The sequence below is a fragment of the Natrix helvetica genome (genome assembly GCF_964273705.1).
Source record: "Natrix helvetica genome assembly, chromosome: Z".
Classification (NCBI taxonomy): Eukaryota; Metazoa; Chordata; class Lepidosauria; order Squamata; family Natricidae; genus Natrix; species Natrix helvetica.
In genome coordinates, this window is record NC_138554.1 from 13,770,804 (window position 1) to 13,842,892 (window position 72,089).

The window sequence follows — 72,089 nt, forward strand, 5'->3', positions numbered from 1 at the left end:
GTAATATATGAGATAGACTCACTACATGCAAAGCAAGATAATTCAATTGTCATAATTGTGATGATTATGGCGTACAGCTCATGAAAACCCCAAATCCACCATCTCAGAAAATTAGAATATTACATGCAATCAATAAAACAAGGATTGTACATAGAACAATATCGGACCTCTGAAAAGTATAAGCATGTATATGTACTCAGTACTTGGTTTGGGCCCCTTTTGCAGTAATTATTGCCTCAATGTGGTGTGGCATGGAAGCTATCACCCTGTGGTATTGCTGAGGGGTTATGGAAAACCAGGATGCTGCAATAGCAACTTTGGCATCTCATTTAGAAACCAGGGACCCAGAATATTGAGGAAGAATGGAGAGGCCAATCAAGCACAGGAATCCCACAGTCATTGAACCAGTTTTTGGTGCTTTTGGCAAAAGTTGCTCTCATCAGAAAAGAGGACTTTGGACCACTGAGCAACAGGACTTTGGACCACTGTGCTTCATTAAGTCCAGGGTCAATGCAGCCATCTATCAGGAGATTTTGGAGCACTTCATGGTTCCTTCTGCAGACGAGCTTTATGGGGATGCTGATTTCATTTACAAGCTGCCCACACTGCCAAAAGCACAAAAACCTGATTCAATGACTGTGGGATTACTGTGCTTGATTGGCCAGCAAACCCATCTGACCTGAACCCCACAGCGAATCTATGGGGCATTGCCAAGAGAAAGATGAGAGACATGAGCCCGAACAATGCAGAAGAGCTGAAGGTCACTCTTGAAGCATCCTGGTCTTCCATAACTCCCTCAGCAATGCCACAGGCTGATACCCACCCACCATCCCCCACCCTTGCCTCCTTGCAGCAAAAAGCAAACAGACAGGTAAGCTTTAGCACAGCCTGATTTAGCATGAGCAGCTGATTGGTGGTTGGATCAGCCACCCGGAAAACTGATAATCAGTCGTTCCTGGCTGAGAGCATCACCGCTGCCTATCACCGCTTCCACGCTTCCCCTTTTCAGCCTCCACATGCCCCATTTTAAGCGTTTGCGCATCCCATTTTTGGCCTCCATGTGTTCTGTTTTACATGCGTCCCATTTGGCAGTGATAGATGGCGGTGATCCGCATCGCCAGGAATGGGCCAAAAATGGGGTTCGTAGAGGCCAATAATGATGCATGCGGAGTGCTTATACATTATGTCCTGAGGTTGGGTAGAGCCTCCTGCAGCTACCGCTACTGTTTCACCTGAACCATAGAGAACCAGCTGAATCCCACCTCTTTTTTTTTTCAAAAAGTTTTGTTGGTTTTTTAAAACATTTATAAGGAAAAGGGTAAATGGAATGGTTACAAATTTTGGCAGTTGCAAGTGTGGCAGATGCCCCCTCCCTCCAAACTCATAGGATACATCTAAATATAAAACATTAATACATAATCATAAAAAATCAGCATATTAATTCTAGAAAAAATAGTTTTCAATCAGTTTATATAGTTATGATATATAGTCTAGATATAATTTCATTATTACTTTCGGTCTGTTTATAACATTGTGGTTTTCTTATTCATTTTTGTGATCTGAGCTTTCTTGGTGTTGCCCCTTCATCCCCCGCTGGCAGAGCTCCGGCCCCTCCCGTGTCCTGTGTGACCATTGTGGTGTCTTCTGTTTTTTCTAGGTTCGCTTTATTTTTTTCCATAAAGGCCTGTGCCTCTATGGGTGTATTAATTCTGATTCTTGTCTCCTCCCAGAATATCACCATACCTTCAGGCATCAACCATCTAAACCACACCCCCTTCTGGTATAGTTTATTCGCCAATTGCGAATAGTTTTTCCTTTTCTCCCTAATTTTTTTGGGGATCTGCTTCAGGATGGTTATCTCCCTGTCATGGTATGTCAGTGTTTGCCTCCTTTGTACACCCAGAATTTCAACTCTTGTGCTTTTCCTAAGGAATTTAATATGAACCTCCCTGGGTACATTGTGTGTTCTGGCATATGCTGAATTCACTCTGTAAACCAGATCTATCTCCCATTCCATCTGCTGTTTATCTTTGTGTATGTATTCAGCTAAAATATTAGTCTTAATGTCCCTTATATTTTCCCCATCTGCTTCTATTACATTTTGAAATCTAAGATAAAAGGACATTCTCTCAAACTATGTTTTCATTTGTTGGATATCAAGTTCATTGTTTCCCTTCTGTAAAGCCTCTACCCCCCCTCTCGCCTCCGCCACCCCACCCTCCACAAGGTCCAGTCTCTGTGAGTTCTTATAAATTTGGACTTGATTCTCTTTAATTTCTTCCTTCATTTCTTTTAATTGTTTCTTAATTTCTTCCTGGCCCTGTATGAGTTGCTGGAGCATTTGTTGCAAATCCATCTCTGTACTCTTAGGTTGCATCAGTTCTGTAATCTTTGACTGTGTGGCAGGACTGGATGTTGCAGATGTCGGTGCAGAAGTAGCAAAGCCAGATTTTCCAGGGGGTGGTCTTTTTGGAGACATGGTTTATAAAACAAAGAGATCAGTCAGTGTAGAGACTGGGCAGCTGGAGAAGTAGAGCAGGCAGATGAGTCCAGAAGGCAGAAGATCCAAACAGGTGGGAGTTTCTTTAGTCCATCTAGCAATAGATGAAAGTTTTTTCTCCAAAGAGTTCAGGAAATAACAATCCACAAGAGATTCCTCTGGGTGACACAGAGACAAAGACCGGAAGCCTGAATTTTAAAGGTGGAGTCAGGTTTCACAGTTCATGAAGACAACGGAAGTGTGCCATCTTGCCCTGCCAGCTTTGGGCTCAGAGGCATAGGAAAAATTTTAAAAGTTCACAAAGTTCTCAGGTCATCAATAAGTTCTGGAACTAAGTCCCATGAAAAACACTTTTACTGGGGTGAGGCATCATTAGTTGGCTCTCCCCCCTCCTCCTTCCCCTGGGGGCGAGAGCAAAATTTTTACAAGCCGCTTGTCCAAGGGGGGGGAAATCCCCCTCCCCTCCAGCCGCTCCTCCAAGAATAAATCTGAAAGATTAACTTTTAAAATTACTGAAAAGTCCATTAACTCAAAAGTAAGGGGATGAAGAGAGGAAGCATCTCACCGCACCGCTGCTGCTTCCTTCAGTTTTGCGTTCTCCGATCAGCATAGAGCGAGACGCAGGCGCGCCCTCCGAAATTGCTCCCCGGTGCCTGGAGCAAAGCAGAGAAGCCCCCACCAGCCGCCACCAGTGCCAGAGCCTTCCGCGAGCCGCTCCCTCGGCAGGACGCCTCTCCGGGGCGTCCTGTGCCTCCCCGAGGACGGGGGAAGCCCATCGAAGAGCGGGAGCGGGCAAAGTTCTTGCCTGTCGCCATAGCCGCCGGAACCGGAAGTCCCCAGCTGAATCCCACCTCTGATTGGCATGCTTTGGAACATACTAGGAGGCCAAGAGATGGGGCAAGTAATGGGTAATAGTTGTAGTATCATGATAGACCATATATTAGTAATAGTATCACAGTAGATGTTATATTAAGCAAAGAGTAAGAAAAATGAGCTCAATAAATGCATTTCCAATATTTTCGTCTTTATTTTTGTCTTCTGTACATATGACCTTTCACTCTCCCATTTTCTACATAATGTCTTAGTTCCAAAAGTTCATAACAATGCATTCGTGTCTACTGATACATAATAAACATGTTTCTCTCTGATATTTTTCGAACAAAGTACTGCTGCAAGTAATATTATTGATTACTCCTTAAGTATAGTCATTGTCACTTCTTCTCCGTGTCACAAGGGCATTCCAGCAGACTGACAAAACCGTGATCCTAGATTTAGACATTGCATTGCATTAATCTCTGTTCAGAAATACAGAACTACATGCAGGCAGGGGAAAAAAAGGGATTTCTGTTTGATCAGATATTTCATATTGTTAATTCCAGAGAATGTTCATTGTCTTAACTGTAGGTAACATTAATGGGTGGCCAACCAACCCATCATCTGAATGATAAAATAGGAGCTACTGTTTAATATCTACTATGGCCATATGTTATAGTGAGTTGATTATATTAAGAACATTGATTTTATTATTTTTTCCTAACATAGTATTAATTTCTCCTGTTTACAACTGCAAACTCAGTAGTCCTCTTCCAATTGTTCACAAATATTATCAACCTGGAGACTTAATAATTGCTGCAATTATTTATCAGGTCTTCTTTCTTTCAAATGAGATCACTTTTGAAAGCTTCCCCTCTCGTGAAGTGCTTGATCAGTATCTGTAAGTATCCTCCTGTAACTGCTTCTCCTCCAGCTTCTTTTTTCCTGTAGTATTTTTCTCCTGAACCATATCATTTGCTATTTAGTCAATAATCAACTTCCTATGTCCATATAAAGCCATTTTTATTAGAGAATTCTCAGAAATGCCTCCTTTTTTAAATACAGAAAGTCAAATTGAGACAAATTGATGTGACTCATAAATTGTATGAATTTTTCATCAGGAGACTTTCTTCCTTCAAAAAAGTCCTTTTTTGAAAATAAAAATCTAGAGGTTCAACATGCCCTCAGGTTCATCCGAATCCCTCCCCCCTGTTTCACCTCACCAAGAAATAAAGCATCCCCAAGTGCATTTGAGGATTTTTTTTCAAACTTGTTTAGTGTTGAAACATTAAACTGACTTCCCACCATTAAAAATCACTGACAAAATATAGATAGAACGGAAATTAAATGTTTCTTTGACATCTAAGTTGATCCTGGAGGAGATATTTTACAATTAATTTGACAGATTGCCAGAAGAAGAATGTAAAATAGAGAAGAAAGCAGACTACAAATGCTTTCTCAGCACAATGTTAGCTTTCTCCCTCTCCTCATCACTGATTCCTTATATCAAAATGCATAAGCAGTAGATCCATAAGATTAAAAAATATCAGCCACTTGCATCTAAAGCAGCAATATTTCCTGTCATTTGTAACTTTCACTGAAGGTTCCTCAGTCATAATTATCAACATGCTTTGGCTTTGGCATTTGCTGTAAAGGAGATCAATGAACATTCTGAGATTTTAACCAACTTTAGCCTTGGTTTCCATATCGCTACCAACTATCTTGAGGAATACACAACTTATCTTTTAGCAATGGAATTTCTATCTACAAAAGATAAATTTATCCCCAACTACAAATGTAATGACCAGACAAATACTGTAGCTGTCATTGGAGGACCCCAGACTAAAACCTGTGTCAACATGGCAACAACTCTGTGCAACTACAAATTTCCCCAGGTAAGAAGAACGGTGGAGCAAGATGGAAAGTTTGTGAGCGAGTTGTTATTTTCAGATGTTAAGTCCTTATGATAACTCCTATGACAAAGATTCCAGAGGCAAGAACTATTTGTCATATAATGACAAAAATATCACCAGAGATCAGTCACTTTCTTGCTTCATGAGCAGTATTAAACATCCATAACCCTTTCTGTGTATTTTATGAAGCCTCTTTCTGTATCCTACTCAAACCCAATCATTGTATTAAGTTAAAAAAAATGCATTATTCCTTTACTTTTTTAAAAGTCTGTTTCCTTTCTTCCTATATTCACCCATATTTCCCCAATTAGATTACATATGGATCAGCTCCTTTGGTGAATAATGACCAAGAAGGGATTTTTGTCAAATGGATGTTCCCTGATGAGATCCACCAACTTAAAGGAGTGCTACATTTACTATTGCATTTTGGATGGACCTGGGTTGGGATGATTTCTTTCTATGAAGAAGATAGGGAGAGATTTGTTCAAAAGAGTCTTTCCATGTTTTCAGAGAAAGGAATCTGCTTTGACTTTATGGAATGTATACCCCAAATGATGTATGGCAGTGAAAGTGCTGAAATGGTGGAGGAAGCAGATAAATTATATAGAGTAATCATGGGGAGTACAGTCATTGCAATTATCTTGAATTCTGAAATTACAATCATAGTGACATTGAGGATAATGCTCTCTCTTTTAGATTCAGATGATATTCCAAAGGAGAAAAAATCCAAAGTTTGGATCATGACAGCTCAAATGGAATTCACCTCTATTCTGATGCAAAGACCATTGCCCATTGATTTTCTCCATGGTGCAATTTCCTTTGCACTTCACTCAAAGGAGTTAAGAGGATTCCAACATTTTATGCAGAAGAAAAACCCAAATTTTGAAAAAGACGATGGGTTTATTAGGGATTTCTGGAAAGATGCATTTGAATGCTCATTCTCCAGTGATGTTACAGATGAGAATGCTGAAAGGATCTGCACTGGAGAAGAGAAACTGGAGACTCTTCCTAATTCTGTCTTTGAGACCACCATGGGTGGACATAGTTACAGCATCTACAATGCAGTCTATGCTGTGGCACATGCTTTGAGAGCCTTGCATGCCTCCAAAATCAAGTGGAGTCGAAAATTGAATAAGAGGAGCTCGAACTACTTCTTTCAATCACCATGGCAGGTCGTGTTTACTAATCAAATTCAGGAATCATGTAGAAAATGTTGGCTTATAGATTTTTTTCCTCCTTTCTTTTTGAAAGTGTCTTTATTTATAGTTCATAATACTTAAGAGTAGACCTCCCTCTCTTTACAGATAGTTTTGAACGTTCATGGTATTCTCTTATGCAAAAACTTAAACAAATTAAAAACCTATTATTATTATTTTCAAATATTATCTGAATAATCTAAACCATGAAGGCCATTTATGCAAAATTGGATGCAATTTGAAAAAAAACTGAAGCCATTGAAAAATTTTGAATAAACACCCACTAACATATGAACTTTATTTTATGTATGAATCACTTATGAAAAGTATCCTTATGATTCCTTTCATGGAATCCAGTTAATATTTTTATTTCTTTGGATTTTTTTCCCCATTCAGCTCCATCATTTTTTGCAGCAAGTCTCCTTTAACAACAGTGCTGGAGAACAGGTTTCTTTTGACTCCAATGGAGAATTGGAAACTGGGTTTGATGTTTTCAATTGGGTCACATTTCCAAACATGTCCTTTCTGAAAGTCCAAATTGGAAAGTTCAACCCCATGGCTCCCCCAGAGAAGCTCCTTACCATTTCTGCCAAGGATGCTGTTTGGCCCCTCATATTTAACCAGGTGTGTCTCATTTTTTCCCATTTTTTAGAAAATCATGTATTCATTGATCCACATAAGTAAATAATTAGATCACAACCATAATCAAACTTGGATGTAACAACCTCATTTTTTTGTTTCATGTATATTAACATAAACTACTAAAGTATATATTAAAGCCTAAATGACTACATCATTTTAGTTTCAGTCCAAAATCATCCCAATACATAGCAGAGTAGTAATCTCTATTAATTACTCCGTGGCTTATATTATTAAAATGAGCATCAGACACAGTAAAATAAAATAAAATTAGACAGGATAAAACAGTAAGATAAACAGGGATTACAGTAAAACAGAATGCTAAGATAAATAATGAAATGTATCCTAGAGATGGACAACAGTAGGCCCTTAAGTGAATTAATTAGTTTTACATGCAACCTCAATGTTTGGTAGATGAGATGTCCTTTTTGGAGAAGCCTGACTATAAATCTAACAGTCCAAGTGACTACATATATATTTCGGCCCTGAACGAAATAGATTTATTTTGTTTGTTTGAATCCTAATATGTCATTTTCGTGAAACAATATTTCTACGTATTAAGCTCTTGCCATATAATGGACAATTGAGTAGGAGATCTGAAGTAGTCAGGTGTCTTTAACTACATTAGAAAAAAAGGAACAGTTAAGCAAATGTTTCTCTAACCCAGCAAGTTTATGAGGGGTAGATTTCAACTCGCAACTTCAGCATGATTGTTTCGAAAATAACAGCATAACTTTGGAGGTATTCCAATCCAATCCCCCCTCCATACTCAGGAAACCCTACATCATTTCAGAAAAATGGTTGTCCAATCTTTTCTTTAAAATCTCCCATGTTGTATTCACAACTTCTGGAGGCAGGTTATTCCAATGATTAATTGTTCTGTCAGGAAATTTCTCTTATTTCTAAATTGCTTCTCTCCTTGGTTAGTTTCGACCGATTGCTTCTTGTCCTACTCTCAAGTGCTTTGGAAAATAGTTTCACTCCCTCTTCTTTGTGGCAGATCCTGAAATATTGGAACACTTCCATCATGTCTCCTCTACTCCTTCTTTTCATGAAATTAGTGTGGCCTTATCAAGGCATTTTAAAGTGGTATTAGCACTTCATGTGATCTTGATTCTATCCCTCTGTTTATGTAGCCTAGAACTATGTTGCCTTTTTTGGCAGCTTCTGCACACTCCTGGCTATTATTTAAATGGTTGTCCACTAGGACTACAAGATCCTTCTCATGGTTCCTACTATTGAGCAAGGTACCATATATACTGTACCTGTGCATTTTGCTTTTCTTGCCTAATTGTAGAACCTAACTTTTTTCACCATTGAATTTTATTTTGTTAGATAGTGCCCAAAGTTCAAGTCTTAAGCCTATTGTGAAGTTTCCAAAGATGACCTAATTAATTTATGAGCCTCGAGACAAAGTTCAAAAGAAATGTAGTCATTTATTAGGATCAACATTTTGGTATGTTCTTCTGTGGAGCCGAAACTGATATCCAGTTAATGGTCTCTGCACTTTACCCCGTGTCTCCCCTCCCCTCAGTCTGTGTCATAAATCAGATCCACCAATGGGTGCTGCACCCCACACGTTGGCTGTAGAAATATGAGATCTGACTCTGGCTAAAGGTATGCATTGAATTCTCCTCGCTTTTCTATGTCAAATTGATAATAGTCATGGAAATGCTTTACAAGTTGACATGTGGCTCCCCCCACTTCCCAAAAGTTGCAGGGAGTCATCTATGTCATCTATGTCTTGCAGTTGGGGGGGCTCTCCTCTTGGGGAGGGCTGCTAACTATTCCCTTGCTTCTCCCTCTAGCCCCTGTGAGCTGGTGTTCACCATGGCTCTGGGGGATGGGTACTGGTGCCCATAGCATTCTAGGTGGATATCAGCTGAATCAAGGAATAGAGCTAGCTCGTCTTAGTCGCTGTCAAACTTTCCCCAGAATTAGAGTGGGTCATTCAGCCATACTCCTCCAACCTCCTGTTGGACTCTGTATACTTGCACCTGACATAGCTGGCCATCTTCCCTACATCTAATTTGGAGAGAGGGAGGGGGTTGCCTGCCCTGGCAAGCCTGCCTGCTGTGTGGGAGAGGCATTGGTTGTGGTTTCGGGCCCAGACCTACATCCAGTTCACCCTTGCCAGCTCTATCGAGAAACTTCCCTTTATCTGGAAGTTGGGGTAAGGGAACTCAACTTCAGCTGCCTTAGGGGCTAATTTCCACCATTACTCATCCTTTCTTGTTTCTGCTACTGGGAAAGGCATTGCAACTTGGATTTCTGGAACTTTGATGTCTGGGGCTGGCTGAACTCCTCCAGTTGAAATCAGGCTTTCTTCTGATACTCCGCCTTCTGCCATGGTTGCCTGATTTTCCCTCCAAGCACCTCAAATATGGGGAAATGATTGGAGATCCAGGGATTCAGGAAACCCGGAAATCTTGTTATATTTTAAAAGTCAGTTTCGGCTCTCTGTGAAGTTTCCAAAATATGACCTAATTAATTTCCAAGCCTTGAGACATAGTTCAAAAGAAATCCAGTCATTTATTAGGATCAACATTTTGGCATGTTCTTTTGTGGAGCTGAAACTAATTTCCAGTTAATGGTCTCTGTACTTTACCCCTGTGTCTCCCCTCCCCGTAGTCTGTGTCATAAACACATCCACCAATGAGGTGCTGCAGAAGGCTGTGAACTTTACTTTAGAAATATGAGATATCACTCTAGTCAAAGGTATGCATGGAATTCTTCTCCATTTTCTATGTCAACTTAATTATAGTCATGGAAATGCTTTACAAGTTGACATCTATCTTCTAGAGTGTTGGCAATTCCAGATGGTATCATCTGCAAATTTGTTGAGTTCCCCATCTATTCCCTTATCCAAATCATTGATGAAGTTGTTGAAGAGTACTTGGCCTAAAACAGAGCCTTGAGGTACTCCACTGCAATGGAACTGCACCTACAGTTCCATTGAGGACTATACATTGAGTGTGGTTGGTTAGCTAGTTACGAATCCAAATCTTTTTTCTATCCCTTTGTTAATACAGCCTAGGATTGTACTGCAGGGGTGGGTCACTGCACATTTTACTTCTGGTTCGCAACCCACGTACGTGCTAAGTGTGTGCCAGTTGTGTGCTGCATGCTGCGCACACTTGCACTGTTCAATGTAAATTGTTCTTCACGCATGCACAGAACAATTTAGAGTGAACTGCACCCATGCAGTCATTAAAACCTAAATGGTGGTGGCCCAGCAGTGGTGATTAACTGGTTTGGGGGAGTGGCAGGCCTGGGTTGCTGTTGGTTCTGCAAACAAGTCCAGAATTCCACTACCGGTTTGGCCGAACCAGGTCAAACCGGGAGCAACCCACCTCTTCTCTGCTGGCTTTTTTGGCACCCGCAGCATTCTGGGAATTTACATTCATACCTCTTTTACTTGTTGAGGATTAAGAAAGAAATGGATTGAAGGATTGTTTTTGTGAATTTAAACAAAGGAAAATGCGGAAATGGGATACTGAGATTTGATGAGGATGTGAAAAGTTTGGGTATACATACCTGATGAAATGAACACTCTTGACCTTTACGTTCTTTATGTGAAATAATTCTGGTTTTATTTATGAACAGACATTGCCTCTTTCCATCTGTAATGGGAAATGTCCTTTTGGCTACAGCAAGGTAAAAATAGAAGGGAAATTATCCTGCTGCTACGACTGTAGACAGTGCCCAGAAGGCAAGATAGCTGACCAAATGGGTGAGCAAAGGAATATATTGAATATATCAATAATTTAATAAATAAAATTGGGGTTCACTTTTTAATCAGTATTATGGTGTCTGAAAATTTTGAGCTGTCTAATAGGTTGTATAGATGAGCAATGAAAAATGTGAACTACTTGTTTCTAATTCAAAGAGATATTTAATGTCTATGAAGATTCTCAGTCATCCAAAGTGCTTTCTGTCCCAAAGTTGCTTTTTCAAAAGGCAAGTGGAGTTCCTTGTTTCCTTGAAAACATCCAAGAGGCTTCTTCAGTTCTGACTGACTTGCTTCACTCAGAACTGAAGAAGCTTCTTGGATGAGAAGCAAAATGTTTTCAAGGAAAAAACAAAGAAAGTCCAGTTGCTTTTTGAAACAGCACATTTGGGAAATATTTAATGCTAAACCTACCAATTCATTTTAAATAGCATAATCTCTCTTAAGGATCAATAGAATACTCAGATTTGGACTCTTCTTCTTATGGCTTGTAGACATTTGGCAGGTAACCATTGCATGTCAATAAACAATCCAGACTTTTTTTTAAAACAAAGTTTTATTGGTTTTCAAGTATATAGTGAAGGGTAAATAGGTATACAAAATTTTTTGGCAGCTTTCATACTGCTGGTAGAGATCCCAGCACGATACTCATTTATATAACATTGTACAACAAATTTATAGAAGAAAACAGTAAACCAAATCTTACTCTATATTGTTAGTCTTGTGTTCTTACATGTTTCTCTTTGTCGTTTTCTAATATATCACTAACTGCTATTGTTCCAAATAATTTTATTTTTGAGATCTGAGCCTTTTCGATATTGCTTCTTCCTCCCTGTCGCTAGGGAGAGCCTCAGTGCCCCCCTCCTTCCCGTCTTGGATCTTACTCTCTTGTGTTTTACTGTCTCTTTCACTACTCCCACTCAGTTCCTCCTCTGAGAGTGGAAAATTCTTTTTAATGAAGGCCTCTGCCTCCTGGACTGTATTGATTCTGATTTCCCTCCCAGAAGATTAACATCCTCTCCGGAATCAGCCATTTAAACCAGATCCCCTTTTCATATAGTTTTTTTGCTAGGGAGGAAAATTTCCTCCTTCTGTCTCTTATTTTTTCAGGATCTGTTTGAGAATGGTAATCTCTTAACCCTTATATTTCAATGGTTCTTCCCTTTGGGTCTTAAATACCTCGTCCCTTGTGGATCTCCTGACAAACTTAACATGTATCTCCCTCGGAACATTGTGTAACATTGCAACATTGACGATATCTTGGACTGTTGCATCATGGGACTTGGGGCAGCCGATGAAGGGGCTGAGTGCGCTTTGCCAGTAGGGGGTTTCCTTGCCACCATTTGTTTAAGTTCAGAGATGCAAATCCTTGCCAAGGGAAGTGGTGTCAGAGGGTTTCACAGCTACGCTGGTCTCCAAAGGAAAACAATCGCAATGGCACCCAATTTGCAGTTCCAAGAGTAGAATATACCAAGATGAATACAGAGAAAAGTCAGCCAAAGATCAGAAGATCCATACACAGGAGGAGGTCCCAGTTTCCCCTTGGGAGAGTAAACAAGCAATCCACTTGTTCTCTCTTTGGGAGTAACTTCAGAGGACAGACTTCATTTGCATAAAGACAAAGGAAGAGGGGTGAGCGCCATCTTGGCCCTCCCCTTTGCAGGGAAAGAAGTCGCCAAAAGTTTTTTGTTTTAAAACAACAGTTCAGAGTCGTTTCTAGCAGTTGCTAAAGTCATTTTCAATTAAAAGTCAAATAAATCAGTCTTTTAACCTCTCTCTTCCCGAGGGTCCATTTTCAAAGCCGCTTAGTCCGAGGGGGGGAAGGGTAAACCCCCTCTCTAATCTCTTTTCAAGGACAGAAACACAAAAGACTCACAAAGTGATTGTTGCTTTTCTCCTAAGTCCTCTAAGAGCATCGGTCAGGATCCCCTCCTTCAGTCTCCAGCTGCACTTCTCCAACTTTTCTTTTAGCCTCCGGAGCCATCCGACGAGAGGGTGGGCTGCACGAAGCTGTCTCTTGCCCCCCCGCTCCCCAGCTCCTAGGTGAAGCCGAAAAGCACCCCAGCTGGCTGCTGCCTCATGCGGGGTGCCTCAGTCAGCCGCCCTTCAGCAGGACCCCCTACAAGGGCTCCTGTGACCCCTAAGGGACCCACTGGGGAGACGAGTGGTGGACAAACACGTCCGTCGTCATCAGATCCCGGAAGTGACCTCTATCCAGACGTTTTTAAAATTATATATTTTTGAACGTAAGGTCATTTTCCATCAAATTCAATTTGTGTAGCATTTTTTTGTGCTATTTAAATTCTTTTTCCTGCCTATTCCACCTGAAGAGTAAATGCCATATAAAAGTTTTGAGATAACTGTATAACATGAAGAATATTAAAAACTGAACACTGTATTATATAATGAATTTCATTGTAAATTATTTTGAGAAAAATTATATGAACTCATCGGATCTTATTAAATCTAGTATGTTAATACTTTTTCATGCTTAAAAGCTATAATGGTTCCATGAAACAGATTTATTTGTTCTTTTCCCCCAGACTTAGATGATTGTTTTCCATGTCAAGAGGATCAACATCCAAACAAAGGTCGAAATAATTGTCTTCCAAAAACAGTAACTTATTTGTCTTTCCAAGAGCCTTTGGGTATTTCTTTGGTGATGATTGCAGTCTCCTTTTCTGTCATCTCAGCTGTGGTGTTGGGAATCTTCATTAAACACAAGGACACTCCCATTGTCAAAGCCAACAACAGAAACCTCACCTATACGCTTCTCCTTGCTCTCCTGTTCTCCTTCCTTTGTACTCTCCTCTTCATTGGGCAACCTGATCAAGTGAAATGTCTCATGCGACAAACTACTTTTGGCATCACTTTCTCTGTAGCCCTTTCTTGTATTTTGGGTAAAACAACCATAGTAGTGCTTGCTTTCATGACCACCAAGCCCGGCTCCAAAATGAGGAAATGGGTGGGGAGAAGGATGACCAACACAATCGTGCTATCTGTCTTCATGGTTCAGTTCACCATCTGTGTAGTTTGGTTGGCAATTTCTCCCCCATTTCCAGATTCAGACATGCACTCCATGGTTGAAGAAATTGTCTTGGAATGCAATGAAGGATCAACCACTATGTTTTATACTGTCCTTGGCTGTATGGGCTTCTTGACAGCTGTCACCTTCACGGTAGCCTTCTTGGCTAGGAATTTACCTGACAGCTTCAATGAAGCCAAATTCATCACCTTCAGCATGCTGGTCTTTTGCAGTGTCTGGGTGACATTTGTTCCCACCTATTTGAGCACCAAGGGGAAATATGTGGTTGCTGTGGAGATCTTCTCCATTTTGTCTTCAGCAGCTGGATTATTGGCCTGCATCTTTTCTCCCAAGTGCTATATCATTATTCTGAGACCTGATCTGAATACGAAGGAACAACTTAAAAAGAAGTGAAACTGATGTTTATGCCAGTCTCCTTGAATGAATCCTAATTGTTTATTTCCACCAAATAGGCCTTTTTTGTTCTGTCTTTGCAGTTTGGGGTGTATGCATTCCTCCATCATATCACCACATCAAGGTAACATATAATAATGTACCCTGATATATATAGAGATGTAAATATATTTAAGTAGCATTCAATCCATGAATGCATGAGAGATAATGCAGCAAGCTTTTTAAAGTAAATAGTTAAATTATTATGATTGTAAGTTTATTTTATAGATTACATTGTACACCACTCAAAGATTCTATCTGAGGCAAATGGGAGGATAAGAAATATGAAATAGAAATAAATAAATAAATAAATGTTGATTCCCATGTGAAGATACCCATGAAAGGGAGAGGAGCAAAAAAGTTAAAGAGTTACAGGAAAATAAACATACAGAAATTCATATGTCTGCAATGCACCAGAAGTGTTCTTCTAAAGAAACTCTTATCTATTATCAGGTCATGTATGCAGTTAGAGACATTGAAAGCCACACACAAAGGTGGCATACAAAGCAATAGTTGTTAAAATCTCTTCAAAAATGACTTCAGAATATAATTTCTCTGAATCTTTTCTTTGAAATATTAGATCATTATTTTGTGCCCAATATTTATTTGGAAACAAGCTTTTTTAAATGAGGGAAAAATATTCACTTCAATATTAATCATGGTTCTTGAACAGTTAATGTCCAAAGGATTGTTTAAATTGTACATTTAAAATCATTGATCGACAATGGCAACATGGATGTAATTGTTTTGCAGTGTAATAAATGTTTCTTTCTTGAGCTTAATACTTAATACCAAAATCTCCATTAGATTGTTATTTATTGTTGTTTATAAATGGCAGAAGAAAAATAAATAAAAAAGAATAAAAAAGAAAGCAAAAGAAAAATAAATAAATTAAAGAACTTGGTTGTAAATATAGATCAGTATTTGATTTTAACTTCCATTTGTTGATTGATTTATTATTTTTTATAAACAAACACCTCATATAGCACCCTGTACATAATAAAGGAGCTCAGATAGATTTTTTAAAAAATACATTATTGTTTGTTTGTTTGCTTTATTGAATTAATATGCCGCCCTACTCCCAAAGGACTCAGGGCGGCGTACAACATTAAAAAACACATATCCCGAAAGTTAAAAAGAAATTTAATACATATCCAAAAAACAAACCCAATTTATAGGACAATTACATTTAAAAAATGAGATAAAATTAACAGGCTAGGCCGGCTTGCTGGAAAAGCCAACTTTTTAGGGCGCGTCGGAAGGACCAGAGGTCAGGGATTATGGGAATCTCCGGGGGCAGCTCATTCCAGAGGGAGGGCGCTCCCACAGAGAAGGCTCTCCCCCTGGGAGTCACCAGCTAACACTGTCTGGCCGACTGCACCCTGAGGAGGCCAACTCTGTGGGATTGTACTGGACGGTCGGAGACTACTGGTGGCAGTAGGTGGTCTCACAGGTACCCTGGGCCTAAACCATGGAGCGCTTTAAAGGTCAAAATTAATACCTTGAATCGCACCCGGAAAACAACCAGCAACCAGTGCAGGCCGCCTAAAAGGGGTCGATCTCTGGGGTCGATCTGTGCCCTCCAGTCAACACAAACTGCGAGCGATCCGACAGGTAGGAGGAGAACCACCGTAAAACGGTGCCCCCCACTCCCAACCCCCGAGTCTTCGCAGTAGGATACCATGGTCGATGATATCGAAAGCCGTCGAGAGGTCTAATAGGACCAGGACAGAGGAGCAGCCCCTGTCCCGGGCCCGCCAGAGATCATCGACAAATGCGACCAATGCCGTCTCCCTGCTGTACGCGGGCATGAAACCTAACTGAAACGGATCCAGGTAGACAGCTTCATCCAGGTACTGGGGAAGCTGACGTGCTACCACACTCTCGACAAAAATATTGCCATTTTGCCGCTTCTATAACCACTAAGTAGGATTTAATATGAATTCTTACTAGTGTTCGATCAGATTCGGACCGGCTGGCCCTCCAGCCACTCTCTAGGCATCTTTTCTGGCGTTTCATCTCCCAGAACTCCTCAGTAAACCAGGGAGCCATCCAGGATCGACACCGGGTCAGAGGCCGCAAAGGCACAACGTGATCCAAGGTCCCAGCAGCCACCCTATCCCAGGCTTCCACTAGGGCTTCGGTCGAGTTGTGAGCAAGGGATTCAGGAAAAGTCCCAAGCTCCAGCAGGAACCTTTCAGGGTCCATCAGGTGCCTGGGGCGGAACCATCTCGTCGGTTCTGCCTCTCTAAGGCGAGGGGTAGTGGTATGGAAGTCAAGCCTGATGAGGAAATGATCAGGCCATGACAAGGGTTGAATAGAAATATCACCTAAATCTAGATCATTCATCCACTGCCCAGAGACAATAATCAGGTCGAGCGTGTGTCCCCCATTATGGTTGGGGTCTTGAATTAACTGAGTTAGGTCCATAGGTGTCATGGAAGCCATGAACTGAGCTGACTCAGATGTCTCGCCAATGGAAGGCAGATTGAAATCCCCCAGGACCATAAGCCTGGGGAAATCAACCGCCAATCCAGATAATACATATAGCAGCTCCAGCAGGGCCGATGAAACGTAGCAGGGAGACAGGTACATAACAAAAAGGCCCACCTGAGCTCCAAGGCCCCCATTTCACAAAGAGGGACTCACACCCGCCTATCTGAGGGACAGTGACCTCCTGAGATCTGAGACTTTCCCTAATAACCACCACCACCACCCCTCGACCCCTGCCCTGGGCTCTTGGCTAGTGAACCGCCCGGAATCCTGGTGGGCATAGTTCGCTAAGGGGCACCCCCCCTCATGGCCCAACCAGGTCTGCCTAATGCACGCCAGGTCCGCTCTACCCTCTTGTATGAGGTCGTAAATGAGGGGAGCCTTATGTACCACGGACCTGGTGTTAAGCGACACCAGCCGGAGACCAGGGTCCTGTAATCCCGGGCATCCAGGGGTGCGAGAAGGGCGATGAGGGTCAGAATGCATGATCGCTCTTAAACAGCAAATCTGCGTCCTCTGAACATGATTTGGCCCTCAGCCCCCACCATATCTGCCTCTCCCATAAACAGTAGAGATGGTGAACCCCCCAATGGAATGGCTTAATGTCTCCCCCAGAATTCCAACCCTTCCTAGCCCTCCCAACCTGCACCCATTAGTTAGCTCTGGCCTGTGCCCTGGCAGACTCCCCCCCAAGCCGGTCTGAGCCATCCGAATCAACCCACCCTCTCTGCCCTAAAATTTGGTTTAAAAGCCCCTGTAAAAAACCCTTCAGAAGTCTCTTCTTCGCATGCCACCTCTTGGGATCCCAAGATCCGTCATTAAGGAAGAGTCTTGATAGGCCAGAAGGCCATCTCCGGGAAAGGGGGAGTTCCCGGAGGGAATAAAGTTCTATCGCAGTATAGCATAGAGGAGAGTGTGGCATCAACCAAACAGGATAACATCATGGGGAAATGGAACGACGAGATGACATGTCCATGGGGGGGGGGGAACCCAGCAGTATTCAATGGGGGTAGCAGGAAGCTTATGTCCATCATAAAAATAGTCGGTGTTTGGGACAATATGTAAGGGTAATGACCAGCTGTCCAAAATCACAGCAGATGCTAGCTTGCGAGGTGGTGAAGCAGCCAGTGATGGTGGCAACGAGGACAGCAATGGCATCGGCGGCTGCTCCAACTCCAATAGCTAAGCTCCGCCCACGCCAGCCGCACTCACATCCATTGCCAGGGCCACACTCCGTTGACCCAGTCCATAATATCACAGGAGGGGGGGCCAAATGGCCAAATGGCACAGTACGGTGGCCCAGGCAATTGCGGTAATACCAGGGGGGGCACAACAAGGGACCCCCCCCACTCCAACCGCGCCCACGCCAGCTCCCGAAGCCATCTTCCACTGGCATTAGTATCCATGCCAGCTGCCTCAGACACTCCCCGCTGATCTAATTTATCATGTTCATAAGCAAGGAGGGGGGGAGCAACCGGGATAACACCACGGTGTGGGGAGCGGCATCTGTAGAGACCCCTGACTGGGCATCCCGCCACCACTGCTTACCATACCCACGCCGGCTGCAGAGACCACAGGCCGGGCGTCCCGCCACAGCTGTTGACAACACCCACGCCGGCAGCCGCCGACGGTCTCCATTCTCCTTTCACCGCTAACTGCCCCATTTCACTCACGATGTTCCGGCTATAAGGCAGGACATCGCAGCTCAAGGGTATCCCCCGAGGTCCCAGGAAGTTTTAATAGCTGGACCAGGAACCAACGATGGAATAGGGTACCCCTGCAAGCCCCAGGAAGGACTATCATCTTCCTGAAGCTCTCCTCAAATGCAACAGGACACTATCTTGGGCATGCGTAGTAGAAGCAGCCAAATTAAATTCAAAGATAGAAACAAAATGATTAAATAGAATAACACGCAGTGCATTTCAATTAAATATCATATTATATCATGTCATGTCAGGCCATGTTATATCATGTCATATGATGCATAGGGGCTGCTCTATCACATATTTTCCGTGACATTTGACATTCCAATCTTTTAAGGGCTTTCCAGAAGGATGACATTGTTGGGGCCAGCTACACCTTGAGCACGAGAATGATCCCCAAGGTAAGGCCAGGGCAGAAAGTGCTTTCATGCTAGGTCCAATCTAACAAAATGCGCTTATGGGGTACGGGATCAGTAACATACAGGTGAAACTCGAAAAATTAGAATATCATGCAAAAGTTCATTTATTTCAGTAATGCAACTTAAAAGGTGAAACTAATATTTGAGATAGACTCATTACATGCAAAGCAAGATAGTTCAAGCCGTGATTTGTCATAATTGTGATGATTATGGCGTACAGCTCATGAAAACCCCAAATCCACCATCTCAGAAAATTAGAATATCACATGTAATCAATAAAACAAGGATTGTACATAGAACAATATCGGACCTCTGAACAGTACAAGCATAGAAATGTACTCAGTACTTGGTTTGGACCCCTTTTGCAGCAATTACTGCCTCAATGTGGCGTGGCATGGAAGATATCAGCCTGTGGTATTGCTGAGGTGTTATGGAAAATAAGGATGCTTCAATAGCGGCCTTCAGCTCTTCTGCATTGTTCAGTCTCATGTCACACATCTTTCTCTTGACAATGCGCCATAGATTCCCTATGGGGTTCAGGTCAGACGGGTTTGCTTGCCAATCAAGCACAGTAATCCCACAATCATTGAACCAGGTTTTTGTGCTTTTGGCAACAGTTGCTCTCATCAGAAAAGAGGACTTTGGATCACTGAGCAACAGGACTTTGGACCACTGTGCTTCATTAAGACCAGGGTCAATGCAGCCATCTACCGGGAGATTTTGGAGCACTTCATGGTTCCTTCCGCAAACGAGCTTTATGGGGATGCTGATTTCATTTTCCAGCTGCCCACACTGCCAAAAGCACAAAAATCTGGTTCAATGACTGTGGGATTACTGTCCTTGATTGGCCAGCAAACCCGTCTGACCTGAACCCCATAGCGAATCTATGGCACATTGTCAAGAGAAAGATGTGAGACATGAGACTGAACAATGCAGAAGAGCTGAAGGCCGCTATTGAAGCATCCAGGTCTTCCATAACACCTCAGCAATGCCACAGGCTGATAGCTTCCATGCCACGCCACATTGAGGCAGTAATTGCTGCAAAAGGGGTCCAAACCAATTACTGAGTACATATGCATGCTTATACTGTTCAGAGGTCTGATATTGTTCTGTTGTGGCCCAGCCGGTGCCGGTGCCGCTGCCACCAGACTCCGACAGCGAGGTGTCCTCTGAGTTGGCTCAAGAGGAGGTGGGGGACCCTGGACAGGGTTCCGACGCTGAGCAGGGCGCAGAGAGGCTGGTTGGCCACCAGGGGGCGCCTGAGGCATGGAGCAGTGGTGAAAGCCAAAGGAAGGGGGCTCCTGATGTCATGCCTTGGAGCAGTGGAGAGGAGTCACAGGACAGTGAGTCAGACAGCAGTGAGCTATTAGATGCTCGTTACCGACGTGCTACCCGGCGTAAGGAGCAATTGAGCAATTACCGGAGATAATGGCTCTCAGCTGCTGATCATTAGACTCCTCTCCAGACTATAAAGGGACTGCTTGTGGACACACCCTTTGCAGGAATCAACTGATCATTGGAGTTGGAGAAGCTCAGATCTGTGTCGTACTTTGGCAGGCTGGATTGCTGCTAAAGATTTTACCTGGATTACTGTCAATCTGTTCCCTGGACCTTGGCTGCTAAGGTGATTATCTGGAGCTTGGTAGCTGGATTGCTGCCAAGGGGTGTCGCTGTAGCTGGATTGCTGCCCAGAGTGCTATCTTGACCTTGGCAGTCTGGATTGCTGCCAAGGTGGAACCTGTATGTCAATAAACATCTTTGAAGAGACTTTGTGTCGGAGTGTCTTGGTATACAAGAGGAGGGGGTCAGAACAGATTGATTCCTGCCCCAAACAAAACTCCATTAAGTTGCAATGGAGCAACTACAAGCTGAGATGGCCCAGTTGGCTCAACTGATTGCTTTGCTGGCTGGTCAGGTCTCTCAGCTCCAGGGGCTTGCAAACCCCCTCCAGCCAAGGAGGAAATGTCCAGTGGCTACACCAGACAAGTTTGATGGCAAACAAGCAATGTTTGCAGCGTTCCTGGGCCAATGCCAGCTGTTTATCAGCTTGAGAGCGGAGGACTTTCCCACTGACCGGACGAAGGTGGGATTTATCATCAGCTTGCTCTCAGGCACAGCAGCGAGGTGGGCCACTCCATTGCTCTCCCAACCGAGCCCCCTGCTGGATGATTTTCAGGGTTTTTGTAACCATCTCCGGCTGATGTTTGAAGATCCCATTAAGGGGGAAACAGCCACCAGACTCCTGAAAGAGTTGCACCAGGGGCGTGGTTCTTTGCAGGATTATGTCAGCGAATTCCGGCTGCTTAGTCAGGACTCTGCTTGGAATGAGCCAGCCCTTATGGACACTTTCCAGGACGGCCTATCAGATGGCCTGCAGGACGAGCTTGTGAGGGTGGACAGGCCTCCAACGTTCGACGCGTTGGTTCATTTGTGCCTCCGGATAGACGCCCGGCTGCAGAGGCGGAGGCCTCGCCGCGTGTCCCAGGAGACCAGTAGGGTGCCGGTCCCTCACGAGACTGCAGTTGCACGGGAGGAGCCCATGGAGTTGGGTGCTGCCAAACCCCGCTTGTTGCGCACGGAGATGGACAGACGGCGTGCAGGGGGGTTGTGTTTCTACTGTGGGGATTTTGGACACTTGGCTTTGGTTTGCCCCAAAAAGGGTAGGGGGGCTGTGCGGACTGCGGCCTCCCCTCAGCAACGTGTCGGGAAACGGGCGGGGCCCAATCTGAGGGAGACTTCGGGTCGGGCACAGGCCGGAACACAGGCGGAGGGGCCTCCACGACATCTGATTCTTGCAGCGCACATTCTCTTGTCGGGTAGTCCGCAGGGAATACCAGCCCATGCCTTGGTCGATTCCGGGGCTACCACGAATTTTATGGATGCAGCGTTTGTCACTAAATATCACGTCCCTCTGTGCCCGGTAGACCCTCCGATGCGAGTGGAGACCATTGACGGCCGGGTGCTTCTGTCTGGGCCCATCAAGAACGCCACGCAGCCTTTGTGCCTGATCCTCGGGGAGCATGAGGAGGCCATTCAATTTTACGTGGCTTCGGGTCTGCATTTCCCCGTGGTGTTGGGCTTGGCTTGGCTGCGGGCGCACGATCCCCAGATCTACTGGTCGCAGAACCGCATTTCGTTCCCGTCCTTGCAATGCGTGGACCATACCCGTCATGTTTGCGCGGCTCAGGTGCCCAGTTCGGCCGAGGTGACAGTGCCGCCGGATTTAGCGGAGTTCGCGGACGTGTTTAGCGAGCAGGAGGCGGATCAACTGCCACCGCACCGGCCTTACGACTGTCCCATTGACCTGGTACCTGATGCGAAACTCCCGACGGGCCGCCTATACTCCATGTCTGAACCGGAGTTGGCCGCATTGCGGGACTTCCTTGACAAGAACCTTGCCCGGGGTTTTATCCGGCCTTCGTCTTCGCCCTTGTCTGCCCCGGTTTTGTTCGTCAAAAAGAAGACCGGGGATCTAAGACTTTGTTGCGATTACCGGCGCTTGAATGCCATCACGATCCGTAATCGCTACCCGTTGCCTCTGATTCCCGAGTTGTTGGAGCGGCTCCGGGAGGCCGTGGTGTTTACCAAACTGGACTTACGTGGAGCTTACAATCTGGTTCGAGTCAGGGCGGGGGACGAATGGAAGACAGCCTTTGGCACCCGATACGGACATTTTGAGTATACGGTCATGCCGTTCGGGTTGACCAATGCCCCAGCTGTCTTCCAACATTTTATGAACGATATCTTTCGGGACCTTTTGGATCAGTTTGTCGTCATCTACCTGGACGACATCTTGATCTACTCTACGTCCCGGAAGGATCATCAACAGCACTTGCGTCAGGTCTTGCAGCGCCTTCGAAAGCATCGCTTGTTTGCCAAGCTGGAGAAGTGTCAGTTCTGGCAGACCACCATCGAGTTCCTGGGGCACTGTATTTCCCCTGAAGGAATTGCGATGGAGCCAGGCAAGGTGGAGGCATTACGAAGTTGGCAATCTCCTCGACGGATGAAAGACGTTCAGAGACTCCTCGGGTTTGCCAACTACTACCGGTCCTTCATCCCCGGCTTTGCTTTCTTGACCGCGCCCCTCACTCGGCTCCTGCAAAAGAAAGTGCCGTTTCACTGGGGGTCCACGGAACAACAAGCGTTCGTGGCCTTGAAGCGCACTTTTACAAAGGAGCCGATCTTGAAACACCCTGATCCCCATCGCCCCTTTGTAGTCGAGGCGGATGCGTCCGACATCGCGGTGGGGGCGGTGTTATTGCAGGCTCACGCCCCTGATGGCACCCTTTTCCCTTGCGCCTATTACTCTCGGAAACTCAATCCTTCCGAGCGCAATTATACCATCTGGGAGAAGGAGTTGCTGGCTATCAAGGCGGCGTTCGAAGCCTGGCGACATCACCTGGAGGGGGCCAGGCATCAGGTCGAAGTCCGGACAGACCATCGGAATCTGGAGTTTTTGACAACAGCCCGGAAGCTCAATCAGCGCCAGATCCGGTGGTCTCTGTTTTTTGCCCGGTTCCACTTCAAGGTCACGTATATCCCCAGTGCCTTGAACCAGAGGGCGAATGCCCTATCTAGAAAGCCGGAGTACTCAGACCCTGCTGACTCCCTGCCCCCCCGGACGGTCCTACCCGTCGAGTCCTTCGCTGCAATCCAGGAACCCGTGGATTTACGGTCGTTGATACGGAATGCGCAGCGAAACGACGAGTGGGTGGAACACCGGCGGGCAGAGGTAGGGCCGACATCCCCGTGGACCTTTGACGAGGACCTTTTGAGGTATCAGGATCGGCTCTACGTGCCTGCAGGACCGCTCCGTGGATTGGTTCTCTCCCAATGTCATGACACTCCGGCAGCGGGACACTTTGGCCTGTTCAAAACTTTGCACCTGGTTTCCCGTACGTTTTGGTGGCCTCGCCTGCGACACGACGTGCAGACGTACGTCACATCATGTGTGCAGTGTCGACAGGCCAAATCAGCGACGGGAGCTCCTCCAGGCTTGCTACAGCCATTGCCGACCCCGGACAGACCCTGGGGAGCCGTGTCCATGGACTTCTTGACGGAACTGCCTCCGTCGTCCGGTTTCACTACGGTCCTAGTGGTGGTGGACATGCTCACCAAGATGGCGCATTTCATCCCCTGCCGGAGATTGCCGACAGCCCGCACCACCGCCCGCATGTTCATCCAGCACGTGTTCCGGCTGCACGGCCTACCTGACCGGGTCGTCTCCGATCGTGGTACACAATTCACGGCCCAGTTCTGGAAAGGGCTGATGGCCGCTCTTGACGTTCAAGTTTGTCTGTCCTCGGCGCACCATCCCGAAACCGATGGAGGGACGGAGAAGGTGATTGGGATTCTGGAACAATATCTGCGCTGCTTCGTGAACCAGCAGCAGAACAATTGGGCGGAGTACCTCGCCGTGGCGGAGTTTGCGTTCAACAACTCGCAGCACTCCTCCACACGGACGACGCCTTTCATGGCGAACGTCGGGTACCACCCTCATTTTTTCCCTCTCACCCCCGTGGACTCTCCGGTCCCCGCAGCGCAGGATTTCCTCTCTGAGCTTCAGGCGGTTCACCAGATGGTGCGCCGCTACGTGAATCAGGCGAAGGAGGATTACAAGCGGGTGGCGGACAGGTCTCGCCGTGCTGTGCCGGAATTGGCCGTGGGTGATCGCGTGTGGTTGTCCACGCGGCATCTTCCGTCCCACCGGCCTACGAGGAAGTTGGACCACCGGTATCTGGGGCCGTTCCCTGTGGAGGCCGTTATCAATCCGGTGGCCTATCGCCTGACCCTCCCGCGCTCGATGCGAGTACACCCGGTGTTCCATCGCTCGCTCCTGATCCCTGAGCGGTCGGATTGTCCTCTCCGACGTCCCTCTTCGCCCCTGCCGTCGTCGCCTGACGTGCACGCACGGCCATCGCACAGAGTGACCCGGATCCGTGACTCGAGATGGCTCAAGGGTCGGTTCCAGTATTTGGTCGACTGGGCGGACGAGGACTCGGACGGTGGGACCTGGACCGATGCGACGGCTGTGCATGCTCCAGCTTTGGTGCGGGCCTATCATGGACGTTTTCCCTCCCGACCGCATCCCGAGCGTCAGGCCCGGGGGAAGGGCCCTGCGGTGAGGGATAGTGTTGTGGCCCAGCCGGTGCCGGTGCCGCTGCCACCAGACTCCGACAGCGAGGTGTCCTCTGAGTCGGCTCAAGAGGAGGTGGGGGACCCTGGACAGGGTTCCGACGCTGAGCAGGGCGCAGAGAGGCTGGTTGGCCACCAGGGGGCGCCTGAGGCATGGAGCAGTGGTGAAAGCCAAAGGAAGGGGGCTCCTGATGTCATGCCTTGGAGCAGTGGAGAGGAGTCACAGGACAGTGAGTCAGACAGCAGTGAGCTATTAGATGCTCGTTACCGACGTGCTACCCGGCGTAAGGAGCAATTGAGCAATTACCGGAGATAATGGCTCTCAGCTGCTGATCATTAGACTCCTCTCCAGACTATAAAGGGACTGCTTGTGGACACACCCTTTGCAGGAATCAACTGATCATTGGAGTTGGAGAAGCTCAGATCTGTGTCGTACTTTGGCAGGCTGGATTGCTGCTAAAGATTTTACCTGGATTACTGTCAATCTGTTCCCTGGACCTTGGCTGCTAAGGTGATTATCTGGAGCTTGGTAGCTGGATTGCTGCCAAGGGGTGTCGCTGTAGCTGGATTGCTGCCCAGAGTGCTATCTTGACCTTGGCAGTCTGGATTGCTGCCAAGGTGGAACCTGTATGTCAATAAACATCTTTGAAGAGACTTTGTGTCGGAGTGTCTTGGTATACAAGAGGAGGGGGTCAGAACATTGTTCTATGTACAATCCTTGTTTTATTGATTGCATGTAATATTCTAATTTTCTGATATGGTGGATTTGGGGTTTTCATGAGCTCTACGCCCTAATCATCACAATTATGACAAATCACGGCTTGAACTATCTTTCTTTGCATGTAATGAGTCTATCTCATATATTACTTTTACCTTTTAAGTTGCATTACTGAAATAAATGAACTTTTACACAATATTATAATTTTTTTCGAGTTTAACCTGTACCTCTTCTGCCTGACCTTTCTCTAATACATTATAGATGCAACAGTAAATAAATAGGTAGGAAAAAACAAGACCTAACCCTTGCTTTTACTCCAACCATGAAACATACTAAGAAATCATCCTCTCTTGAATTTGGTTAAAATCCTATTCTGAAGACATGATGTTACCTTTTCCATTGTTGTGTTGTCACTATTTCTTTAATGATTTCCATCCCTTTTATCATGCAATAGAACTAACAATAATATATTTATTATTGATACATTTTCCTTCCTTCCTTCCTTCCTTCCTTCCTTCCTTCCTTCCTTCCTTCCATCCTTCCTTCCTTCTTTTTTTTCTCTTTTAGCCTCCAATGTAATATGATTACATTATTGCTGATTGCAGTGGACCTTAGTGATCTCTAAATTCTACGTTCACACACAATTTAGCATCACTTTGTTTTCAAAGTGTCAAGAACTTCACTAAGCTAATGAATGAGAGAAAGCTACAGAATTTATAAGCATGGCCTCATCAGTCTACCACAGGAATTGTCACAGTTGGTACGGCAGGTGGGGTACAACAAATGTACTCTAGTTGCTGCAGTGTCCAGAAAACAACATATATCAGAGGGAGCACTCAAAAATCAATGAAAATTCTAGGATTTTGTCCAATGTTAGCCTCAGTTTCCACATCGCTACCAGCCATCTTGAGTAATATACAACTTACCTTTTAGCAATGGAATTTCTATTTACAAAGGATAAATTTATCTCAAACTATAAATTTAATGACCAGACTAATAAGGTAGCCATCATTGGAGGACCCCAAACTAAAATCTATATCCATATGGCAACTACTCTGTGCAACTACAAATATGGAGCAAGATGGAAAGTTCATGCATTTATTATTTTCAGACGTTGAGTCCTCATAATCATTCTTATGAAAAGGATTCCAGATGCAAAAAATATTTGTCATTTAATGAGAAATTTATTAGATATGAAGATTATCAACAAAGGGCTCTCACTGTTGTTTGATGACCAGTAATAAATTTGCATATATTAATTGGGAAAAATAGTTTTTACGAACTTGCCTTGCATACCCACTCAAGCCCAGTTATTTAGTACATATAGATATATGCATTAGTCCTTTATTTTTATTTTTTTCAGAAAACTCCCATTTAACTAGGTTCTTCTGTCTTTCCTCCACTTTGATCACATTTGGATCACCACCGTTGATGTATAATGACAACTCAGCACTTTTTGTAAAATGGACGTTCCCTGATGAGATTCATCAGCTGAAAGGAATTCTGTACTTATTGTTGCATTTGGGATGGACCTGGGTTGGAATGATTTCTCTGTATGAAGAAGATTATGGAGAGATTTGTTCAAAAGAGCCTTTCCATGTTTTCAGAGAGAAGAATCTGCTTCGACTTTATAGAATGTCTACCTCAAGTGATGTATGACAGTGAAGCTGCTGGAATGGTGGAAAAAGCTTCTTGAGTTGGAAAAGCTTCTTGAGTTGGAAAATCCTTCCTTCCTTCCTTCCTTCCTTCCTTCCTTCCTTCCTTCCTTCCTTCCTTCCTTCCTTCCTTCCTTCCTTCCTTCCTTCCTTCCTTGGATTAATTAACTTAATCCAAAACTTCATTTTGGCAGCATACCATTAAACCCAGTGTAATATTTAAATCACAAGAAACTAAATGGCAACTCATGTGACAGAAGGAAACCATCTTGAACCAAACCAAAGTGTAGTAAACACAAGGGCATATCATTGTCCTACCGTGCAGCTTGAGGGTGAAAAATGCTTTTAGAGATCATCTAAAGCAGGGGTGTCAAACTCAAGGCCCAAAGTTCAGATCCTGCCCACAGAGTGGTTAGATCTGCCACACAGGGCTACTGGAAACAGTGAAGGACCAGCCTGCAGTGCCTCTGCCAGTGAAAACGGAACTTATGAGGGCCATGCATATCCCCCCACTGTGTTTTCACTGGCAGAGAATTGTAGGAGGTCATCACAGATGAAATTGGAGCTTGGGAGCCTGTTTTCCCTGGCACAACACTTGGGCCACCACAGGTTTTTGTGGTGTTTTGCAGGAAAAAATATTTCAGCAATAGAGTAGTAAATATGTGGAATATCTGATTATTATTGTTATTTCCTTTAACCCAACGCCAATATCTTTTATTTTAAGCTGTCTACCATGGATCTTACACATTTCTTAAGAGGTCCCTAGGGGGCGTGCATAAGCGCACCAGCATGCCTACTGTCCCTGTCCTACTGTCCCATTTATATGTACTCTTCTTTTTACATGTTAATGGGTATGTTTTGCTTATTTATATCCATTTATTTGTGCCATTTTTCATGTGTTTTCATACTTCTTTCCTTGTACTTGTTGACAAGTAAATGAATAAAAAATAAACAAACAGGGTCATCCATCCCCAGACATGAGTGGCAGCATGCTAGCCATGCCCACACTGGACACTTCCCACCCCAAGATCAACAAAACTCTAATGCAACCTTCAATGAAATCTAAATGCTTGCAATAGTGGAGCACAATGTGCCTATGGATTGACACTATCCCAGGGGCACTCTGTAAAACAGAAGAAGGGCTTCCTATAAAGGAGACATGTCTTAATAGGTGGGACAATGGTAAGCAATACAGATCATGTAGCAAACGTCTTAAAATAATTCTCTCTCCTCAAATCCTACCATGCTGCCTCATTGTGGTAGTAGTGGGCGTTTCTGAGAGGGGTTAACAAGAAATATTGTGAGTGTATGCTATGAGTATACTGTATATCACCAACAGGGTCACCTAAGAGGTGAAGGTCATTGTAGCTGCCAAGCTAAAGCAAACAGGCACCTATATTGGGAGGGGGGACAATAGAGGAAGGTGCCAGAAACAGATCGCATTGCACTTATGTCAGAAGCACTACGATGCTTCCGGGTTGAAAGGATTATCCTGAGATATCACCATTGCCCAGAGGATGCCCAGTTGGGGGCTCCTTTCATGTCTCTGGCAGGAGCTGGAGTAGAGGATGGAAGCTCAACCCAATCCAATGGCAGCATTTAGGTCTCAAAGGTGGGCTTGCTAACCTCCTACTCAGCATCCTAACCATGTGAGCCATCATGCTCCTTATATACAGAGCATGGTTTATCCATATACCACTATATGGACAGTGGCAAAGGGCTCAATTAATACAGCAAGGGAAAAGGCATTAATGAAACACACCTATATTTTTCATCAAGAAACCCACATTGAATAATACCACATTTTTCAGACTTTAAGATGCACTCCCTCCACCCAAAAAAGTGGGTGGAAATGTCTGTCATCTTACAGAGCAAATATTGCTGAAATCCCACCTACCCACCATACCCCAACCTTCAGCCTCTGCTCCCAGCAATTTGCCTCCTTGCAGCAAAAAGCAAACAGACTGGTCAGCTTTAGTACAGCCTGATTTAGCATGAGCAGCTGATTGGTGGTTGGATCAGCCTCCTGGAAAACTGATAATCAGTTGTTCCTGGCTGCGAGGATCACCACGGCCAATCACCGCTTCCACTCTTCCCCTTTTCAGCCTCCACACGCCCCATTTTAGGTGTTTGCGTATCCCATTTTTGGCCTCCATGCATCCTATTTTTGGCCTCCATGTGTTCTGTTTTACATGCATCCCATTTGGCAGTCATAGATGGCGGTGATCCGCATTGCCTGGAATGGGCCAAAAATGGGGTGCGTGGAGGCCAAAAATGATGAATGCGGAGTGCTTATACATTATGTCCAGAGGTTGGGTAGAGACTCCTGCAGCTACCGCTACTGATTCACCCAAACCAGAGAAAACCAGCTAAATCCCACCTCTGATTGGCATGCTTTGGAACATACTAGGCAGGCAATAGATGGGGCAAGTAATGGGTAATAGTAATAGTATCACGATAGACCATATATTAGTAATAGTATCATGATACTTATTATATTAAGCAAAGAGTAAGAAAAATGAGTTTAATAAATGTATTTCTACTATTGTTTTCTCTATTTTTTTTTCTTCTGTATGTATGACCTTTCACTCTCCCATTTTCCACTTAATGTCTTAGTTTCAAAAATTCATAACAATGCATTCGTGTCTCCTGAGACATAATAAGCATGTCTCTCTCTGATATTTTTCAAACAAAGTACTGTTGCAAGTAATATTATTGATTCTTCATTAAGTATAGTCATTGTCACTTCTCAATGTCACAAGGGTATTCCAGCAGACACTGACAAAACTGTGATCCTAGATTAAGACATTACATTGCATTAATCTCTGTTTAGAAATACAGAACTACATGCAGGCAAGGGAAAAAAGGGATTTCTGTTAGACCTGATATTTCCCATTGTTAATTCCATAGAATGATCATTGTCTTAACTGTAGGTAACATTAATGGGTGGCCAACCCAATTCTTCATCTGAATGATAAAATAGGAGCTACTGTTTAATATCTACTATGGCCATATGTTATAGTGAGTTGGTTATATTCAGAACATTGATTTTATTCTTTTTTCCTAACATAGTATTAATTTCTCCTGTTTACAACTGCAAACTCAGTAGTCCTCTTCCAATTGTTCACAAGTATTATCAACCTGGAGACTTAATCATTGCTGCAATTATTTATCAGGTCTTCTTTCTTTCCAATGAGATCACTTTTGAAAGCTTCCCCTCTCGCGAAGTCCTTGATCAGTATCTGTAAGTATCCATCTGTAACTGCTTCTCCCCCAGCTTCTTTTTTCCTGTAGTATTTTTCTCCTGAACCATATCATTTGCTATTTAGTCAATAATCAACTTCCTATGTCCATATATAGCCATTTTTATTAGAGAATTCTCAGAAATGCCTCCTTTTTTAAATACAGAATGTCAAATTGAGACAAAGTGATGTGACTCATAAATTGTATGAATTTTTCATCAGGAGACTTTCTTCCTTCAATAAAGTCCTTTTTTGAAAATAAAAATCTAGAGGTTCTACATGCCCTCAGGTTCATCCGAATCCCCCCCGTTTCATCTCACCAAGAAATAAAGCATCCCCAAGTGCATTTGAGAATTCTTTTCAGACTTGTTTAGTGTTGAAACATTAAACTGACTTCCCACCATTAAAAATCACTGACAAAATATAGATAGAATAGAAATTAAATGTTTCTTTGACATCTAAGTTCATTTTGGAAGAGATATTTTACAATGAATTTGGCAGTTCGCCAGAAGTATAATCTAAAATAGAGAAGAATGCAGGCTACAAATGCTTTCTCACTACAATGCTAGATTATCTCTCCCTCCTCATCACTGATTCCTTATATCAAAATGCATAAGCACTAGATATATATTATTAAAAATATTAACTGTCTGAATCTGAAGCAGCAACATTTCATGTCATTTGTAACTTTCACTGAAGGTTCCTCACTCATAATTATCAACATGCTTTGGCTTTGGCATTTGCTGTAAAGGAGATCAATGAACATTGTGAGATTTTACCCAATGTTAGCCTCGGTTTCCACATTGCTACCAATTATCTTGAAGAATACACAACTTCTCTTTTAGCAATGAAATTTCTATCTACAAAAGATAAATTTATCCCCAACTACAAATGTAATGACCAGACCAATACGGTAGCTGTCATTGGTGGACCCCAGACTAAAACCTGTCTAAACATGGCAACAACTCTGTGCAACTACAAATTTCCCCAGGTGAGAAGAAATGTGGAACAAGTTCATGAGCTAGTTGTTATTTTCAGATGTTAATTCCTTATGATAACTCCTATGACAAAGATTCCAGAGGCAAGAACTATTTGTCATATAATAGTAAATGTATTAAATAACATCACAAAGGCCAGTCACTTCTTTGATTCATGAGCAATATTAAACATCCATAACCGTCACTATGCATTTGATGAAGCCTCTTTCTGTATCCTACTCAAACCCAATTATTGTATTAAGTTAAAAAATTCATTCTTCCTTTAATTTTTTTAAAAGTCTGTTTCCTTTCACCCTATGTTCACCCATATTTCCCCAATTAGATTACATATGGATCAGCTCCTTTGATGAATAATGACCAAGAAGGAATTTTTGTCAAATGGATGTTCCCTGATGAGATCCACCAGCTGAAAGGAGTGCTGCACTTACTGTTACATTTTGGATGGACCTGGGTTGGGTTGATTTCTCTGTTTGAGGAAGATAGGGAGAGATTTGTACAAAAGAGTCTTTCCATGTTTTCAGAGAGAGGAATCTGCTTTGACTTTATAGAATGTCTACCCCAAATGATGTATGGCAGTGAAGCTGCTGAAATGGTGGATAAGGCAGATAAAATATATAAAGTGATCATGGGGAGTACAGTCATTGCAGTCATCTTCAATGCTGAAATTACAAGCATAGTGACATTGAGGATGATGCTTTCTGTTTTAGATTCGGATGATATTCCAAAAGAGAGAAAAGCCAAAGTTTGGATCATGACAGCTCAAATGGAATTCACCTCTATTCTGATGCAAAGACCATTGCCCATTGATTTTCTCCATGGTGCAATTTCCTTTGCACTTCACTCAAAGGAGTTAAGAGGATTCCAACATTTTATGCAGAAGAAAAACCCAAATTTTGAAAAAGACGATGGGTTTATTAGGGATTTCTGGAAAGATGCATTTGAATGCTCATTCTCCAGTGATGTTACAGATGAGAATGCTGAAAGGATCTGCACTGGAGAAGAGAAGCTGGAGACTCTTCCTAATTCTGTCTTTGAGACCACCATGGGTGGACATAGTTACAGCATCTACAATGCAGTCTATGCTGTGGCACATGCTTTGAGAGCCTTCTATGCCTCCAAACTCAAGTGGAGTCGAAAAATGAATACGAGGAGCTCGAAGGACTTCTTTCAATCACCATGGCAGGTCGTGTTTACTAATCAAATTCAGGAATCATGTAGAAAATGTTGGCTTATAGATTTTTTTCCTCCTTTCCTTTTGAAAGTTTCTTTATTTATAGTTCATAATACTTAACAGTAGACCTCCCTCTCTTTACAGATAGTTTTGAATGTTCATGGTATTCTCTTTCCAAAAATTAAAGCATTTTAAAAAAAAACTATTATTATTATTTTTTTCAAATATTATCTGAATAATCTAAACCATGAAGACCATTTATGCAAAATTGGATGCAATTTGAAAATAAACAGAAGCTATTGAAAAATTTGGAATAAACACCCACTAACATATGAACTTTATTTTATGTATGAATCACTTATGTAAAGTATCTTTATGATTCCTTTCAAAGAATCCAGTTAATATTTATATTTCTTTGGTGTTTTTTTCCCATTCAGCTCCATCATTTTTTGCAGCAAGTCTCCTTTAACAACAGTGCTGGAGAAAAGGTTTCTTTTGACTCCAATGGAGAATTGGAAACTGGGTTTGATGTTTTCAATTGGGTCATATTTCCAAACATGTCCTTTCTGAAAGTCCAAATTGGAAAGATCGACCCCATGGCTCCCCCAGAGAAGCTCCTTACCATTTCTGCCAAGGATGCTGTTTGGCCCCTCATATTTAACCAGGTGTGTCTCATTTTTCCCTACTTTTTAGGAAATCATGTGTTCATTGATCCACATAAGTAAATAATTAATCACAATCATAATCAAACTTGGATGTAACAACCTTGTTTTTTTGTTTCATGTATATTAACATGCATGGAATTCTTCTCCCTTTTCTATGTCAACTTAATAATAGTCATGGAAATGCTTTACAAGTTGACATCTATCTTCTAGAGTGTTGGCTATTGCAGATGGTGTCATCTGCAAATTTGATGAGTTCCCCATCTATCCCCTTATACAAATCATTGATGAAGTTTTTGAAGAGTACTTGGCCAAAAACAGAGCCTTGGGGTACTCCACTGCAGTGAAACTGTTGGTGCAATTCCATTGAGGACTATACATTGAGTGCGGTTGGTCAGACAGTTACGAATCCAAATCTTTTTTCTATCCCTTTGTTAATACAGCCTAGGATTGTACTGCAGGTGTGGGTTGCTGCACATTTTACTACTGGTTCGCAACCCAAGTGCGTGCTAGATGTGTGCCAGTTGTGCGCTGCATTCTGCACACACTTGCACTGTTTAATGTAAATTGTTCTTCATGAATACACATAACAATTTAGAGTGAACAACAGAGACGACTTCTTGCAGCCGAAGGTGACGGATGCACGCGTCCGCCTTTTTGCTGCTCCGTTGGGCTCCCCTGAAGTCTAAGGGGACCACAGGGTGCCTTGGAGTGGCGCCCTGCCATAGGGTGGCTTGCTGGGACCCCCTGGAATGGCGGCGCCCACGGGGGGGCTCCAGCTTTGCCCCAGGAGCCGGGGAGCGTAGGGAGCGCGCATAATAATTCCTATTACCAGTAAGGTAAAAAGGGATTATGGAAAAACAGAATGCTAAGATAAATAATGAAATGTATCATAGAGATGGACAACAGTAGGCACTTAAGTGAATTAATTAGTTTTACATTCAACCTCAAAGTGTGGTAGATGAGATGTCCTTTTTGGAGAAGCCTGACTTTAAATCTAACAGTCCAAGTGACTATATATATATTTTGACCCCGAAGGAAATAGAATTATTTTCTTTGTTTGAATCCTAATATGTCATTTTCGTGAAACAATATTTCTACCTATTAAACCCTTGCTGAGCCATATAAAGGACAATTGAATTGAAGTAATTAGGTGTCTTTATTTATTTATTTATTTTATTGAACTTATTAGTCGCCCCCTCTCCCCACAGGGACTCGGGGCGACGTACAGAGCAATAATCAAGATAGCACCATAAAATCGTGCAGAGGAGGTAAAAATAAGTCCATAAATAAGCATACTTACAAAGTTTAAAACCCCAAAAATATTAAAAACAAAATTTCCCATTGTAAAATGACCTGGGGTGGCAAGATAGTAACGTTATGCCAGGCCGGCTTGACAAAACAGGTAGGTCTTCAGCTTCATACGGAAGGAGCGAAGATCGGTTGTTGTCCGGATGTCTGGGGTGAGGTCATTTAACTACATTAGAAAAAAAAGGAACAGTTAAGAAAATGTTTCTCTAACCCAGCAAGTTTATGTGGGGTGGATTTCAACTTGCAAATTCAGCATGATTGTTTGGGAAATAACAGCATAACTTTGGAGGTATTCTAGTCCAATTCCCCCCCCCCCATACTCAGGAAACCCTACATCATTTCAGACAAATGGTTGTCCAATCTTTTCTTTAAAATCTCCCATGTTGCATTCACAACTTCTGGAGGCAAGTTATTCCAAAGATTAATTGTTCTAACAGTCAGGAAATTTCTGTTAGTTCTAAATTGCTTCTCTCCTTGGTTAGTTTTGACCAATTGCTTCCTGCCTACCCTCAGCTGCTTTGGAGAACAGTTTAACTCCCTCTTCTTTGTGGCAGATCCTGAAATATTGGAACACTTCTATCATGTCTACTCTCGTCCTTCTTTTCATGAAATTAGACATAGCCAGTTCCTGCAACAATTCTTCATATGTTTTAGCCTCCAGACCTCTAATCATCTGCACTCTTTCTAGACTCTGCACATATTTTGTACATCATGGTGATCAGACCGGATGCAGTATTCCAAGTGTGGCCTTATCAAGGCATTCTAAAGTGGTATTAGCACTTCATGTGATCTTGATTCTATCCCTCTGTTTATGTAGCCTAGAACTTGTTGACTTTTTTGGCAGCTGCTACACACTCCTGGCTATTATTTAAATGGCTGTCCACTAGGACTACAAGACCCTTCTCATGGTTCCTACTATTGAGCAAGGTACCATATATATTGTACCTGTGCATTTTGTTTTTCTTGCCTAAATGTAGAACCTAACTTTTTTCACCGTTGAATTTCATTTTGTTAGATAGCACCCAAAGTTCAAGTCTTAACCCTATTGTGAAGTTTCCAGAGATGACCTAATTAATTTATGAGCCTCGAGACAAAGTTCAAAAGAAATGCAGTCATTTATTAGGGTCAACTTCTTCCTCTAGCCCCTCTGTGATGGTGTTCACCATGGCTCTGGGGGATGGGTACAGTTGCCCATAGCATTTTACGTGGGTATCTGCTGAATCAAGGAATAGAGCTAGCTGGTCTGATTCCCTGTCAAATTTTCCCCACCTCTTATTCATCATGGTGGGTGGTCCGGTCAAAATTCTCTCTCAGTTGCTCTATTGCACACTCCAGGAATTCCATCTGGGGCTTTGGGAGCCTGGCTTGTGCCCAGTCCTACATCCAGTCCACCCTTGCCAGCTCTCTCGAGAACCTTCCCTTTATTTGAGAATTGGGGTAGGGAACGCAACTTTAGCTGCCTTAGGAGTTGATTTCCACCAGTACTTATCCTTTCTTGCTTCTGCCGCTGGGAAAGGCATTGCAGCTTGGATGTCTGGAGCTTTGATGTCTGGGGCTGGCTGAACTCCTCCAGCTGAAATCAGGCTTTCTTCTGATACTCCGCCTTCTGCCATGGTTGCCTGATTTTCCCTCCAAGCACCCCAAATATGGGGAAATGATTGGAGATCCCGGGATTCAGGAAACCCAGAAATCTTGATAGATTTTCAAAAGTTTCGGAAGGATTGTTTTTGTGAATTTAAACAAAGAAAAATGGGGAAATAGTACACTAAAGTTTGATCAGGATGTGAAAAGTTTGGGTATATATACCTGATAAAATGAACACTCTTGACCTTTCCGTTCTTTATGTGAAATAATTCTGATTTTATTTATGAACAGACATTGCCTCTTTCCATCTGTAATGGGAAATGTCCTTTTGGCTACAGCAAGGTAAAAATAGAAGGGAAATTATCCTGCTGCTACGACTGTAGACAGTGCCCAGAAGGCAAGATAGCTGACCAGATGGGTGAGCAAAGGAATATATTGAATATATCAATAATTTAATAAATATAATTGGGGTTCACTTTTTAATCAGTATTATGGTGTCTGAAAATTTTGAGCTCTCTAATAGGTTGTATAGATGAGCAATGAAAAATGTGAACTACTTGTTTCTAATTCAAAGAGATATTTAATGTCTATGAAGATTCTCAGTCATCCAAAGTGCTTTCTGTCCCAAAGTTGCTTTTTCAAAAGGCAAGTGGAGTTCCTTGTTTCCTTGAAAACATCTAAGATGTCTTCTCATCCAAGAAGCTTCTTCAGTTCTGACTGACTTGCTTCACTCAGAACTGAAGAAGCTTCTTGTATGAGAAGCAAAATGTTTTCAAGGAAAAAACAAAGAAAGTCCAGTAGCTTTTTGAAACAGCACATTTGGGAAATATTTAATGCTACAATCTACCAGTTCATTTTAAATAGCATAATCTCTCTTAAGGATCAATAGAATACTCAGATTTGGACTCTTCTTATGACTTGTAGACATTTGGCAGGTAACCATTGCATGTCAATAAACAATCCAGAAATTTATTTATTATATATTTTTGAACGTAAGGTCATTTTCCATCAAATTCAATTTGTGTAACATTTTTTCCTGCTATTTCAATTCTTTTTCCTGCCTATTCCACCTGAAGAATAAATGTCATATAAAAGTTTTGAGATAACTGTATAACATAAAGAATATAAAAATTGAACACTGCATTATATCTTCTGACCCCACTCTTTCCACACCTGTGAACAAGCCAAAACACAGGCTTGGCTGTTTTCCACTGTTTAATTGCAAGATAACAAACCGTTTGGCCGAGGGCCCAGATAACTCAAAATACAAGAACAACAAACTAGATATTCAAACACGGCTCTAAGACATCAACTTTTTTCACTGCTAATTTCAATCTGTTGTTTCCTGCAAATGTCCCCTCCCAACGTCTCACCTATAAGCTCTCTTGGGAGGGGCCAATTTACAACCACCTGTGCTAATTATCGTCTCTGAGCCTGGCCTACGAAGCTGCTGCTTTCGTTTCTCAGCCCTTCTCACTCTCGCATCAGGCACCTCCTGATGGCCAACCAGCCGCTCAGGTCCCTGCTCTAAATCTGAACCAGCACAGGGTCTTCCACATCATCCAGGGCAGACTGAAATGAGGCCTCACTATCCGAGTCCAGCAGCACCTAAATCGGATCCTGCTGGGTCAAAACTTGCGGGATCTTATTCTGCCCCATACATCCCTGCGACCAATTCGCTCGCACAGAGAGGGGCTCCTCCAGGTGCCGTCCGCTAGACAATGTCGTGGGGCGGCGCCTAGGAGTAGAGCCTTCTCTGTGGCGGGCCCAGCCCTGTGGAATGACCTCCCTCCGGATATTAGGAATACCTCTGACCTCTGCTCCTTCCGTATTAAGCTTAAGACCCACCTATTCCAAGCAGCTGGCCTGGCTCAACTTTGATCTAACCATATCGCTCCTGACGGGTTTTTAACTGGGTATTTTAATTATATTTAATTTCTAGGGGTTTTATATACTGTATTTTAATTGTTTTTATCAATCGACCTCCTCCTTGTGTATGTTTCAGTGTATGTCTTTGCTATATGTTTGTTTTGTTTACATATTTATTTCGTATGTTTTATTGTACGCCGCCCCGAGTCCTTCGGGAGAGGGTGCGGCTAAGAAATAAATAAATATATTATTATTATTATTATTATTATTATTATTATTATTATTATTATTATTATTATTATTATTATTAATTGGATCCTGCTGGGTCACAACAATTATATAATTAATTTCATTGTAAATTGTTTTGAGAAGAATAATATGAACTCATAGGATATTATTAGATCTAATATGTTAATACTTTTTCATGCTTAAAAGCTATAATGATTCCATGAAACAGATTTATTTGTTCTTTTCCCCCAGACTTAGATGATTGTTTTCCATGTCAAGAGGATCAACATCCAAACAAAGGTCGAGATAATTGTCTTCCAAAAACAGTAACTTATTTGACTTTCCAAGAGCCATTGGGTATTTCTTTGGTAATTATTGCAGTCTCCTTTTCTGTCATCTCAGCTGTGGTGTTGGGAATCTTCATTAAACACAAGGACACTCCCATTGTCAAAGCCAACAACAGAAACCTCACCTATACACTTCTCCTTGCTCTCCTGCTCTCCTTCCTTTGTACTCTCCTCTTCATTGGGCAACCGGATCAAGTGAAATGTCTCATGCAACAAACTACTTTTGGCATCACTTTCTCTATAGCCCTTTCTTGTATTTTGGGTAAAACAACCATAGTAGTGCTTGCTTTCATGACCACCAAGCCAGGCTCCAAAATAAGGAAATGGGTGGGGAGAAGGATGACCAACACAATCGTGCTATCTGTCTTCATGGTTCAGTTCACCATCTGTGTAGTTTGGTTGGCAATTTCTCCCCCATTTCCAGATTCAGACATGCACTCCATAGTTGAAGAAATTGTCTTGGAATGTAATGAAGGATCAACCACTATGTTTTATACTGTCCTTGGCTGTATGGGCTTCTTGACAGCTGTCACCTTCACGGTAGCCTTCTTGGCTAGGAATTTACCTGACAGCTTCAATGAAGCCAAATTCATCACCTTCAGTATGCTGGTCTTTTGCAGTGTCTGGGTGACATTTGTTCCCACCCATTTGAGCACCAAGGGGAAATATGTGGTTGCTGTGGAGATCTTCTCCATTTTGTCTTCAGCGGCTGGATTACTGGCCTGCATCTTTTTCCCCAAGTGCTATATCATTATTCTGAGACCTGATCTGAATACGAAGGAACAACTAAAAAAGAAGTGAAACTGATATTTATGCCAGTCTCCTTGAATGAATCCTAATTGTTTATTTCCACCAAATTGGCCTTTTTCGTTCTGTCTTTGCAGTTTGGGGTGTATGCATTCCTCCATCATATCACCACATCAAGGTAACATATAATTATGTACCTTGATATATAGAGAGATGTAAATATATATAAGTAGCAGTCAATCCATGAATGCATGAGAGATAACGTAGCAAGCTTTTAAAAGTTTTATAGTTAAATTATTATGATTTTAAGTTTATTTTATTGATTACATTGTACACCACTCAAAGATTCTATCTGAGGCAAATGGGAGGATAAGAAATATGAAATAGAAATAAATAAATAAATGTTGATTCCGATGTGAAGATAACCATGAAAAGGAGAGACGCAAAAAAGGTAAAGAGTTACAGGAAAATAAACATACAGAAATTCATATGTTCTGCAATGCACCAGAAGTGTCCTTCTAAAGAAACTCTTCTCTATTATCAGGTCATGTATGCAGTTAGAGACATTGAAAGCCACACACAAAGGTGGCATACAAAGCAATAGTTGTTAAAATCTCTTCAAAAATAACTTTAGAATATAGTTTCTCTGAATCTCTTCTTTGAAATATTAGATCATTATTTTGTGCCCTATATTTATTTGGAAAACAAGCTTTTTAAAATGAGGAAAAAATATTCACTTCAATATTAACCATGTTCCTGAACCGTTAATGTCCAAAGGATTGTTTAAATTGTACATTTAAAATTCCTTGATCGACAACTGCAACATGGATGTAATTGTTTTGTGATGTAATAAATGTTTCTTTCTTGATCTTAATACTTAATACCAAAATCTCCATTAGATTGTTATTTATTGTTGTTTGCAAATGGCAGAAGAAAAACAAATAAAAATGAACAAAAAAGAAAGCAAAAGAAAAAAATAAATAAAAGCACTTGCTTGTAAATATAGATCAGTATTTGATTTTAACTTCCATTTGTTGATTGATTTATTATTTTTTTATAAACAAACACCTCATATAGCACCCTGTACATAATAAAAGAGCTCAGATAGATTTTTTTTAAAGGACATTAAAAGGAAACCAAATTAAATTACAAAGATAGATACAAAATGACTAAATAGAATAACAGACAGTGCATTTCAATTAAATATCATATTATATCAGGTCAGATCAGGTCACGTTATATCATGTCGTATGATGCATAGGCGCTGCCCTATCACACAATCCCCAGGACATTTGACGTTCCAATCTTTTAAGGGCTTTCCAGAAGGACGACATGGTTGTGGCCAGCTACACCTTGAGCACGAGAATGATCCCCAAGGTAAGGCCAGGGCAGAAAGTGCTTTCATGCTAGGTCCAATCTAACAAAATGCGCTTATGGGGTACGGGATCAGTAACATACAGGTGAAACTCGAAATATTAGAATATCATGCAAAGGTTCATTTATTTCAGTAATGCAACTTAAAAGGTAAAAGTAATATATGAAATAGATTCACTACATGCAAAGCAAGATAATTCAAGCTGTGATTTGTCATAATTGTGATGATTATGGCGTACAGCTCATGAAAACCCCAAATCCACCATCTCAGAAAATTTGAATATTACATGCAATCAATAAAACAAGGATTGTACATAGAACAATATCGGACCTCTGAACAGTACAAGCATAGAAATGTACTCAGTACTTGGTTTGGAGCAAACCCTTTTGCAGCAGTTACTGCCTCAATGTGGCATGGCATGGAAGCTATCAGCCTGTGGTATTGCTGAGGTGTTATGGAAAATAAGGATGCTTCAATAGCAACTTTTGCATCTCATTTAGAAACAAAGGATCCAGAGTATGGAGGAAGAATGGAGAGGCCAATCAAGCACAGTAATCCAACAGTCATTGAACCAGTTTTTGGTGCTTTTGGCAAAAGTTGCTCTCATCAGAAAAGAGGACTTTGGATCACTGAGCAACAGGACTTTGGACCACTGTGCTTCATTAAGAGCAGGGTCAATGCAGCCATCTACCGGGAGATTTTGGAGCACTTCATGGTTCCTTCCGCAAACGAGCTTTATGGGAATGCTGATTTCATTTTCCAGCTGCCCACACTGCCAAAAGCACAAAAACCTGGTTCAATGACTGTGGGATTACTGTGCTTGATTGGCCAGCAAACCCGTCTGACCTGAACCCCATAGCGAATCTATGGCGCATTGTCAAGAGAAAGATGAGAGACATGAGACTGAACAATACAGAAGAGCTGAAGGCCGGTATTGAAGCATCCTGGTCTTCCATAACACCTCAGCAATGCCACAGGCTGATAGCTTCCATGCCACGCCACATTGAGGCAGTAATTGCTGCAAAAGGGGTCCAAACCAAGTACTGAGTACATATGCATGCTTATACTGTTCAGAGGTCTGATATTGTTCTATGTACAATCCTTGTTTTATTGATTGCATGTAATATTCTAATTTTCTGATATGGTGGATTTGGGGTTTTCATGAGCTCTATGCCCTAATCATCACAATTATTACAAATCACGGCTTGAACTATCTTTCTTTGCATGTAATGAGTCTTATCTCATATATTAGTTTCACCTTTTAAATTGCATTACTGAAATAAATGAACTTTTACACGATATTATAATTTTTTCGAGTTTCACCTGTACCTCTTCTGCCTGACCTCTCTCTAATACATTATAGATGCAACAGTAAATAAATAGGTAGGAAAAAACAAGACCTAACCCTTCCTTTTACTCCAACCATGAAACATACTAAGAAATCATCCTCTCTTGAATTTGGTTAAAATTCTATTCTGAAGAGATGATGTTACCTTTTCCATTGTTGTGTTGTCACTATTTCTTTAATGATTTGCATCCCTTTTATCATGCAATAGAACTAACAATAATATATTTATTATTGATACATTTTTCCTTCCTTCCTTCCTTCCTTCCTTCCTTCCTTCCTTCCTTCCTTCCTTCCTTCCTTCCTTCTTTTTTCTCTTTTAGCCTCCAATGTAATATGATTACATTATTGGTGATTGTAGTGGACCTTAGTGATCTCTAAATTCTACGTTCACACACAATTTAGCATCACTATGTTTTCAAAGTGTCAAGAACTTCACTAAGCTAATGAATGAGAGAAAGCTAAAGAATTTATAAGCATGGCCTCATCAGTCTACCACAGGAATTGTCACAGTTGGTATGGCAGGTGGGGTACAACAAACGTACTCTAGTTGCTGCAGTGTCCAGAAAACAACATATATCAGAGGGAGCACTCAAAAATCAATGAAAATTCTAGGATTTTGTTCAATGTTAGCCTCAGTTTCCACATCACTACCAGCAATCTTGAGTAATATACAACTTACCTTTTAGCAATGGAATTTCTATTTACAAAGGATAAATTTATCTCAAACTACAAATTTAATGACCAGACCAATAAGGTAGCCATCATTGGAGGACCCCAAACTAAAATCTATATCCATATGGCAACTACTCTGTGCAATTACAAATATGGAGCAAGATGGAAAGTTCATGCATTTATTATTTTCAGATGTTGAGTCCTCATAATCATTCTTATGAAAAGGATTCCAGATGCAAAAAATATTTGTCATTTAATGAGAAATTTATTAGATATGAAGATTATCAACAAAGGGCTCTCACTGTTGTTTGATGACCAGTAATAAATTTGCATATATTAATTGGGAAAAATAGTTTTAGGAACTTGCCTTGCATACCCACTCAAGCCCAGTTATTTAGTACATATAGATATATGCATTAGACCTTTATTTTTATTTTTTTCAGAAAACTCCCATTTAACTAGGTTCTTCTGTCTTTCCTCCACTTTGATCACATTTGGATCACCACCGTTGATGTATAATGACAACTCAGCACTTTTTGTAAAATGGACGTTCCCTGATGAGATTCATCAGCTGAAAGGAATTCTGTACTTATTGTTGCATTTGGGATGGACCTGGGTTGGAATGATTTCTCTGTATGAAGAAGATTATGAGAGATTTGTTCAAAAGAGCCTTTCCATGTTTTCAGAGAGAGGAATCTGCTTTGACTTTATAGAATGTCTACCTCAAGTGATGTACGACAGTGAAGCTGCTGGAATGGTGGAAAAAGCTTCTTGAGTTGGAAAATCCTTCCTTCCTTCCTTCCTTCCTTCCTTCCTTCCTTCCTTCCTTCCTTCCTTCCTTCCTTCCTTCCTTCCTTCCTTCCTTGGATTAATTAACTTAATCCAAAACTTAATTTTGGCAGCATACCATTAAACCCAGTGTAATATTTAAATCACAAGAAACTAAATGGCAACTCATGTGACAGAAGGAAACCATCTTGAACCAAACCAAAGTGTAGTAAACACAAGGGCATATCATTGTCCTATCGTGCAGCTTGAGGGTGAAAAATGCTTTTAGAGATCATCTAAAGCAGGGGTGTCAAACTCAAGGCCCAGAGTTCAGATACGGCCCACAGAGTGGTTAGATCTGGCACACAGGGCTACTGGAAACAGTGAAGGACCAGCCTGCAGTACCTCTGCCAGTGAAAACGGAACTTATGAGGGCCATGCATATCCCCCCACTGTGTTTTCACTGGCAGAGGATTGTAGGAGGTCATCACAGATGAAATTGGAGCTTGGGAGCCTGTTTTCCCTGGCATAACACTTGGGCCACCACAGGTTTTTGTGGTGTTTTGCAGGAAAAAATATTTCAGCAATAGAGTAGTAAATGTGTGGAATACCCGATTATTGTTGTTATTTCCTTTAACCCAACGCCAATACCTTTTATTTTAAGCTGTCTACCATGGACCTTACATATTTCTTAAGAGGTCCCTAAGGGGGCATGCATAAGCGCACCAGCGTGCCTACTGTCCCTGTCCTACTGTCCCATTTATATGTACTCTTTTTTTTACGTGTTAATGGGTATGTTTTGCTTATTTATATCCATTTATTTGTGCCATTTTTTCATGTGTTTTCATACTTCTTTCCTTGTACTTGTTGACAAGTAAATAAAAAATAAATAAATAAACAAACAAACAAACAGGGTCGACCATCCCCAGACATGAGTGGCAGCATGCTGGCCATGCCCACACTGGACACTTCCCACCCCAAGATCAACAAAACTCTAATGCGACCCTCAATGAAATCTAAATGCTTGCAATAGTGGAGCACAATGTGCCTATGGATTGACACTATCCCAGGGGCACTCTGTAACACAGAAGAAGGGCTTCCTATAAAGGAGAGATGTCTTAATTGGTGGGACACTGGTAAGCAATACAGATCATGTAGCAAATGTCTTAAAATAATTCTCCCTCCTCAAATCCTACCATGCTGCCTCATTGTGGTAGTAGTGGGCGTTTCTGAGAGGGGTTAACAAGAAATATTGTGAGTGTATGCTATGAGTATACTGTATATCACCAACAGGGTCACCCAAGAGGTGAAGGTCATTGCAGCTGCCAAGCTAAAGCAAACAGGCACCTATATTGGGGGGTGGGGGACAATAGAGGAAGGTGCCAGAAACAGATCGCATTGAACTTATGTCAGAAGCACCGCGATGCTTCCGGGTTGAAAGGATTATCCTGAGATATCAGCATTGCCCAGAGGATGCCCAGTTGGGGGCTCCTTTCATGTCTCTGGCAGGAGCTGGAGTAGAGGATGGAAGCTCAACCCAATCCAATGGCAGCACTTAGGTCTCAAAGGTGGGCTTGCTAACCTCCTACTCAGCATCCTAACCATGTGAGCCATCATGCTCCTTATATACAGAAAATGGTTTATCCATATACCACTATATGGACAATGGCAAAAGGGCTCAATTAATACACCAAGGGAAAAGGCATTAATGAAATACACCTATATTTTTCAGAAAGAAACCCACATTGAATAATACCACATTTTTCAAACTTTAAGATGCACTCCCTCCACCCAGAAAAGTGGGTGGAAATGTCTGTCATCTTACAGAGCAAATATTACAGAGCTCAAATCCCACACACCCAACATACCCCAACCTTCAGCCTCTGCTCCCAGCAATTTGCCTCCTTGCAGCAAAAAGCAAACAGACTGGTCAGCTTAAGTACAGCCTGATTTAGCATGAGCAGCTGATTGGTGGTTGGATCAGCCTCCAGCAAAACTGATAATCAGTTGTTCCTGGCTGCGAGGATCACCACGGCCTATCACCGCTTCCACTCTTCCCCTTTTCAGCCTCCACACGCCCCATTTTAGGTGTTTGCGCATCCCATTTTTGGCCTCCATGCATCCTATTTTTGGCCTCCATTTGTTCTGTTTTACATGCGTCCCATTTGGCAGTCATAGATGGCGGTGATATGCATTGCCTGGAATGGGCCAAAAATGGGGTGCGTAGAGGCCAAAAATGATGCATGCGGAGTGTTTATACATTATGTCCAGATGTTGGGTAGAGCCTCCTGCAGCTACCGCTACTGATTCACCTGAACCAGAGAGAACCAGCTGAATCCCAACTCTGATTGGCATGTTTTGGAACATACCTGGAGGGCAAGAGTTGTGGCAAGGAATGGGTAATAGTAGAAGTATCATGATAGACCATATATTGGTAATAGTATCATGATACTTATTATATTAAGCAAAGAGTAAGAAAAATGAGTTCAATAAATGTATTTCCGCTATTGTTTTCTCTATTTTTTTCTTTTGTACGTATGACCTTTCACTCTCCCATTTTCCACTTAATGTCTAAGTTCCAAAAGTTCATAACAATGCAGTAGTGTCTACTGAGACATAATAAGCATGTCTCTCTCTGATATTTTTCAAACAAAGTACTGTTGCAAGTAATATTATTGATTTCTCATTAAGTATAGTCATTGTCACTTCTTCTCCATGTCACAAGGGCATTCCAGCAGACACTGACAAAACTGTGATCCTAGATTGAAACATTACATTGCATTAATCTCTGTTCAGAAATACAGAACTACATGCAGGCAGGGAAAAGGGGGATTTCTGTTAGACTTGATATTTCCTATTGTTAATTCCATAGAATGTTCATTGTATTAACTGTAGGTAACATTAATGGGTGGCCAACCCAATTCTTCATCTGAATGATAAAATAGGAGCTACTGTTTAATATCTACTATGGCCATATGTTATAGTGAGTTGGTTATATTCAGAACATTGATTTTATTCTTTTTTCCTAACATAGTATTAATTTCTCCTGTTTACAAGTGCAAACTCAGTAGTCCTCTTCCAATTGTTCACAAATATTATCAACCTGGAGACTTAATCATTGCTGCAATTATTTATCAGGTCTTCTTTCTTTCCAATGAGATCACTTTTGAAAGCTTCCCCTCTCGTGAAGTGCTTGATCAGTATCTGTAAGTATCCTCCTGTAACTGCTTCTCCTCCAGTTTCTTTTTTCCTGTAGTATTTTTTTCCTGAACCATATCATTTGCTATTTAGTCAATAATCAACTTCCTATGTCCATATATAGCCATTTTTATTAGAGAATTCACAGAAATGCCTCCTTTTTTAAATACAGAATGTCAAATTGAGACAAAGTGATGTGACTCATAAATTGTATGAATTTTTCATCAGGAGACTTTCTTCCTTCAATAAAGTCCTTTTTTGAAAATAAAAATCTAGAGGTTCTACATGCCCTCAGGTTCATCCGAATCCCCCCCGTTTCATCTCACCAAGAAATAAAGCATCCCCAAGTGCATTTGAGAATTCTTTTCAGACTTGTTTAGTGTTGAAACATTAAACTGACTTCCCACCATTAAAAATCACTGACAAAATATAGATAGAACTGAAATTAAATGTTTCTTTGACATCCAAGGTGATTTTGGAAGAGATATTTTACAATGAATTTGGCAGTTCACCAGAAGTATAATCTAAAATAGAGAAGAATGCAGGCTACAAATGCTTTCTCACTACAATGTTAGCTTATCTCCCCCTCCTCATCACTGATTCCTTATATCAAAATGCATAAGCACTACATACATATTATTAAAAATATTAACTGTCTGAATCTGAAGCAGCAACCTTTAATGTCATTTGTAACTTTCACTGAAGGTTCCTCACTCATAATTATCAACATGCTTTGGCTTTGGCATTTGCTGTAAAGGAGATCAATGAACATTTTGATATTTTACCCAACGTTAGCCTCGGCTTCCACATCGCTACCAATTATCTTGAGGAATACACAGCATCTCTTTTAGCAATGAAATTTCTATCTACAAAAGATAAATTTATCCCCAACTACAAATGTAATGACCAAACCAATACAGTAGCTGTCATTGGAGGACCCCAGACTAAAACCTGTCTCAACATGGCAACAACTCTGTGCAACTACAAATTTCCCCAGGTGAGAAGAAATGTGGAACAAGTTCATGAGCTAGTTGTTATTTTCAGATGTTAAGTCCTTATGATAACTCCTATGACAAAGATTCCAGAGGCAAGAACTATTTGTCATATAATAGTAAATGTATTAAATAGTAACATCACAAAGGCCAGTCACTTCTTTGATTACATCCATAACCCTTACAGTGCATTTGATGAAGCCTCTTTCTGTATCCTACCCAAACCCAATTATTGTATTATGTTAAAAAAGCATTCTTTCTTTAATTTTTTAAAAGTCTGTTTCCTTTCACCCTATGTTCACCCATATTTCCCCAATTAGATTACATATGGATCAGCTCCTTTGATGAATAATGACCAAGAAGGAATTTTTGTCAAATGGATGTTCCCTGATGAGATCCACCAACTTAAAGGAGTGCTACATTTACTATTGCATTTTGGATGGACCTGGGTTGGGTTGATTTCTCTGTTTGAGGAAGATAGGGAGAGATTTGTTCAAAAGAGTCTTTCCATGTTTTCAGAGAGAGGAATCTGCTTTGACTTTATAGAATGTCTACCCCAAATGATGTATGGCAGTGAAGCTGCTGAAATGGTGGATAAGGCAGATAAAATATATAAAGTGATCATGGGGAGTACAGTCATTGCAGTCATCTTCAATGCTGAAATTACAAGCATAGTGACATTGAGGATGATGATCTCTGGTTTAGATTCGGATGATATTCCAAAGGAGAGAAAAGCCAAAGTTTGGATCATGACAGCTCAAATGGAATTCACCTCTATTCTGATGCACAGACCATTGCCCATTGATTTTCTCCATGGTGCAATTTCCTTTGCACTTCACTCAAAGGAGTTAAGAGGATTTCAACAATTTGTTCAGAAGAAAAACCCAAATTTTGACAGAGAAGATGGATTTATTAGGGATTTCTGGAAAGATGCATTTGAATGCTCATTCTCCAGTGATGTTACAGATGAGGATGCTGAAAGGATCTGCACTGGAGAAGAGAAACTGGAGACTCTTCCCAATTCAGTCTTTGAGACCACCATGGGTGGACATAGTTACAGCATCTACAATGCAGTCTATGCTGTGGCACATGCTTTGAGAGCCTTGCATTCCTCCAAACTGAGGTGGAGTCAAAAAATGAATAAGAGGAGCTTGAAGTACTTCTTTCAATCACCATGGCAGGTCGTGTTTACTAATCAAATCCAGGAATCATGTAGAAAATGTTGGCTTATAGATTTTTTTCCTCCTTTTCTTTTGAAAGTGTCTTTATTTATAGTTCATAATACTTAACAGTAGACCTCCCTCTCTTTACAGATAGTTTTGAACATTCATGGTATTCTCTTTCCAAAAATTAAAGCATTTTAAAAAAAAAACTATTATTATTATTTTTTTCAAATATTATCTGAATAATCTAAACCATGAAGGCCATTTGTGCAAAATTTGATGTAATTTGAAAATAAACAGAAGCTATTGAAAAAATTTGAATAAACACCCACTAACATATGAACTTTATTTTATGTATGAATCAGTTATGTAAAGTATCTTTATGATTCCTTTCAAAGAATCCAGTTAATATTTATATTTCTTTGGGTTTTTTTTCCCATTCAGCTCCATCATTTTTTGCAGCAAGTCTCCTTTAACAACAGTGCTGGAGAAAAGGTTTCTTTTGACTCCAATGGAGAATTGGAAACTGGGTTTGATGTTTTCAATTGGGTCACATTCCCAAACATGTCCTTTCTGAAAGTCCAAATTGGAAAAATTGACCCCATGGCTCCTCCAGAGAAGCTCCTTACCATTTCTGCCAAGGATGCTGTTTGGCCCCTCATATTTAACCAGGTGTGTCTCATTTTTTCCCCACTTTTTAGGGAATCATGTATTCATTGATCCACATAAGTAAATAATTAATCACAATCATAATCAAAATTGGATATAACAACCTCATTTTTTTTTCATGTATATTAACATGCATGTAATTCTTCTCCCTTTTCTATGTCAACTTAATAATACTCATGGAAATGCTTTACAAGTTGACATCTATCTTCTAGAGTGTTGGCTATTGCAGATGGTGTCATCTGCAAATTTGATGAGTTCCCCATCTATCCCCTTATACAAATCATTGATGAAGTTATTGAAGAGTACTTGGCCAAAAACAGAGCCTTGGGGTACTCCACTGCAATGAAACTGTTGGTGCAATTCCATTGAGGACTATACATTGAGTGCGGTTGGTCAGCCAGTTACGAATCCAAATCTTTTTTCTATCCCTTTGTTAATACAGCCTAGGATTGTACTGCAGGGGTGGGTTGCTGCACATTTTACTACGGGTTCGCAACCCGCGTGCGTGCTAGATGTGTGCCAGTTGTGCGCTGCATTCTGCACACACTTGCACTGTTCAATGTAAATTGTTCTTCGTGCATGCACATAACAATTTAGAGTGAACAACAGAGACAACTTCTGGCAGCCGAAGGTGACGGATGCACACGTCCGCCTTTTCGCTGCTCCGGTGGGCTCCCCTGAAGTCTAAGGGGACCACAGGGTGCCTTGGAGTGGCGCCCTGCTATAGGGGTGGCTTGCTGGGACCCCCTGGAATGGCGGCACCCACGGGGGGGCTCCAGCTTTGCCCCAGGAGCCGGGGAGCGTAGGGAGCGCGCATAATAATCCCTTTTACCAGTAAGGTAAAAAGGGAGTATGGAAAAACAGAATGCTAAGATAAATAATGAAATGTATCCTAGAGATGGACAACAGTAGGCACTTAAGTGAATTAATTAGTTTTACATGCAACCTCAATGTGTGGTAGATGAGATGTCCTTTTTGGAGAAGCCTGACTATAAATCTAACAGTCCAAGTGACTACATATATATTTGGACCCCGAAGGAAATAGAATTATTTTGTTTGTTTGAATCCTAATATGTCATTTTCGTGAAACAATATTTCTATGTATTAAATCCTTGCTGAGCCATATAAAGGACAATTGAATTGAAGTAATTAGGTGTCTTTAACTACATCAGAAAAAAAAGGAACAGTTAAGAAAATGTTTCTCTAACCCAGCAAGTTTATGAGGGGTGGATTTCAACTTGCAAATTCAGCATGATTGTTTGGGAAATAACAGCATAACTTTGGAGGTATTCTAGTCCAATTCCCCCCCCCCTACTCAGGAAACCCTACATCATTTCAGACAAATGGTTGTCCAATCTTTTCTTTAAAATCTCCCATGTTGTATTCACAACTTCTGGAGGCAGGTTATTCCAATGATTCATTGTTCTAACAGTCAGGAAATTTCTGTTAGTTCAAAATTGCTTCTCTCCTTGGTTAGTTTCGACCAATTGCTTCCTGCCTACCCTCAGCTGCTTTGGAGAATAGTTTAACTCCCTCTTCTTTGTGGCAGATCCTGAAATATTGGAACACTTCTATCATGTCTACTCTTGTCCTTCTTTTCATGAAATTAGACATAGCCAGTTCCTGCAACAATTCTTCATATGTTTTAGCCTCCAGACCTCTAATCATCTGCACTCTTTCTAGACTCTGCACATCTTTTGTACATCATGGTGATCAGTCCGGATGCAGTATTCCAAGTGTGGCCTTATCAAGGCATTATAAACTGGTATTAGCACTTCATGTGATCTTGATTCTATCCCTCTGTTTATGTAGCCTAGAACTTGTTGCCTTTTTTGGCAGCGGCTAAACACTCCTCGCTATTATTTAAATGGTTGTCCACTAGGAGTACAAGACCCTTCTCATGGTTCCTACTATTGAGCAAGGTACCATATATATTGTACCTGTGCATTTTGTTTTTCTTGCCTAAATGTAGAACCTAACTTTTTTCACCGTTGAATTTCATTTTGTTAGATAGCACCCAAAGTTCAAGTCTTAAGCCTATTGTGAAGTTTCCAGAGATGACCTAATTAATTTATGAGCCTCGAGACAAAGTTCAAAAGAAATGCAGTCATTTATTAGGATCAACTTCTTCCTCTAGCCCCTCTGTGATGGTGTTCACCATGGCTCTGGGGGATGGGTACAGGTGCCCATAGCATTTTAGGTGGGTATCTACTGAATCAAGGAATAGAGCTAGCTGGTCTGATTCCCTGTCAAATTTTCCCCACCTCTAATTCATCATGGTGGGTGGTCCGGTCAAAATCCTCTCTCAGTTGCTCTATTGCACACTCCAGGGATTCCATCTGGGGCTTTGGGAGCCTGGCTTGTGCCCAGTCCTATATCCAGTCCACCCTTGCCAGCTCTCTCGAGAACCTTCCCTTTATTTGAGAATTGGGGTAAGGGAATGCAACTTCAGCTGCCTTAGGGGTTGATTTCCACCAGTACTCATCCTTTCTTGTCTTCTGCCGCTGGGAAAGGCATTGCAGCTTGGATGTCTGGAGCTTGGATGTCTGGGGCTGGCTGAACTCCTCCAGCTGAAATCAGGCTTTCTTCTGATACTCCGCCTTCTGCCATAGTTGCCTGATTTTCCCTCCAAGCACCCCAAACATGGGGAAATGATTGGAGATCCCGGGATTCAGGAAACCCAGAAATCTTGATAGATTTTCAAAAGTTTCGGAAGGATTGTTTTTGTGAATTTAAACAAAGAAAAATGGGGAAATAGTACACTAAAGTTTGATCAGGATGTGAAAAGTTTGGGTATATATACCTGATAAAATGAACACTCTTGACCTTTACGTTCTTTATGTGAAATAATTCTGGTTTTATTTATGAACAGACATTGCCTCTTTCCATCTGTAATGGGAAATGTCCTTTTGGCTACAGCAAGGTAAAAATAGAAGGGAAATTATCCTGCTGCTACGACTGTAGACAGTGCCCAGAAGGCAAGATAGCTGACCAGATGGGTGAGCAAAGGAATATATTGAATATATCAATAATTTAATAAATATAATTGGGGTTCACTTTTTAATCAGTATTATGGTGTCTGAAAATTTTGAGCTGTCTAATAGGTTGTATAGATGAGCAATGAAAAATGTGAACTACTTGTTTCTAATTCAAAGAGATATTTAATGTCTATGAAGATTCTCACTCATCCAAAGTGCTTTCTGTCCCAAAGTTGCTTTTTCAAAAGGCAAGTGGAGTTCCTTGTTTCCTTGAAAACATCTAAGATGTCTTCTCATCCAAGAAGCTTCTTCAGTTCTGACTGACTTGCTTCACTCAGAACTGAAGAAGCTTCTTGTATGAGAAGCAAAATGTTTTCAAGGAAAAAACAAAGAAAGTCCAGTAGCTTTTTGAAACAGCACATTTGGGAAATATTTAATGCTACAATCTACCAGTTCATTTTAAATAGCATAATCTCTCTTAAGGATCAATAGAATACTCAGATTTGGACTCTTCTTATGACTTGTAGACATTTGGCAGGTAACCATTGCATGTCAATAAACAATCCAGAAATTTATTTATTATATATTTTTGAACGTAAGGTCATTTTCCATCAAATTCAATTTGTGTAACATTTTTTCCTGCTATTTCAATTCTTTTTCCTGCCTATTCCACCTGAAGAATAAATGTCATATAAAAGTTTTGAGATAACTGTATAACATAAAGAATATAAAAATTGAACACTGCATTATATCTTCTGACCCCACTCTCTCCACACCTGTGAACAAGCCAAAACACAGGCTTGGCTGTTTTCCACTGTTTAATTGCAAGATAACAAACCGTTTGGCCGAGGGCCCAGATAACTCAAAATACAAGAACAACAAACTAGATATTCAAACACGGCTCTAAGACATCAACTTTCTTCACTGCTAATTTCAATCTGTTGTTTCCTGCAAATATCCCCTCCCAACGTCTCACCTATAAGCTCTCTTGGGAGGGGCCAATTTACAACCACCTGTGCTAATTATCATCTCTGAGCCTGGCCTACGAAGCTGCTGCTTTCGTTTCTCAGCCCTTCTCACTCTAGCATCAGGCACCTCCTGATGGCCAACCAGCCCCTCAGGTCCCTGCTCTAAATCTGAACCAGCACAGGGTCTTCCACATCATCCAGGGCAGACTGAAATGAGGCCTCACTATCCGAGTCCAGCAGCACCTAAATCGGATCCTGCTGGGTCACAACAATTATATAATTAATTTCATTGTAAATTGTTTTGAGAAGAATAATATGAACTCATAGGATATTATTAAATCTAATATGTTAATACTTTTTCATGCTTAAAAGCTATAATGGTTCCATGAAACAGATTTATTTGTTCTTTTCCCCCAGACTTAGATGATTGTTTTCCATGTCAAGAGGATCAACATCCAAACAAAGGTCGAGATAATTGTCTTCCAAAAACAGTAACTTATTTGACTTTCCAAGAGCCATTGGGTATTTCTTTGGTAATTATTGCAGTCTCCTTTTCTGTCATCTCAGCTGTGGTGTTGGGAATCTTCATTAAACACAAGGACACTCCCATTGTCAAAGCCAACAACAGAAACCTCACCTACATTCTTCTCCTTGCTCTCCTGCTCTCCTTCCTTTTTACTCTCCTCTTCATTGGGCAACCGGATCAAGTGAAATGTCTCATGCGACAAACTACTTTTGGCATCGCTTTCTCTGTAGCCCTTTCTTGTATTTTGGGTAAAACAACCATAGTAGTGCTTGCTTTCATGACCACCAAGCCAGGCTCCAAAATAAGGAAATGGGTGGGGAGAAGATTGACCAACACCATTGTCCTATCTGTCTTCATGGCTCAATTCACCATCTGTGTAGTGTGGTTGGCAATTTCTCCCCCATTTCCAGATTCAGACATGCACTCCATGGTTGAAGAAATTGTCTTGGAATGCAATGAAGGATCAACCACTATGTTTTATACTGTCCTTGGCTGTATGGGCTTCTTGACAGCTGTCACCTTCACGGTAGCCTTCTTGGCTAGGAATTTACCTGACAGCTTCAATGAAGCCAAATTCATCACCTTCAGCATGTTGGTCTTTTGCAGTGTCTGGGTGACATTTGTTCCCACCTATTTGAGCACCAAGGGAAAATATGTGGTTGCTGTGGAGATCTTCTCCATTTTGTCTTCAGCGGCTGGATTACTGGCCTGCATCTTTTTCCCCAAGTGCTATATCATTATTCTGAGACCTGATCTGAATACGAAGGAACAACTAAAAAAGAAGTGAAACTGATGTTTATGCCAGTCTCCTTGAATGAATCCTAATTGTTTATTTCCACCAAATAGGCCTTTTTTGTTCTGTCTTTGCAGTTTGGGGTGTATGCATTCCTCCATCATATCACCACATCAAGGTAACATATAATTATGTACCCTGATATATATAGAGAGATGTAAATATATTTAAGTAGCAGTCAATCCATGACAGCATGAGAGATAATGCAGCAAGCTTTTTAAAGTTAATAGTTAAATTATTATGATTTTAAGTTTATTTTATTGATTACATTTACACCACTCAAAGATTCTATCTGAGGCAAATGGGAGGATAAGAAATATGAAATAGAAATAAATAAATAAATGTTGATTCCCATGTGAAGATACCCATGAAAAGGAGAGGAGCAAAAAAGGTAAAGAGTTACAGGAAAATAAACATACAGAAATTCATATGTTCTGCAATGCACCAGAAGTGTCCTTCTAAAGAAACTCTTCTCTATTATCAGGTCATGTATGCAGTTAGAGACATTGAAAGCCACACACAAAGGTGGCATACAAAGCAATAGTTGTTAAAATCTCTTTAAAAATAACTACAGAATATAATTTCTCTGAATCTTTTCTTTGAAATATTAGATCATTATTTTGTGCCCTATATTTATTTGGAAAACAAGCTTTTTTAAATGAGGAAAAAATATTCACTTCAATATTAACCATGGTTCCTGAACCGTTAATGTCCAAAGGATTGTTTGAATTGTACATTTAAAATTCCTTGATCGACAACTGCAACATGGATGTAATTGTTTTTTGATGTAATAAATGTTTCTTTCTTGAGCTTAATACTTAATACCAAAATCTCCATTAGACTGTTATTTATTGTTGTTTGCAAATGGCAGAAGAAAAATAAATAAAAATGAACAAAAAGGAAAGCAAAAGAAAAAAATAAATAAAAAAACTTGCTTGTAAATATAGATCAGTATTTGATTTTAACTTCCATTTGTTGATTGATTTATTATTTTTTATAAACAAACACCTCATATAGCACCCTGTACATAATAAAAGAGCTCAGATAGATTTTTTTTAAGGACATTAAAAGGAAACCAAATTTAATTACAAAGATAGAAACAAAATGACTAAATAGAATAACAAACAGTGCATTTCAATTAAATATCATATTATATCAGGTCAGATCAGGTCACGTTATATCATGTCGTATGATGCATAGGCGCTGCCCTATCACACAATTCCCAGGACATTTGACGTTCCAATCTTTTAAGGGCTTTCCAGAAGGACGACATGGTAGTGGCCAGCTACACCTTGAGCACGAGAATGATCCCCAAGGTAAGGCCAGGGCAGAAAGTGCTTTCATGCTAGGTCCCACCTAACAAAATGCACTTATGGGGTACGGGAACAGTAACATACAGGTGAAACTCGAATTTTTAGAATATCATGCAAAAGTTCATTTATTTCAGTAATGCAACTTAAAAGGTAAAAGTAATATATGAGATAGGCTCACTACATGCAAAGCGAGATAATTCAATTGTCATAATTGTGATGATTATGGCGTACAGCTCATGAAAACCCCAAATCCACCATCTCAGAAAATTAGAATACTACATGCAATCAATAAAACAAGGATTGTACATAGAACAATATCGAACCTCTGAAAAGTATTAGCATGCATATGTACTCAGTACTTGGTTTGGGCCCCTTTTGCAGCAATTACTGCCTCAATGCGGTGTGGCATGGAAGCTATCAGCCTGTGGTATTGCTGAGGGGTTATGGAAAACCAGGATGCTTCAATAGCAACTTTGGCATCTCATTTAGAAACCAGGGACCCAGAATATTGAGGAAGAATGGAGAGGCTAATCAAGCACAGTAATCCCACAGTCATTGAACCAGTTTTTGGTGCTTTTGGCAAAAGTTGCTCTCATCAGAAAAGAGGACTTTGGACCACTGAGCAACAGGACTTTGGACCACTGTGCTTCATTAAGACTAGGGTCAACACAGCCATCTACCAGGAGATTTTGGAGCACTTCATGGTTCCTTCTGCAGATGACCTTTATGGGGATGCTGATTTCATTTTCCAGCTGCCCACACTGCCAAAAGTACAAAAACCTGGTTCAATGACTGTGGGATTACTGTGCTTGATTGGCCAGCAAATCCATGTGACCTGAACCCCACAGCGAATCTATGGGGCATTGCCAAGAGAAAGATGAGAGACATGAGACCGAACAATGCAAAAGAGCTGAAGGTCACTATTGAAGCATCCTGGTCTTCCATAACTCCCTCAGCAATGCCACAGGCTGATACCCACCCACCATCCCCCACCCTTGCCTCCTTGCAGCAAAAAGCAAACAGACAGGTAAGCTTTAGCACAGCCTGATTTAGAATGAGCAGCTGATTGGTGGTTGGATCAGCCACCCGGAAAACTGATAATCAGTCGTTCCTGGCTGAGAGCATCACCGCTGCCTATCACCGCTTCCACGCTTCCCCTTTTCAGCCTCCACATGCCCCATTTTAAGCATTTGCGCATCCCATTTTTGGCCTCCGTGCATCCTATTTTTGGCCTCCATGTGTTCTGTTTTACATGCGTCCCATTTGGCAGTGATAGATGGCATTGATCCGCATCGCCTGGAATGGGCCAAAAGTGGGGTGCGTAGAGGCAAAAAATGATGCATGTTGAGTGCTTATACATTATGTCCAGAGGTTGGGTAGAGACTCCTGCAGCTACCGCTACTGATTCACCTGAACCAGAGAGAACCAGCTGAATGCCACCTCTGATTGGCATGCTTTGGAACATACTAGGAGGCCAAGAGATGGGGCAAGTAATGGGTAATAGTAGTAGTATCATGATAGACCATATATTAGTAATAGTATTGCAATAGATGTTATATTAAGCAAAGAGTAAGAAAAATGAGCTCAATAAATGCATTTCCAATATTTTCTTCTCTATTTTTGTCTTCTGTACATATGACCGTTCACTCTCCCATTTTCTACATAATGTCTTAGTTCCAAAAGTTCATAACAATGCATTCGTGTCTACTGATACATAATAAACATGTTTCTCTCTGATATTTTTCGAACAAAGTACTGCTGCAAGTAATATTATTGATTACTCCTTAAGTATAGTCATTGTCACTTCTTCTCCGTGTCACAAGGGCATTCCAGCAGACTGACAAAACCGTGATCCTAGATTTAGACATTGCATTGCATTAATCTCTGTTCAGAAATACAGAACTACATGCAGGCAGGGGGAAAAAAAGGATTTCTGTTTGATCAGATATTTCATATTGTTAATTCCAGAGAATGTTCATTGTCTTAACTGTAGGTAACATTAATGGGTGGCCAACCAACCCCTCATCTGAATGATAAAATAGGAGCTACTGTTTAATATCTACTATGGCCATATGTTATAGTGAGTTGATTACATTAAGAACATTGATTTTATTATTTTTTCCTAACATAGTATTAATTTCTCCTGTTTACAACTGCAAACTCAGTAGTCCTCTTCCAATTGTTCACAAATATTATCAACCTGGAGACTTAATCATTGCTGCAATTATTTATCAGGTCTTCTTTCTTTCAAATGAGATCACTTTTGAAAGCTTCCCCTCTCGTGAAGTGCTTGATCAGTATCTGTAAGTATCCTCCTGTAACTGCTTCTCCCCCAGCTTCTTTTTTCCTGTAGTATTTTTCTCCTGAACCATATCATTTGCTATTTAGTCAATAATCAACTTCCTATGTCCATATATAGCCATTTTTATTAGAAAATTCTCAGAAATGCCTCCTTTTTTAAATACAGAATGTCAAATTGAGACAAAGTGATGTGACTCATAAATTGTATGAATTTTTCATCAGGAGACTTTCTTCCTTCAATAAAGTCCTTTTTTGAAAATAAAAATCTAGAGGTTCTACATGCCCTCAGGTTCATCCAAATCCCCCCCCCCCTGTTTCACCTCACCAAGAAATAAAGCATCCCCAAGTGCATTTGAGGATTTTTTTTCAAACTTGTTTAGTGTTGAAACATTAAACTGACTTCCCACCATTAAAAATCACTGACAAAATATAGATAGAACTGAAATTAAATGTTTATTTGACATCTAAGTTGATCCTGGAGGAGATATTTTACAATGAATTTGACAGTTTGCCAGAAGAAGAATGTAAAATAGAGAAGAAAGCAGACTACAAATGCTTTCTCAGCACAATGTCAGCTTTCTACCTCTCCTCATCACTGATTCCTTATATCAAAATGCATAAGCAGTAGATCCATAACATTAAAAAATATCAGCCACCTGCATCTAAAGCAGCAATATTTCCTGTCATTTGTAACTTTCACTGAAGGTTCCTCAGTCATAATTATCAACATGCTTTGGCTTTGGCATTTGCTGTAAAGGAGATCAATGAACATTGTGAGATTTTACCCAACGTTACCCTTGGTTTCTATATCGCTACTAACTATCTTGAGGAATACACAACTTATCTTTTAGCAATGGAATTTCTATCTACAAAAGATAAATTTGTCCCCAACTACAAATGTAATGACCAGACAAATACTGTAGCTGTCATTGGAGGACCCCAGACTAAAACCTGTGTCAACATGGCAACAACTCTGTGCAACTACAAATTTCCCCAGGTAAGAAGAAAGGTGGAGCAAGATGGAAAGTTTCTGAGCGAGTTGTTATTTTCAGATGTTAAGTCCTTATGATAACTCCTATGACAAAGATTCCAGAGGCAAGAACTATTTGTCATATAATAGTAAATGTATTAAATAGTAACATCACAAAGGCCAGTCACTTCTTTGATTCATGAGCAATATTAAACATCCATAACCGTCACTATGCATTTGATGAAGCCTCTTTCTGTATCCTACTCAAACCCAATCATTGTATTAAGTTAAAAAATGCATTATTCCTTTACTTTTTTAAAAGTCTGTTTCCTTTCTTCCTATATTCACCCATATTTCCCCAATTAGATTACATATGGATCAGCTCCTTTGGTGAATAATGACCAAGAAGGGATTTTTGTCAAATGGATGTTCCCTGATGAGATCCACCAACTTAAAGGAGTGCTACATTTACTATTGCATTTTGGATGGACCTGGGTTGGGATGATTTCTTTCTATGAAGAAGATAGGGAGAGATTTGTTCAAAAGAGTCTTTCCATGTTTTCAGAGAAAGGAATCTGCTTTGACTTTATGGAATGTATACCCCAAATGATGTATGGTGATGAAAGTGCTGAAATGGTGGAGGAAGCAGATAAATTATATAGAGTAATCATGGGGAGTACAGTCATTGCAATTATCTTGAATTCTGAAATTACAATCATAGTGACATTGAGGATAATGCTCTCTCTTTTAGATTCAGATGATATTCCAAAGGAGAAAAAATCCAAAGTTTGGATCATGACAGCTCAAATGGAATTCACCTCTATTCTGATGCAAAGACCATTGCCCATTGATTTTCTCCATGGTGCAATTTCCTTTGCACTTCACTCAAAGGAGTTAAGAGGATTCCAACATTTTATGCAGAAGAAAAACCCAAATTTTGAAAAAGACGATGGGTTTATTAGGGATTTCTGGAAAGATGCATTTGAATGCTCATTCTCCAGTGATGTTACAGATGAGAATGCTGAAAGGATCTGCACTGGAGAAGAGAAGCTGGAGACTCTTCCTAATTCTGTCTTTGAGACCACCATAGGTGGACATAGTTACAGCATCTACAATGCAGTCTATGCTATGGCACATGCTTTGAGAGCCTTGCATACCTCCAAAATCAAGTGGAGTCGAAAATTGAATAAGAGGAGCTTGAAGTACTTCTTTCAATCACCATGGCAGGTCGTGTTTACTAATCAAATTCAGTAATCATGTAGAAAATGTTGGCTTATAGATTTTTTCCTCCTTTCTTTTTGAAAGTGTCTTTATTTATAGTTCATAATACTTAACAGTAGACCTCCCTCTCTTTACAGATAGTTTTGAACGTTCATGGTATTCTCTTATGCAAAAACTAAAACAAATTAAAAACCTTTTTTTTTCCAAACATTATCTGAATAATCTAAACCATGAAGGCCATTTATGCAAAATTGGATGCAATTTGAAAACAAACTGAAGCTATTGAAAAATTTTGAATAAACACCCACTAACATTTGAACTTTATTTTATGTATGAATCACTTATGTAAAGTATCCTCATAATTCCTTTCAAAGAATCCAGTTAATATTTTTATTTCTTTGGATTTTTTTCCCCATTCAGCTCCATCATTTTTTGCAGCAAGTTTCCTTTAACAACAGTGCTGGAGAACAGGTTTCTTTTGACTCCAATGGAGAATTGGAAACTGGGTTTGATGTTTTCAATTGGGTCACATTTCCAAACATGTCCTTTCTGAAAGTCCAAATTGGGAAGATCGACCCCATGGCTCCCCCAGAGAAGCTCCTTACCATTTCTGCCAAGGATGCTGTTTGGCCCCTCATATTTAACCAGGTGTGTCTCATTTTTCCCCACTTTTTAGGAAATCATGTATTCATTGATCCACATAAGTAAATAATTAGATCACAACCATAATCAAACTTGGATGTAACAACTTCATTTTTTTGTTTCATGTATATTAACATAAACTAGTAAAGTATATATTAAAGTCTAAATGACTACATCATTTTAGTTTCAGTCCAAAATCATCCCAATACATAGCAGAGTAGTAATCTCTATTAATTACTCCGTGGCTTATATTATTAAAATGAGCATCAGACACAGTAAAATAAAATAAAATTAGATAGGATAAAACAGTAAGATAAACAGGGATTACGGCAAACCAGAATGCTAAGATAAATAATGAAATGTATCCTAGAGATGGACAACAGTAGGCCCTTAAGTGAATTAATTAGTTTTACATGCAACCTCAATGTTTGGTAGATGAGATGTCCTTTTTGGAGAAGCCTGACTATAAATCTAACAGTCCAAGTGACTACATATATATTTCGGCCCTGAAGGAAATAGAATTATTTTGTTTGTTTGAATCCTAATATGTCATTTTCGTGAAACAATATTTCTACGTATTAAGCTCTTGCCATATAATGGACAATTGAGTAGGAGATCTGAAGTAGTCAGGTGTCTTTAACTACATTAGAAAAGAAGGAACAGTTAAGAAAATGTTTCTCTAACCCAGCAAGTTTATGAGGGGTAGATTTCAACTTGCAACTTCAGCATGATTGTTTGGAAAATAACAGCATAACTTTGGAGGTATTCTAATCCAACCCCCCCCCCCCCATACTCAGGAAACCCTACATCATTTCAGAAAAATGGTTGTCCAATCTTTTCTTTAAAATCTCCCATGTTGTATTCACAACTTCTGGAGGCAGGTTATTCCAATGATTAATTGTTCTGTCAGGAAATTTCTCTTAGTTCTAAATTGCTTCTCTCCTTGGTTAGTTTCGACCAATTGCTTCTTATCCTACTCTCAAGTGCTTTGGAGAATAGTTTCACTCCCTCTTCTTTGTGGCAGATCCTGAAATATTGGAACACTTCCATCATGTCTCCTCTAGTCTTCTTTTCATGAAATTAGTGTGGCCTTATCAAGGCATTTTAAAGTGGTATTAGCACTTCATGTGATCTTGATTCTATCCCTCTGTTTATGTAGCCTAGAACTATGTTGCCTTTTTTGGCAGCTTCTGCACACTCCTGGCTATTATTTAAATGGTTGTAGATCCTTCTCATGGTTCCTACTATTGAGCAAGGTACCATATATACTGTACCTGTGCATTTTGCTTTGCTTGCCTAATTGTAGAACCTAACTTTTTTCACCATTGAATTTCATTTTGTTAGACAGTGCCCAAAGTTCAAGTCTTAAGCTTATTGTGAAGTTTCCAAAGATGACCTAATTAATTTATGAGCCTCGAGACAAAGTTCAAAAGAAATGCAGTCATTTATTAGGATCAACATTTTGGTATGTTCTTCTGTGGAGCCGAAACTGATATCCAGTTAATGGTCTCTGCACTTTACCCCGTGTCTCCCCTCCCCTCAGTCTGTGTCATAAATCAGATCCACCAATGGGTGCTGCACCCCACACGTTGGCTGTAGAAATATGAGATCCGATACTTGCACCTGACATAGCTGGCCATCTTCCCTACATCTAATTTGGAGAGAGGGAGGGGGTTGCCTGCCCTGGCAAGCCTGCCTGCTGTGTGGGAGAGGCATTGGTTGTGGTTTCGGGCCCAGACCTACATCCAGTTCACCCTTGCCAGCTCTCTCGAGAAACTTCCCTTTATCTGGGAGTTGGGGTAAGGGAACTCAACTTCAGCTGCCTTAGGGGCTAATTTCCACCAGTACTCATCCTTTCTTGTTTCTGCCACTGGGAAAGGCATTGCAGCTTGGATGTCTGGAACTTTGATGTCTGGGGCTGGCTGAACTCCTCCAGCTGAAATCAGCCTTTCTTCTGATACTCCGGCTTCTGCCATGGTTGCCTGATTTTCCCTCCAAGCACCTCAAATATAGGGAAGTGATTGGAGATCTAGGGATTCAGGAAACCCGGAAATCTTGTTATATTTTAAAAGTCAGTTTCGGCTCTCTGTGAAGTTTCCAAAAGATGACCTAATTAATTTCCAAGCCTTGAGACATAGTTCAAAAGAAATCCAGTCATTTATTAGGATCAACATTTTGGCATGTTCTTTTGCGGAGCTGAAACTAATTTCCGGTTATTGGTCTCTGTACTTTACCCCTGTGTCTCCCCTCCCCGTAGTCTGTGTCATAAACACATCCACCAATGAGTTGCTGCAGCAGGCTGTGAACTTTGCTTTAGAAATATGAGATATCACTCTAGTCAAAGGTATGCATGGAATTCTTCTCCATTTTCTATGTCAACTTAAATATAGTCATGGAAATGCTTTACAAGTTGACATCTATCTTCTAGAGTGTTGGCAATTCCAGATGGTATCATCTGCAAATTTGTTGAGTTCCCCATCTATTCCCTTATCCAAATCATTGATGAAGTTGTTGAAGAGTACTTGGCCTAAAACAGAGCCTTGAGGTACTCCACTGCAATGGAACTGTACCTACAGTTCCATTGAGGACTATACATTGAGTGTGGTTGGTTAGCTAGTTACGAATCCAAATCATTTTTCTATCCCTTTGTTAATACAGCCTAGGATTGTACTGCAGGGGTGGGTCACTGCACATTTTACTTCTGGTTCGCAACCCACGTGTGTGCTAAGTGTGTGCAAGTTGTGTGCTGCATGCTGCGCACACTTGCACTGTTCAATGTAAATTGTAGTTCACGCATGCACAGAACAATTTAGAGTGAACTGCACCCGTGCAGTCACTAAAAACCTAAATGGTGGTGGCCCAGCAGTGGTGATTAACTGGTTCGGGGGAGTGGCAGGCCTGGGTTGCTGTTGGTTCTGCGAACAAGTCCAGAATTCCACTACTGGTTTGGCCGAAGCAGGTCGAACGGGGAGCAACCCACCTCTTCTCTGCTGGCTTTTTTGGCAGCTGCATCATTCTGGGAGTTTACGTTCATACCTCTTTTATTTGCTGAGGTTTAAGAAAGAAATGAATTAAAGGATTGTTTTTGCAATTTAAAAAAAAGAAAATGGGGAAATGGGCACCAAGTTTTGATGAGGATGTGAAAAGTTTGGATATACATACCTGATGAAATGAACACTCTCGACCTATACGTTCTTTATGTGAAAGAATTCTGATTTTATTTATGAACAGACATTGCCTCTTTCCATCTGTAATGCGAAATGTCCTTTTGGCTACAGCAAGGTAAAAATAGAAGGGAAATTATCCTGCTGCTACGACTGTAGACGGTGCCCAGAAGGCAAGATAGCTGACCAGATGGGTGAGCAAAGGAATATATTGAATATATCAATAATTTAATAAATATAATTGGGGTTCACTTTTTAATCAGTATTATGGTGTCTGAAAATTTTGAGCTGTCTAATAGGTTGTATAGATGAGCAATGAAAAATGTGAACTACTTGTTTCTAATTCAAAGAGATATTTAATGTCTATGAAGATTCTCACTCATCCAAAGTGCTTTCTGTCCCAAAGTTGCTTTTTCAAAAGGCAAGTGGAGTTCCTTGTTTCCTTGAAAACATCCAAGAGGCTTCTTCAGTTCTGACTGACTTGCTTCACTCAGAACTGAAGAAGCTTCTTGGATGAGAAGCAAAATGTTTTCAAGGAAAAAACAAAGAAAGTCCAGTTGCTTTTTGAAACAGCACATTTGGGAAATATTTAATGCTACAATCTACCAATTCATTTTAAATAGCATAATCTCTCTTAAGGATCAATAGAATACTCAGATTTGGACTCTTCTTCTTATGGCTTGTAGACATTTGGCAGGTAACCATTGCATGTCAATAAACAATCTAGACTTTTTTTTAAAAAACAAAGTTTTATTGGTTTTCAAGTATATAGGGAAGGGTAAATAGGTATACAAATTTTTTTGGCAGCTTTCATACTGCTGGTAGAGATCCCAGCACGATACTCATTTATATAACATTGTACAACAAATTTATAGAAGAAAACAGTAAACCAAATCTTACTCTATATTGTTAGTCTTGTGTTCTTACATGTTTCTCTGTCGTTTTCTAATATATCACTAACTGCTATTGTTCCAAATAATTTTATTTTTGAGATCTGAGCCTTTTCGATATTGCTTCTTCCTCCCTGTCACTAGGAAGAGCCTCAGTGCCCCCCTCCTTCCCGTCTTGGATCTTACTGTCTTGTGTTTTACTGTCTCTTTCACTACTCTCACTCAGTTCCTCCTCTGAGAGTGGAAAATTCTTTTTAATGAAGGCCTCTGCCTCCTGGACTGTATTGATTCTGATTTCCCTCCCAGAAGATTAACATCCTCTCCGGAATCAGCCATTTAAACCAGATCCCTTTTTCATATAGTTTTTTTGCTAGGGAGGAAAATTTCCTCCTTCTGTCTCTTATTTTTTCAGGATCTGTTTGAGAATGGTGATCTCTTAACCCTTATATTTCAATGGTTCTTCCCTTTGGGTCTTAAATACCTCATCCCTTGTGGATCTCCTGACAAACTTAACATGTATCTCCCTCGGAACATTGTGTCTTCTAGCATATGCTGAATTTGTTCTATATGCTAGATCCATATCCCACCATGTTTGTTTTTTATCTCTCTTGATATAGTCTGCTAGAATTGTGCTCATAATATCTTTAAGGTTTTCATTCTCTGTTTCTGGTAAGTTCTGGAATCTAAGAAAAAAGGACATTCATTCAAAATCTACTTTTGTCTGAAAATTTTCCATATCTATGTTTCCCTTATGCATTGCTTTCACTTCTTCCCCCAGCCCTGCCATTCCGTCCTCTAACACCAAAATTCATTGTGTATTTCCAGCTATATTTATTTATTTTTATTTATTTTCAGTATTTATAGACCGCCCCCTCTCCCCGAAGGGACTCGGGGCGGTGTACAGGTGTGTCAATAAAACGAATACAAAAGACGAATATCCTATACCCTTAAAAACGAATTAAACCTCATACAACTGTACAAAAAGTAAAAATTAAAAATTAAATGAAAAACAACTAAAAGCATACCCCTAAGAAATTTAAAAAATGCAGGCTTGAGGAACTAAAATTGGGAATTAGGAATTAGGCCAGGCCGGCTAAATTGAACAGAAACATATGTTCTTTAACCACTCTGAGTTCTTCTTTGATCTCAGCCCTCATTTCATTCTGTCCCTTCATAAGTTCTTTAAACATTTCCATAACAGATAATTCCTTAGGATCCTCCCCAGCCACTGCTTTCTGCAACATTGACGATATCTTGGACTGTTGCATCATGGGACTTGGGGCAGCCGATGAAGGGGATGAGTGCGCTTTGCCAGTAGGGGGTTTCCTTGCCACCATTTGTTTAAGTTCAGAGATGCAAATCCTTGCCAAGGGAAGTGGTGTCAGAGGGTTTCACAGCTACGCTGGTCTCCAAAGGAAAACAATCGCAATGGCACCCAATTTGCAGTTCCAAGAGTAGAATACACCAAGATGAATACAGAGAAAAGTCAGCCAAAGATCAGAAGATCCATACACAGGAGGAGGTCCCAGTTTCCCCTTGGGAGAGTAAACAAGCAATCCACTTGTTCTCTCTTTGGGAGTAACTTCAGAGGACAGACTTCATTTGCATAAAGACAAAGGAAGAGGGGTGAGCGCCATCTTGGCCCTCCCCTTTGCAGGGAAAGAAGTCGGCAAAAGTTTTTTGTTTTAAAACAACAGTTCAGAGTCGTTTCTAGCAGTTGTGAAAGTCATTTTCAATTAAAAGTCAAATAAATCAGTCTTTTAACCTCTCTCTTCCCGAGGGTCCATTTTCAAAGCCGCTTAGTCCGAGGGGGGGAAGGGTAAACCCCCCCTCTAATCTCTTTCCAAGGACAGAAACACAAAAGACTCACAAAGTGATTGTTGCTTTTCTCCTAAGTCCTCTAAGAGCATCGGTCAGGATCCCCTCCTTCAGTCTCCAGCTGCACTTCTCCAACTTTTCTTTTAGCCTCCAGAGCCATCCGACGAGAGGGTGGGCTGCACGAAGCTGTCTCTTGCCCCCCCCGCTCCCCAGCTCCTAGGCGAAGCCGAAAAGCACCCCAGCTGGCTGCTGCCACATGCGTGGTGCCTCGGCCAGCCGCCCTTCAGCAGGACCCCCTACAAGGGCTCCTGTGTCCCCTAAGGGACCCACTGGGGAGACGAGTGGTGGACAAACACGTCCGTCGTCATCAGATCCCGGAAGTGACCTCCATCCAGACGTTTTTAAAATTATATATTTTTGAACGTAAGGTCATTTTCCATCAAATTCAATTTGTGTAGCATTTTTTTGTGCTATTTCAATTCTTTTTCCTGCCTATTCCACCTGAAGAGTAAATGCCATATAAAAGTTTTGAGATAACTGTATAACATGAAGAATATTAAAAACTGAACACTGTATTATATAATGAATTTCATTGTAAATTATTTTGAGAAAAATGATATGAACTCATCGGATCTTATTAAATCTAGTATGTTATTACTTTTTCATGCTTAAAAGCTATAATGGTTCCATGAAACAGATTTATTTGTTCTTTTCCCCCAGACTTAGATGATTGTTTTCCATGTCAAGAGGATCAACATCCAAACAAAGGTCGAAATAATTGTCTTCCAAAAACAGTAACTTATTTGACTTTCCAAGAGCCATTGGGTATTTCTTTGGTAATGATTGCAGTCTCCTTTTCTGTCATCTCAGCTCTGGTGTTGGGAATCTTCATTAAACACAAGGACACTCCCATTGTCAAAGCCAACAACAGAAACCTCACCTACATTCTTCTCCTTGCTCTCCTGCTCTCCTTCCTTTGTACTCTCCTCTTCATTGGGCAACCGGATCAAGTGAAATGTCTCATGCGACAAACTACTTTTGGCATCACTTTCTCTATAGCCCTTTCTTGTATTTTGGGTAAAACAACCATAGTAGTGCTTGCTTTCATGACCACCAAGCCAGGCTCCAAAATAAGGAAATGGGTGGGGAGAAGGATGACCAACACAATCGTGCTATCTGTCTTCATGGTTCAGTTCACCATCTGTGTAGTTTGGTTGGCAATTTCTCCCCCATTTCCAGATTCAGACATGCACTCCATAGTTGAAGAAATTGTCTTGGAATGCAATGAAGGATCAACCACTATGTTTTATACTGTCCTTGGCTGTATGGGCTTCTTGACAGCTGTCACCTTCACGGTAGCCTTCTTGGCTAGGAATTTACCTGACAGCTTCAATGAAGCCAAATTCATCACCTTCAGCATGTTGGTCTTTTGCAGTGTCTGGGTGACATTTGTTCCCACCTATTTGAGCACCAAGGGAAAATATGTGGTTGCTGTGGAGATCTTCTCCATTTTGTCTTCAGCGGCTGGATTACTGGCCTGCATCTTTTCCCCCAAGTGCTATATCATTATTCTGAGACCTGATCTGAATACGAAGGAACAACTTAAAAAGAAGTGAAACTGATGTTTATGCCAGTCTCCTTGAATGAATCCTAATTGTTTATTTCCACCAAATAGGCCTTTTTTGTTCTGTCTTTGCAGTTTGGGGTGTATGCATTCCTCCATCATATCACCACATCAAGGTAACATATAATAATGTACCTTGATATATAGAGATGTAAATATATTTAAGTAGCATTCAATACATGAATGCATGAGAGATAACGTAGCAAGCTTTTTTAAGTTTTATAGTTAAATTATTATGATTTTAAGTTTATTTTATTGATTACATTGTACACCACTCAAAGATTCTATCTGAGGCAAATGGGAGGATAAGAAATATGAAATAGAAATAAATAAATAAATGTTGATTCCAATGTGAAGATACCCATGAAAAGGAGAGGAGCAAAAAAGTTAAAGAGTTACAGGAAAATAGACATACAGAAATTCATATGTTCTGCAATGCACCAGAAGTGTTCTTCTAAAGAAACTCTTCTCTATTATCAGGTCATGCATGCAGTTAGAGACATTGAAAGCCACACACAAAGGTGGCATACAAAGCAATAGTTGTTAAAATCTCTTCAAAAATGACTTCAGAGTATAATTTCTCTGAATCTTTTCTTTGAAATATTAGATCATTATTTTGTGCCCAATATTTATTTGGAAAACAAGCTTTTTTAAATGAGGAAAAAAAATATTCACTTCAATATTAACCATGGTTCTTTAACAGTTAATGTCCAAAGGATTGTTTAAATTGTACATTTAAAATCATTGATCGACAATGGCAAAAGGATGTAATTGTTTTGCGGTGTAATAAATGTTTCTTTCTTGAGCTTAATACTTAATACCAAAATCTCCATTAGATTGTTATTTATTGTTGTTTATAAATGGCAGAAGAAAAATAAATAAAAAAGAACAAAAAAGAAAGCAAAAGAAAAATAAATAAATAAATAAAAGAACTTGGTTGTAAATATAGATCAGTATTTGATTTTAACTTTCATTTGTTGATTGATTTATTATTTTTTATAAACAAACACCTCATATAGCACCCTGTACATAATAAAGGAGCTCAGATAGATTTTTTAAAAATACATTATTGTTTGTTTGTTTGCTTTATTGAATTAATATGCCGCCCTACTCCCAAAGGACTCAGGGTGGCGTACAACATTAAAAAACACATATCCCGAAAGTTAAAAAGAAATTAAATACATATCCAAAAAACAAACCCAATTTATAGGACAATTACATTTAAAAAATGAGATAAAATTAACAGGCTAGGCCGGCTTGCTGGAAAAGCCAACTTTTTAGGGCGCGTCGGAAGGACCGGAGGTCAGGGATTATGGGAATCTCCGGGGGCAGCTCATTCCAGAGGGAGGGCGCTCCCACAGAGAAGGCTCTCCCCCTGGGAGTCACCAGCTGACACTGTCTGGCCGACGGCACCCTGAGGAGCCCAACTCTGTGGGATCGTACTGGACGGTCGGAGACTACTGGTGGCAGTAGGTGGTCTCACAGGTACCCTGGGCCTAAGCCATGGAGCGCTTTAAAGGTCAAAATTAATACCTTGAATCGCACCTGGAAAACAACCAGCAACTAGTGCAGGCCGCCTACAAGTGGTGTAACCTAGATACCCCCATGACAACCTGCGCGGCCACATTCTAGACCAGCGAAGCCTCCGGGTGCTCTTCAAGGGCAGCCCCATGTAGAGAGCATTGCAGTAGTCCAGGCGAGAAAGGACGAGGGCATGAGTGACTGTGCACAGAGCATCCCGATCCAGGAAGGGGCGCAACTGACGTACCAGGCGAAACTGGTAAAAGGCCCCCCTGATCATGGCTGTCAGGTGTTCTTCTAAACTAAGCCGCGTAATCGGGAGGTTTCCCAGATTGCGAGTCTTCTCTGAGGGGGCTAAAATTTCTCCCCCTATCATCAAAGATGGAACAAGATTCACAAATCGGGAAGACAGAAACCACAGCCACTCAGTCTTGGAGGGATTGAGCTTGAGCCTGTTCCACCCCATCCAGATCCGCACAGCATCCAGGCATCAGGACATCACGTCGAGGGCATCATTTGGGTGGTTTGGGGTAGACAGATGGGTATCATCAGCATATTGATGAGACCATACCCCAAAACCACAGATGATCTTGCCCAGCGGTTTCATATATATGTTGAACAGGAGGGGTGAGAGATCCGACCCCTGTGGCACCCCACAAGTGATGCGCCTGGGGGTAGATCTCTGCCCTCCAGTCAACACAAACTGTGACCGATCCGACAGGTAGGAGGAGAACCACCGTAAAACGGTGCCCCCCACTCCCAACCCCCGAGTCTTCGCAGTAGGATACCATGGTCGATGATATTGAAAGCCATCGAGAGGTCTAATAGGACCAGGACAGAGGAGCAGCCCCTGTCCCGGGCCTGCCAGAGATCATCGACCAATGTGACCAATGCCATCTCCGTGCTGTACCCGGGCGTGAAACCTAACTGAAATGGATCCAGGTAGACAGCTTCATCCAGGTACTGGGGAAGCTGACGTGCTACCACACTCTAGACAATCTTTTCTACAAAGGGAAGGTTGGAGACTGGATGATAGTTGGCTAAAGATGCTGGGTCCAGGGAAGGCTTCTTAAGGAGGGGCCTCACCACCGCCTCCTTCAAGGCAGTGGGAAAGAACCCCTCTCTCAATGAAGTGTTGGTAATTGCCTGGAGCCAGCCTCGTGTCACCTCCAGGGAAGCCGAAACTAACCAAGAGGGACACGGGTCCAGCACACAAGTGGCAGCACTGAGTCTCCCCATAATCCTATCCATGCCTTCGGGGGTCACAGGGTCAAACTGATCCAAGATTGTCTCCTCAAGATTCATCCCCGTCGGCTCGCCCAAATGTACCCAGTCAGAGTCCAAGCCTGTCCGGATCTGAGCGATTTTATCCTGCAGATACTGAACAAATTCTTCAGCCCTACCCTGCAAGTGGTCTTCCCCAGTTCCAGGTCACCCTAAACAGGGCAGCTGGGCGGTTATCTATGGACGCGATAAGAACGGAAAAATATTGCCGTTTTGCCGCTTCTATCACCACTAAGTAGGATTTAATATGAATTCTTACTAGTGTTTGATCAGATTCGGACCGGCTGGCCCTCCAGCCACTCTCTAGGCATCTTTTCTGGCGTTTCATCTCCCAGAGCTC

The 72,089-nt window shown here is 41.2% G+C and overlaps 2 protein-coding genes across 2 annotated transcripts; both read left to right on the forward strand.

Annotated features, from left to right (window-relative positions):
- Positions 1 to 29,608: 29,608 nt before the first annotated feature.
- On the forward strand, positions 29,609 to 39,605 carry LOC309381722 (vomeronasal type-2 receptor 26-like; the record flags this gene model as incomplete). The annotated part of the gene is made up of 2 exons (XM_081933007.1): positions 29,609 to 29,708; positions 38,710 to 39,605. The coding sequence occupies 2 exons, from the start codon at positions 29,609 to 29,611 to the stop codon at positions 39,603 to 39,605; spliced, it is 996 nt and encodes a 331-aa protein (XP_081789133.1).
- Positions 39,606 to 40,883: 1,278 nt separating this feature from the next.
- On the forward strand, positions 40,884 to 54,995 carry LOC309381723 (vomeronasal type-2 receptor 26-like; the record flags this gene model as incomplete). Its single annotated transcript, XM_081933008.1, has 4 exons — positions 40,884 to 40,928; positions 47,670 to 47,909; positions 52,609 to 52,735; positions 54,100 to 54,995. The coding sequence occupies 4 exons, from the start codon at positions 40,884 to 40,886 to the stop codon at positions 54,993 to 54,995; spliced, it is 1,308 nt and encodes a 435-aa protein (XP_081789134.1).
- Positions 54,996 to 72,089: the final 17,094 nt, after the last annotated feature.